Source organism: Oncorhynchus mykiss, chromosome 25 (assembly GCF_057628025.1).
Source record: "Oncorhynchus mykiss isolate SJ-2025 chromosome 25, ASM5762802v1, whole genome shotgun sequence".
Classification (NCBI taxonomy): domain Eukaryota; kingdom Metazoa; phylum Chordata; class Actinopteri; order Salmoniformes; family Salmonidae; genus Oncorhynchus; species Oncorhynchus mykiss.
The window spans coordinates 552003-624091 of NC_143046.1; positions in this window are offsets into that span (position 1 = coordinate 552003).

A 72089-nucleotide genomic window follows, 5' to 3' on the forward strand; every position below is an offset into this window, starting at 1 on the left:
AAGCTCTTTAAGTCAGTGGTCAGAGAGCCAGGTCCTGGTCATGGGCATTTCATACGATAGTGACCTGTGTTCCATGGCTTCTCTACAGACATTCTCCGGTTGGAACTTTATTGAATATTTATGATAACAACATCCTAAAGATTGATTCGACCTGTAATATAACTTTTTGAAGTTTTCGTCTGACGTTCGGATGGACCTGCACGAACGTTTGGATTTGTGTACTCAACACGCTAACAAAAGTAGCTACTTGGACATAAATAATGGACATTATCGAACAAATCAAGCATTTATTGTGGAACTAGGATTCCTGGGAGTGCATTCTGATGAAGATCGTCAAAGGGAATATTTATAATGTGATTTCTGATTTCTGTTGACTCCAACATGGCGGATAATTGTATTTATTTTCTGAGCGCCGTCTCAAATTATTGCATGGTTTGCTTTTTCCGCAAAGTTAAAAAAAAATCTGACAACAGTTGCATTAAGGAGAGGTATATCTATATTTCCAAGTCTAATAATTGTATTTATTGACATTTATAATGACTATTTCTGTAAAATTATGTGGATCTCTGCAATATCATCAGGATGTTTTTGGAACTAGTGAACGTAACGCGCCGATGTATACTGAGATTTTTGTTATATAAATATGAACTTTATCAAACAAAACATACATGTATTGTGTAACATGAAGTCCTATGAGTGTCATCTGATGAAGATCATCAAAGGTTAGTGATTAATTTTATCTCTATTTGTGCTTTTTATGACTCCTCTCTTTGGCTGGAAAAATGGCTGGGTTTTTCTGTGGCTTGGTGGTGACCTAACATAATCGTTTGTGGTGCTTTCGCTGTAAAGCCAATTTGAAATCGAACACTGTGGTGGGATTAACAACAAGATTACCTTTAAAACGGTATAAAATACATGTATGTTTGAGGAGTTTATTTATGAGATTTCTGTTGTTTTGAATTTGGCGCCCTGCACTTTCACTGGCTGTTGTCCCGCTAACGGGATTTCAGCCCTATGAAGTTTTAAAGAACGGAACACTAGTCACTTCAATAAGTTTTACATATCTGGCATGACTCATCTCATATGTATATACTGTATTCTATACTATTCTACAGATTCTTAGTCACTTAATAATGTTTACATATCTTGCATTACTCCTCTCATATCTATTTACCGTTTTCTATACTATGCTACGGTATCTCATTAGCTTAATAATGTTTACATATCTGGCATTACTCATCTCGTATGTATATATTGCGTTCTATACTATTCTACTGTATCTTAGTTCGTTCCGCACTGACATCGCTTGTCCATGTTTATATAGTCTTAATTTAATTAATTCCTACTTAGATTTGTGTGTATTGGAAATAGGTTGTGTAATTTGTTAGATATTACTTGTTATATATTACTGCACTGTCAGAACTAGAAGCACAAGCATTTCGCTACACCCGCAATAATATCCACTAATCACGTCTATGTGACAAATAAAATTTGATTTGATTCACCGTCTCTACCAACCCACAGTCTCTACCCTTCCACCCACAGGCTCTACCCTTCCACCATGTCTCTACCCCTCCACCATGTCTCTACCCATCCACCCACTGTCGCTACCCCTCCAGACACAGTCTCTACCTCTCCACCATGTCTCTACCCCTCCACCATGTCTCTACCCCTCCACCATGTCTCTACCCCTCCACCATGTCTCTACCCATCCACCCACTGTCGCTACCCCTCCAGACACAGTCTCTACCTCTCCACCATGTCTCTACCCCTCCACCATGTCTCTACCCCTCCACCATGTCTCTACCCCTCCACCATGTCTCTACCCCTCCATCCACAGTCTCCACCCTCCATCCACAGTCTCCACCCCTTCACCATGTCTCTACCCTTCCACCATGTCTCTACCCCTCCATCCACAGTCTCGACCCCACCACCTTGTCTCTACCCTTCCACCATGTCTCTACCCCTCCATCCACAGTCTCCACCCCTCCACCCAGTCCCCACCACTCCACCCAGTCTCTACCCTTCCACCCAGTCTCTACCCTTCCAACCAGTCTCTAGCCTTCCACCCAGCCTCCACCCCTCCACCCAGTCTCTACCCCTCCACCCAGTCTCCACCACTCCACCCACAGCCTCCACCCCTCCACCCAGTCTCTAACCCTCCACCAAGTCTCTACCACTCCACCCACATTATCCACTCTTCCACCCAGTCTCTACCCCTCTACCCCTCCACCAAGTCTTTACCCATCCACCCACTGTCGCTACCCCTCCACCCACAGTCTCTATCTCTATACTCAGTCTCTACCCCTCCACCCACAGTCTCTACCTCCCCACCCAGCCTCCACCCCTCCAACCAGACTCTAACCTTCCACCCAGTCTCCACCCCTCCACCCAGTCTCCACCCCTCCACCCAGTCTCTACCCCTCCACCTAGAGCCTCTACTCCTCCACCCAGTCTCTACCACTCCACCCAGTCTCTACCACTCCACCCACGTTATCCACTCCTCCACCCCGTCTCTACCCTTCCACCCAGCCTCCACCCTTCCAACCAGACTCTAACCTTCCACCCAGTCTCCACCCCTCCACCCAGTCTCCACCCCTCCACCCAGTCTCTACCCCTCCACCCAGAGCCTCCACCCCTCCAACCAGACTCTAACCTTCCACCCAGTCTCCACCCCTCCACTCAGTCTCCACCCCTCCACCCAGTCTCTACCCCTCCACCCAGAGCCTTTACCCCTCCACCCAGTCTCTACCACTCCACCCAGTCTCTACCACTCCACCCACATTATCCACTCCTCCACCCCGTCTCTACCCTTCCACCCAGTCTCTACCACTCCACCCACATTATCCACTCCTCCACCACAGTCTCTACCCCTCCACCATGTCTCTACCCCTCCACCCAGAGCCTCCACCCAGTCTCTACCACTCCACCCACATTATACACTCTCCACCCAGTCTCTACCCCTCCACATGCACGCACACAAACATTCCATTACATGACAACCAGCTTTTTTGTTGTTGTCTGTGACACACACACACAAGGGGGGGCACCAACTCCCCCAAAACAATAATAATAGTTTTGTTAATTGTTTAGGGTTGGGGTGCTCCAGGAGGTTTTGGGTTGGGGTCCCCACCAGAGATGTTGGGTTGGGGTCCCCCACGGGGGTATTGGGTTGGGGGCCCTCCAGGGGTTTTGGGTTGGGAGGTCGGAGGTCGAGCCCTCCTGATAGCATATGAACACGTCATAAAAGATTATAAAAAAAAAAAATGTGTAACAGGAAATTAGCTTTACAAGTGTAAAGTGTTCTCTCATGGCAAAATGTGTAGAATAGCAGGGAATTAGCTCAAGGATTCTTGGAAGTCGGGACAATCCTTGTCCGGCAGGGAAAGTTTATTTTTATAGTTTAAAAAAATTATTTTGTTGCATTGTTTAAAAACTTGAAATATTATTAATTTCAATGTCAGCTCTATGCCTTGAAATTCCCTGGTCCGGAGCAAAGGACACCAACTTCACATTCTCCAAAAAAGTTTTTACATTTTAAAAATTAAATAATGGAAATGAACTGAAAAATTATCGTAAGTTAGCCCTCAGTGACTAAAATAATATTTCTGTCTGTGATTCCTAAAAGAAGATATAGGATATATCATGACCCCTCATCACATGTAAGGCAACATTAATTTACGGCTTAATTTTTATTGCTCAAATCTTGCAGGGGGGAAACGCCAAGTGTGTGTGTACTATCAGTAGAGGCAGGGCCCCATTCAGGATGACTGCTAGTCCCAGTAGAGTTGGGTGTGTAGCAGGGGCAACAGCTGTGCTGTTAGAGTTACAAAGTGGCGGTGGGTTTGGCAGTTTTGATGTGCTGTGAATTTTACAATGGCTTTTCTCCTGTTCCTAAATCCTTGGCCAAAAGATGGCTGGTGTGTAAACCCTTGGCTACAGTGAAAACACAACACTCCTTCTATTGATGGATTATAATGTAGCCAGAGGAAATCGCAAAACCATCTTTCTTGAAATGTCAACACTCTGTTGGCAAGAGTTTGCGGTTCTATAAATTGTGGGTGTGGCTGATACGGTTTTGTGCCATCACTGACTTAACTGTGCCACTGTCCTCTATACTGGTGCTGCTGGCAACAAGGTTGACACCTGGTCCTGCTGTGGCAGTGACACTGTCCTCTTTCCCAGTCAAAGCTCATTTTCTTCAGAGTTGTTGTTGTCTTGAACTCACTGAAGTCTGAGATTTCCCAGTTCCGAGTTTCCAGTTGTTTTGAGCATGGCAGAAGTCATGCTGGATTGTTGAATGTTGGATGTTTATCATTTTAAGCTTGGAAAAGCACCTGGGTGTCCAGCGGCAAGGGATGTGTGCACCCAGGTCAATAGCACATCACTTACCTCCGTGGGAACATAGGTGTGCTCCGGAGGACAAGTAGCAGGGGCATGCCCGCGTCTATGTTCCAAAGCACAGGGGCAAACATGAAAACAGGAAACCAATACTACCTAATGGGTGATACAACAGAGTTCTAGATAAAGGGGAAGTAATCAGGGTAGTGATGGAGTCCAGGTGTGCGTAATGATGGGTTGTCAGGACCGATGGGTAGTAGACCGGCGACGTCGAGCGGGACTAGATGTGAGAACTTCCAATGCAGTCATAGTCAGTGATCTAATAACTGATCATAATACTGATGTGATTGACTTGACTGAAACATGACTGAAGCTTGATGAATTTACTGTGTTAAATGAGGCCTCTCTTCCTCCTTACACTAGTGACCATTTCCCCTGCGCATCCTGTAAAGGCGGAGGTGTTCCTAGCATTTATGACAGAAAATTTCAATAAAAAAACTGTGTTTTTATTTTTTGAGCTTCTAGTCATGAAATCTATACAACTCAATCACTTTTTATAGCTACTGTTAACAGGCCTCCTGGGCCATTTACAACATTCCTCACTGAATTCCCTGAATTCTTATCGGACATGGTAGTCATGGCAGATAATATTCCAATGTTTGATTACTTCAATAATTCACATGGAAAAGTCCACAGACCCACTCCAAAAGGCTTTCGGAGCCATCATTGACTCAGTGGGTTTTGTCCAGCATGTCTCCGAGCCTACTCACTGTCGCAGTCATACCATGGATCTAGTTTGGTACTTTCAATGACATTGAAGTACAAAAAACGGTTAACCATCTGAGGATCTAAATTTAAACATGCGTAATACCCTTATTTTTTACTCTTTTTGTACATAATGTTTCTGCTATCGTCTCTTATGACCGAACATAACTTCTAGAGATCAGGACTGCGAATACTCACCTCGCACTTGCAGAATCCTTTTTCTTCTTTCACAACTTTGACGAGCCGGAGGATATACGGCTCCCTCGGGAACAGTCCCGACCCCAGTGATCTGCATGAAGAGGAGGTGGAGAAAGAGAGGCCGGAGAGCGGGCTGCCTTCTGAGAAGTCGGAGGTGATCGAATAAACCCCCACTTCCCAAATTCTGCTAGCAAACATGCAATCTTTGGACAATAAAATGGACGAGTTAGAGGGAAGATAAAACTACCAACGGGACATTTAAAACTGTAACATCTTATGCTTCATGGAGTTGTGGCTGAACAACGACAATATCAACATACAGCTGGCTGGTTATACATTGTACCGGCAGGATAGAACAGGGCGTCTGGTAAGACAAGGTATTTGGTATTTTTGGTGTATTATTAGGATTCCCATTAGCTGCTGCAAAATCCTGGGGTTCTCACAAAACATGATGCATAATACAGAACATCAACATACAAGAAAAGCTCAAAGACAGAAGTACATTCATTGTAAAAAGGCACAAGTAGCCTACATATCAATACATAGACACAAACTATCTGGGTCCAATAGGGGAGAAGCGTTGTGCCGTGAGGTGTTGCTTCATCTGTTTTAGGGGAGAAGCGTTGTGCCGTGAGGTGTTGCTTTATCTGTTTTAGGGGAGAAGCGTTGTGCCGTGAGGTGTTGCTTTATCTGTTTTAGGGTAGAAGCGTTGTGCCGTGAGGTGTTGCTTTATCTGTTTTAGGGTAGAAGCGTTGTGCCGTGAGGTGTTGCTTCATCTGTTTTAGGGGAGAAGCGTTGTGCCGTGAGGTGTTGCTTCATCTGTTTTAGGGGAGAAGCGTTGTGCCGTGAGGTGTTGCTTTATCTGTTTTAGGGGAGAAGCGTTGTGCCGTGAGGAGAGAGAGAGAGAGACTGGCATGCATAGTATTAATATTAGTCCTCTGATTACAATCAAGGGGCAGCGGGGCGACGGTCTATGTATTTTTGTAAACAACAGTTGATGCACAATATCTAAGGTAGTCTTGAGCTATTGAGGTAGAATTTATCATGATAAGCTGCAGACCACACTATCTACCAAGAGAGATTTCATTTTATTCCGCCATAAGCAAACAAGAAAACGCTCACCCAGAGGCGGCGCTCCTAGTATCCGGGGACTTTAAAACAGGGAAATTTAAATCAGTTTAGCCAAATTTCTACCAGCATGTTAAACGTGTAAACAGAGGGAAAATAAATCTGGACCACCTATACTCCACACAGAGACGCATACAAAGCTCTCCCTCACCCTCCATTTGGCAAATCTGACCATAATTCCATCCTCTTGATTCCTGCATACATGCAAAAATTAAAGCAGGAAGCATCAGTGACTAGATCAATAAAATGTGGTCAGATGAAGCAGATGCTAAGATACAGGACTGCTTTTCTAGCACAGACTGGAAATGTTCTGGGATTCCTCCAATGGCATTGAGGAGTACACCACATCCTTCACTGGCTTCATCAATAAGTGCATTGATGACATTGAGGAGTACACCACATCCTTCACTGGCTTCATCAATAAGTGCATTGATGACATTGAGGAGTACACCACATCCTTCACTGGCTTCATCAATAAGTGCATTGATGACATTAAGGAGTACACCACATCCTTCACTGGCTTCATCAATAAGTGCGTCGATGACATTGAGGAGTACACCACATTCTTCATTGGCTTCATCAATAAGTGCATCGATGACATTAAGGAGTACACCACATCCTTCACTGGCTTCATCAATAAGTGCATTGATGACATTGAGGAGTACACCACATCCTTCACTGGCTTCATCAATAAGTGCATTGATGACATTGAGGAGTACACCACATCCTTCACTGGCTTCATCAATAAGTGCATTAATGACATTGAGGAGTACACCACATCCTTCATTAACTTCATCAATAAGTGCATCGATGACGTCGCCCCCACAGTGACCGTACATACAGTACATACCACAACCAGAAGCCATGGATTACAGGCAGAATCCGCACTGAGCTAAAGGCTAGAGCTGCTGCTTTCAAGGAGCGGGAATCAAACCCGGAAGCTTATAAGAAATCCCGCAATGCCCTCTGACAAACCATCAAACAGGCAAAGTGTCAATACAGGACTAAGATCGAGTCGTACTACACCGGCTCTGATGCTCGTCGGATGTGGCAGGGCCTGTAGGCCATTACAGACTACAAAGGGAAGCACAGCCAAGAGCTAACCAGTGTTACGAGCCTACCAGACTAGCTGAACTACTACTAGGCTCGCTTCAAGGCAAGTAACACTGAAACGTGCATGAGAGCACCAGCTGTACCAGAAGATTGTGTGATCACGCTCTCCGCAGCCGATGTGAGTAAGACCTTTAGACAGGTCAACATTCACAAGGCCGCAGGGCCAGACGGATTACCAGGATGTGTACTGCGAGCATGCGCTGATCAACTAGCTAGTGTCTTCAGTGACATTTCCATCCTCTCCCTGTCTGAGTCTGTAATACCAACATGTTTTAAGCAGACCACCATAGTCCCTGTGCCCAAGAACACTAAGGTAACCCGCCTAAATGACTACTGACCCGTAGCACTCATGTCTGTAGCCTGATGATGCAGTCTTTATTGCACTCCACACCGCCATTTCCCACCTGGGCAAAAGGAACACCTATGTGAGAATACTATTCATTGACTACAGCTCAGCGTTCAACACCATAGTGCCCTCAAAGCTCATCACTAAGCTAAGGATCCTGGGACTAAACACCTCCCTCTGCAACTGGATCCTGGACTTTCTAAAGGGCCGCCCCCAGGCTCTGCACAGAGCTTCCAGGACCTAGGATTAAGGGAGACACTCACATTTTTTTATCCTGTATATCTTGACACATTAATGAAAATAGTAATAGCCTCTAAACCTTCAAGCTGCATACGGGACCCTATTCCAACTAAACTACTGAAAGAGCTGCTTCCTGTGCTTGGCCCTCCTATGTTGAACATAATACATGGCTCACTAAAAGTGACAGTAATAAATCCACCCTGAAAAAGTAAGTGGGGTTATATCGTGCCTGGTTGGTCCTGTCCGGGGGTATCGTGCTCACAGTGTCCACCGACCCCCCGAACTCCCGTCTCATACTCCAATCATTTTTCCTTTTCTTATATTGATAACAGTCAACTTGTCCGAGAGATTAACATGGATGTCAAAACTTCTTTGTATTGTTTGTAACTTTCCGTATAGTACAAATGAATGGTGGAAATTCTATTGGAACTGCTAGGTTTTATGGGTACTATGACTCATACTGTGGTTCTCTACAGAGTCTTCACATAGGAATGAATGGTGTCACGTGATCTATGGCTTTGTCCATTCATTTATACTGTAGTGTCATTGAGACAGTCAGACTGGATGGATGTAGCTTTGTCGCCATCTAGTGGAAATAAAGGAAAACAGGTTGTGTGTGACAGGTAAACGTGTAGACTAGGGTGTGTGTGTGTGTGTGTGTGTGTGTGTGTGGCAGCACAGTTCCAGGTTAGTGGAATGTTTATTTATGTATGAGTCAGGAGGGATGGAGAGTGGAAACAGAGAGTCCTAAGACCACCTCGGACTAACAGTCGACTCTGATACATGCTGACGGCTTTACAGCAGTGTGTGTGTGTGTGTGTGTGTGTGTGTGTGTGTGTGTGTGTGTGTGTGTGTGTGTGTGTGTGTGTGTGCGCGTGTGTGTGTGTGCGCGTGTGTGTGTGTGCGTGTGTGTGTGTGATGTTTCCTGTGTCAAACAGACAGATTGGGCCGGTAATCACTGCTGAGAGGGAAATAAACATAGAACTGATTTGTACCCTGAAACCTGCACACACACAGACACACAGACACACACACACAAACACACACACACATACAGACACACACACACAGACACACACACACAAACACACACACACACGCACTGGATGTTTATGAGCTCGTCTTATTAGACAGATACACACACAAAGAAAGAGACAGAGAGCCACACAGAGAGAGAGAGATAGAGAGACACAGAGACACAGAGCCACACAGAGAGAGAGAGATAGACTCAGAGACACAGAGACACAGAGAGAGAGAGAGAGAGATAGAGAGACAGAGAGAGAGACATAGAGATACAGTGAGAGACACACAGAGAGTCCCAGACTGTATAGTGTGTTGTCCTCCATGATTTAACAGTGGAAATAAGTCGCAGACTGTATAGTGTGTTGTCCTCCATGATTTAACAATGGAAAAAAGTCCCAGACTGTATTGTGTGTTATCCTCCATGATTTAACAATGGAAATAATTCCCAGACTGTATAGTGTGTTATCCTCCATGATTTAACAGTGGAAATAAGTCCCAGACTGTATTGTGTTATCCTCCATGATTTAACAATGGAAATAAGTCCCAGACTGTATTGTGTGTTATCCTCCATGATTTAACAATGTAAATAAGTAACAGACTGTATTGTGTGTTATCCTCCATGATTTTACTCATGTGCATGTATGGCTTTCTCAAGTTTGATGTGTTCTTGTTTATTAAAATGGTCAAATTAATCAACTGAACTAAACACAAATAGACACACACACACAGAGAGACACACATACAGACACACACACACACACAGAGACACACATACAGACACACACACACACAGAGACACACATACAGACACACACACACACACACACACACACACACACACACAGAGACACACATACAGACACACACACACACAGAGACACACATACAGACACACACACACACACAGAGACACACATACAGACACACACACACACAGACACACAACCACACACAGAGAGAGAGAGACACACACAGAGAGACACACACAGAAAGATACACACACAGATGCACACAGACAGATACACACAGAGAAAGGAAGGAAGGATTATCAAGTAGTTATGACTGACAGATGAAAGAACTGAGTTACTAAACTCAATGAGAGGGGGAGAGGAGGAGAGGTAAAGGGGAGGGGAGAGTGGGTGGAGAAAGGAGGAGGTGGAGGAGAGAGGTAAGGGGGAGGAGAGAGGAGAGGTAAGGGGGAGGGGAGGGGGTATGGAGAGGTAAGGGGGAGGGGAGAGGGGGTGGAGAGGTAAGGCATAGTAATCTGCGTTGTGATGCTTGAGTGAGTTTTCCTAGGAGCTGATTAACAACACATTAAACTTTCTGTCACTACAGTTTAACATTTAAATTGACAAACACATGCGCGTGCACACACACGCACACACACACACACACACACGCACACACACACACACACACACACACACACACACACACACACACACACACACACACACACACACACACACACACACACACACCTAACTGACCTGCTTCAACCCTCAGACTGGAAACGCTTCACGTGACAAATGACTCTCTGTCACACACAGAGGTAAGGTGCCACAAGGATGGACTCAGAGCGCCAGCTGTGGCTGGCCCTTAAAATAAAAGTACACGGAGAACTAACATTAATGACGTGCATGTCAATCTCGCATGGCTCAAAGTGGAGGAGAGGTTGACTTTATCATTACTTGTTTTTGTAAGAAGTGTTGACAAGGTGAAGGTACCGAGCTGTCTGTCTAAACTACTGGCACACAGCTCGGTCACCCATGCATACCCCACAAGACATGCCACCAAAGGTCCCTTCACAGTCCCCAAGTCCAGAACAGACTATGGGAGGCACACAGTACTACATAGAGCCATGACTACATGGAACTCTATTCCACGTCAGGTAACTGATGCAGCAGGAGAATCAGATTTAAAAATCAGATAAAAATACATCTTCTGGAACAGCGGGGACTGTGAAGTTACACAAACATACGCAGTATACACACAGGTACACATGGATTTTGCGTTGTAGATATGTGGTAGTGGAGTATGGGCCTGAGGGCACAAGCTTAGTATGTTGTGAATTCTGTAATGAATGTTTTGTAATGTTTTAAATTGCATAACTGCCTTAATTTTTACGGACCCTGAGAACAGAGAGACACAGAGAGAGTGAGAGAGACAGAGAGATACAGAGAGACACACACATAGAGAGACAGAGAGACATACACAGAGACACAAACAGAGAGACACACAGAGAGACACAGAGATATAGACACAGAGAGAGTTTATGGGGATCCATAACAAATACAAATATATTGTGGATATAGAATTACCTGTCTAACAGAACACAGAGGAAGCCTCTCAATATAACTCAGGTAGAATATGGAATACCCCAGGGCAGCTGTTTAGGTACCTTACTTTTTTCAATCTTTACTAACGACACTGGCTTTGAGTTGCCAGTTTGTCTATGTATGCAGATGATTCAACACTATACACACCAGATAAGTATCTGCCTGTATTTCTCAGCATTGGGAAGTATTCATTCTGACCAAATCCCCAACTCCATTTGCAGAAATGTAGCCCCAAACCTGCAGGGAAACACCACCATGCTTCACTGTCGCCTGCAGAAACAAATTTGCTCTCCAGCTCTTTGGCAAACAAACTGCCTTCTGCTACAGCCAAATATTTTTTACATTTTGACTCATCAGTCCAGCGCACCTGCTGCCATTTTTCTGCACTCAGTTCCTGTGTTTCGTGCATAGTTGAGTCGATTGGCCTTGTTTCCACATTGGAGGTATGGCTTTTTGGCTGCAAGTCTTCCGTGAAGGCCACTTCTGACCAGACTTCTGAACAACGTGACTACCGCCCCGTAGCACTCACTTCTGTCATCATGAAGTGCTTTGAGAGACTAGTCAAGGATCATATCCCCTCCACCTTACCGGCCACCCTAGACCCACTTCAATTTGCATACCGCCCTAACAAGTCCACAGACGATGCCATCGCCATCACACAGCACACTGCTCTATCCCATTTGGACAAGAGAAATACCTATGTGAGAATGATGTTCATTGACTTCAGCTCAGCATTCAACACCCTAGTACCCTCCAAGCTCATCATCAAGCTGGAGGCTGGAGGCTGGAGGCCTCACCCTGTGCAATTGGGTCCTGGACTTTCTGACGGGACGCCCCCAGGTGGTGAAGGTAGGAAACAACATCTCCACCTTGCTGACCCTCAACACTGGGGCCCTACAAGGGTGCGGCTCAGCCCCCTCCTGTACTCCTTGTTCACCCACGACTGCGTGGCCATGAACGCCTCCAGCTCAATAATCAAGTTTGCAGATGACACAACAGTAGTGGGCTTGATTACCAACCGTATGGAACTGCGGGGACTGTGAAGAGACACACACAAAGGTACAGACACGCATAAGGGCGCTAGCACACTCACTCTACACACACGTACATTGTAATATTGTTGTGTGGTGGTATCATATATTTGTGGTGTGACAGTGTTATATGATGTACTGTTTTATCTTTTGTTTTGCCAAAAGGCACCTAAAGGGCTCTGAAACCATGAGAAACAATATTATCTGGTCTTGATGAAACTAAGATAGGGATTCTTTGGCCAGAATGCCAAGTGTCACGTCTGGAGGAAACCTGGCACCATCCCTACGGTGATGCATGGTGGTGGCAGAATCATGTTGTGGGGCCATTTTCAGCGGCAGTTGCTGTGGTGATAGTCAGATTTGAGGGAAAGTGGAACGGAGCAAAGTACAGAGAGATCCTTGGTCAAAACCTGTTCCAGAGAGCTCAGGACCTCAGACTGGGGGCGAAGGTTCACCTTCCAACAGGACAACAACCCTAAGCACACAGACAATACAATGCAGCAGTGGCTTCAGGACAAGTCTCTGAATGTCCTATAGTGGCCCAGCCAGAGCCCGGTCTTGAACCCGATCGAAAATCTCTGCAGAGACTTTTAAATAGCTGTGCATCAACGCTCCCCATCCAACCTGACAGAGCTTGAGGCTGTAATCGCTGCCAAAGGTGCTTCAACAAAGCACTGAGTAAAGGGTCTGAATTCAATTGTATTGGTCACATGTTCCCGAATACAAGCCCTTAAACAACAATGCCGTTATAAGAAAAATACGTGTTAAGTAAAAAAAGATAAGTAAAAAATACAATTAATATAACAAATAATTAAAGAGCAGCAGTAAAATAACAATAGCAAGGCTATCCAGACGGGGTACCGATACAGTCAATGTGCGGGGGCACAGGTTAGTCAAGATAATTGAGGTAATATGTACATGTAGGTAAAGTTAAAACCTCTCTGGGATAGGCGGGACGCAAATGTCCCACCTGGCCAATTGCCAGGAAAAATGCAGAACGCCAAATTAAAAAGTAAAGAATGCTATAAAATTCAAACTTTCCTTAAATCACACATGTAAGATACCAAATTAAAGCTACACTCGTTGTGAATCCAGCCAACATGTCAGATTTCAAAAAGGCTTTTCGGCGAAAGCACAAGAAGCTATTATCTGATGATAACACAACAGTAAACAAAGAGACAATAGCATATTTCAACCCTGCAGGCACCACACACAACGCATAAATAAAATATAAATCATGAGCTTCTTTTGTTGGCACTCTAATATGTCCCATAAACATCACAAATGGTCCTTTTGTTCGATTAATTCCGTCGGTATATATCCAAAATGTCAATTTATTTGGCGTGTTTGATCCAGAAAAAAACAGCTTCCAATTTGCGCAACGTCACTACAAATTACCTTAAAGGTTACCTGTTAACGTTGCCAAAAAATGTCAAACTACTTTTGTAATACAACTTTAGGTATTTTTAAACGTTAATAATCAATCAAATTGAAGACGGGTCTATCTGTTTTCAAAACAGGAGAATCACAAACTAACGCTACTTTCCAATCTTGCGCAACTCTCAAACAGTACACATAACGTTACCCTGTTCCAAGATGGCCGCACTTCTTCATTGCACAAAGGAATAACCTCAACCAAATTCCAAAGACTGGTGACATCCAGTGGAAGCTGTAGGAACTGCAAACAAGTGCCGAAGAAATATAGTTTCCCAACGTGAAATCATTGAACAGACAGTGACCTTTTTATTCTGAATGGTTAGTCCTCGGGGTTTTGCCTGCTACATACGTTCTGTTAAGCTCACAGACAGGATTCAAACAGTTTTAGAAACTTCAGAGTGTTTTCTATGCAAATCTACTAATAATATGCATATCTTATATTTTGGGCATGAGTAGCAGGAAGTTGAAATTGGGCAGGCTATTAATCAAAGAGTGAAAATGCTGCCCCCTATCCCAAAGAGGTTTTAAGGTGACTATACATAGATAATAAACAGAGAGTAGCAGCAGCGTAAAAGAGCGGGTGGCGATGCAAATAGTCTGGGTAGCCATTTGATTAGCTGTTCAGGAGTCTTAAAACCTGTTTGAGATAGGGGGCAGCATTAACTTCATCTGTACTTTCCGCTGGACTTGCCCGCGCGTCCGTGAGTTTGGAAAGTATACTGAACGCTAGAACAACAAGGAGGAATTTGGACGTAAATGATGGACATTATCGAACAAAACAAACATTTATTGTGGAACTGGGATTCCTGGGAGTGCATTCTGATGAAGATCATCAAAGGTAAGTGAATGTTTATAATGTTATTTCTTGACTTCTGTTGACTGCATAATATGGTGGATATATTTGTGTCTTGATTGGGCTCTGAGCGCCGACTCAGATTATTGCATGGTTTGCTTTTTCCGTAAAGCTTTTTTGAAATCTGACACAGCGGTTGCATTAAGGAGATGTGCATCTAAAATTCCATGCGTAACACGTGTATCTTTTAGCAATGTTTATTATTAGTATTCCTGTAAATTGATCTGGCTCTCTGCAGAATCAAAGGATGTTTGGAACTTCTGAACGTAAGGCGCCAATGTAAACTCAGATTTTTGGATATAAATACAAACTTTACCGAACAAAACATACATGTATTGTGTAACATAAAGTCCTATGAGTGTCATCTGATGAAGATCATCAAAGGTTAGTGATTAATTTTATCTATATTTCTGCTTTTTGTGAATCCTCTCTTTGACTGGAAAAATGGCTGTTATTCTGTGACTTGGTGGTGACCTAACATACCTTTCCCTTACATTATCGTTTGTGGTGGTTTCGCTGGAAAGCCTTTTTGAAATCGGACACTGTGGCAGGATTTACAACAAGTGTATCTTTAAAATTTTGTAAAATACATGTATGTTTGAGGAATTTTAATTATGGGATATCTGTTGTTTTGAATTTGGCGCCCAGCAGTTTCACTGTCTGTTGAAGAGGTGGGACGCTACCATCTCACGTACCCAAGAGAGGTTAAAGGCCTTACTCACATCAGCTGCGGAGAGTGTGATCACACAGTCTTCCAGAACAGCTGGTGCTCTCATGCATTTTTCAGTGTTATATGCCTCGAAGCGAGCATTGAAGTAGTCTAGCTCGTCTGGTAGGCTCGTGTCACTGGGCAGCTCTTGGCTGTGCATCCCTTTGTAGTCTGTAATGGCTTGAAAGCTTCATATATTTTGTACATAGCGTGAGTGCTGATTAGGACGGTGAGCCATGCAATGCATTACATGCAATTTTCAAATAAAATAAAATAAAATCTTATTTTTCACATACACATGGTTAGCAGATGTTAGTGCAAGTGTAGCGAAATGCTTGTGCTTCTAGTTCCAACTATGCAGTAATATCTAACAAGTAATCTAACAATTTCATAACAACTACCTTTTACAAACAAGTGTAAAGGAATTAATAAGAATATGTACATATGAATATATGGATGAGTGATGGCCGAATGGCATAGTCAAGATGCAGTAGATGGTATAGATTACAGTATATACATATGAGATGAGAAATGTAGGGTATGAAAACATTATATAAAGTGGCATTGTTTACAGTGGCTAGTGATACAAGTATTACATAAAGATGGCAAGATGCAGTAGATGGTATAGAGTACAGTGTATACATATGAGATGAGTGATGTAGGGTATGTAAACATTATATAAAGTGGCATTGTTTAAAGTGACTAATGATATATTTTAAGTCATTCAATTTTTCCATTATTAAAGTGGCTGGAGTTGAGTCAGTATGTTGGCAGCAGCCACTCAATGTTAGTGATGGCTGTTTAACAGTCTGATGGCCTTGAGATGGAAGCTGTTTTTCAGTCTCTCGGCCCCAGATTTGATGCACCTGTACTGACCTCGCCTAGTAAAGGTTTGTGAGTGTTTTTGGTGACAAGCCAAATTTCTTCAGCCTCCTGAAGTTGAAGAGGCGCTGTCTGTGTGGGTGGACCATTTCACTTTGTCCGTGATGTGTACGCCGAGGAAGGCCTTCTCATGGTTTTTGGTAATCAAGCCCACTACTGTTGTGTCATCTGCAAACTTGATGATTGAGTTGGAGGAGTGCATGACCACGCAGTCATGGGTGAACAGGGAGTACTGGAGAGGGCACAATGCACCATTGTGGGGCCCCAGTGTTGAGGATCAGCGGGGTGGAGATGTTGTTTTCTACCCTCACCACCTGGGGGCGTCCCGTCAGAAAGTCCAGGACCCAGTTGCAGAGGGTCCCAGGGTCTCGAGCTTAATGACGAGTTTGGAGGGTACTATGTTGTTAAATGCTGAGCTGTAGTCGATGAACCGCTTTCTCACATAGGTATTCCAGATGGGTTAGGGCTGTGTGCAGTGTGATTGTGATTGCGTTGTCTGTGGAGCTATTGGGGCGGTAAGCAAATTGAAGTTGGACTAGGGTGTCAGGTAGGGTGGAGGTGATATGATCCTTGACTAGTCTCTCAAAGCACTACATGACAACGAAAGTGAGTGCTACAGGGCGAAAGTCGTTTAGCTTAGTTACCTTAGCTTTCTTGGGCATGGTGACCCTATTGAAGCATGTGGGAACAGCAGACAGGAATTGATTGAATATGTCCCTTAACACACCCGCCAGCTGGTCTGCGCATGCTCTAAGGATACGGCTAGAGATTCCGTCTAGGCCGGCAGCCTTGTGAGGGTTAACATGTTTAAATGTTTTACTCACATTGGCTGCGGTGAAAGAGAGCCCACAGGTTTTGGTAGCGGGCCGTGTCAGTGGCACTGTATTGTCCTCAAAGCGAGCAAAGAAGTTGTTTAGTTTCTCTGTGAGCAAGACATCCTGGTCCGTGACGGGGCTGGTTTTGTAGTCTGTGATTGTCTGCAGACCCTGCCACATACCTTTCATGTCTGAGCCGTTGAATTGCGAGTGTACTTTGTCTCTATACTGCCGCTTAGCTTGTTTGATTGCCTAGCGGAGGGAATAGCTACACTGTTTGTATTCGGTCGTGGTTCCTTTCGCCTTGCCCTGATTAAAAGCATTCAGTTCGTGCTTTCAGTTTTGCGTGAATGCTGCCATCAATCCACGGTTTCTGGTTGGGGAAGGTTTTAATAGTCGCCATGGGTACAACATCACCAATGCACTTGCTAATTAACTCACTCACCGAATCAGCAAATATATAAATGTTGTTGTTCAATGCTATCCGGAACATATCCCAGTCCACGTGATCGAAGCAATCTTGAAGTGTGGAATCAGATTGGTCGGACCAGCGTTGAACAGACCTGAGCATGGGCTTTTCCTGTTTTAGTTTCTGTCTATAGGCTGGGAGCAACAAAATGGTGCCGTTGTCAGATTTGCCAAAAGGAGGGCGAGGGAGGGCTTAGTATGCATTGGGGAAGTTAGAGTAACAATGATCCAGAATTTTGCCAGCCCGGGTCGCGCATTCGATATGCTGATAAAATTTAGGGAGCCTTGTTTTCAGATTAGCCTTGTCAACCTCTGCGCACCGAACCCGTTAACGGGATGAAATTGAACAACATACGGTGATCGCTACATAAATAGTCATATTAAACATTCATGAAAATACAAGTGTCTCATATGTTTCGAAAGCCTTGAATCTTGCTAATCCAACTGCATTGTCAGATTTAAAAAGGATTTACTGCGAAAGAATACGATGCGATTATCTGAGGATAGAGCCCCATAAAAAACTACTATTTCAACCAGCACAGGCGTAACAAAATCACAAACTGCAAGAAAATAAATAGTTTACCTTTGACGATCTTCCTCTGTTTGCAATCCCAAGGCTCATTGTTACACAATGAATGGTCTTTTGTTTGATAAAATCAATTTTTATAGCCTAACACGAAACATTTTGTGAACCGCTTGTGTCGTGAATTCCGTCTCATTCCATTTTCGACGACACATTCAATGTAAATACACACACTAAACATGACTTTTCCAGTCAGAAAACCAAAGTTCCAAAAGCTGGGCCTAATATAGTGAATAAGAGGTCAGGCTGGGCCTAATATAGTGAATAAGAGGTCATACAAAAAGTTTTCTAGTGATTCATATGTTGATGATGCAAAGAATATTTGCTGGGGTATCACAGAATATTTGCTGGGGTACCCACAGAACACAGCTGTGAAGAGTTTATGCAAATATTAGCATTGTAGCTCTTATCGCGGGACTGTGACTGTGTGAAATAACCTCCCCAGTCAGCTTATTGTGTGTATTGACATTCATATTGCACTGTACAGCTTTACCTAAGGATTGGGGATCAATGAAATGGGTTATCGGTCTACTCAATACCCAAGATATTTTTTTCCCAACGTCCTCCTCAGAGTTATCAGACTCCAAAACGTCCACGCAGTATTTATTTCCTTGGGAATAGTGGTCAAAAACACATAGGTTGACAGTAAATGTGGCTCAATTCACAGTTGTTTCAGAGTCCCTCGATAAGAGCTACGACGCTAATGTTCTCTGGGTGTCACTGAGTAGACTGATACCCCATGTCATTGATCCATAATCCATAGGTAAGGCTGTGCAGTGAAATAAGTATGCCCCCAATGCAATTCTAAAGTACAATACATCCAGTGTCCAGTAGCTAATCCTTATTGTGGCTAGCATCACATAGATGGTCTGACCACCATTAATCAAATAAGAACTGTCTTATACATTAGGGTTATTTTAGATGACACCTAGCTATGTAGTCACCTAGCTATGTAGTCACCTAGCTATGTAGTCACATAGCTATATAGTCACCTAGCTATATAGTCACCTAGCTATGTAGTCACCTAGCTATATAGTCACCTAGCTATCTAGTCACCTAGCTATATAGTAACCTAGCTATGTAGTCATCTAGCTATATAGTCACCTAGCTATATAGTCACATAGATATATAGTGACCTAGCTATGTAGTCATCTAGCTATATAGTCACCTAGCTATATAGTCACCTAGCTATATAGTCACCTAGCTATGTAGTCATCTAGCTATATAGTCACCTAGCTATATAGTCACCTAGCTATATAGTCACCTAGCTATATAGTCAGCTAGCTATTTAGATAGCTAGCTATATAGTCACCCAGCTATATAGTTAGTTAGCTATATAGAAAGATAGCTATATAGTCACTTAGCTATGTAGTCACCTAGCTATATAGTTAGCTAGCTGTATAGTCACCTAGCTATATAGTCACCTAGCTATATAGTTAGTTAGCTATATAGATAGATAGCTATATTGTCGCCTAGCTATATAGTCACTTAGCTATATAGTCACCTAGCTATACAGATAACACGCTAACTATAGTTACTGAAACAGACAATGTTGTTTTAGATAACACCTAGATTGTCGTTTGCTGTTTTTGGGGCTAGCTAGCTTTTTTTTATGACCAGCACTGTAGGCACGCAAGACAACTTCACCAGCATCATAGCATACGTATCGATGAATCGTTTTGACATGAAATACGAGTGATATTCATATTCACGTCCTGATTGGTAAACAATAATATTTGACACGTCAAATAACACTATTTGACGTGTATATTTTTTGACACGCAAAGAAACACACACACACAAACACACACACACACACACACACACGCACGCGATAACATACACACTACCACCCCCACCTTATGGAACAGCGGGGACGTAACACACATGAGAGCTGATTGGTATGTCCTGTGTTGGTTGTTGCTCAGAGACAGCTGACTGGTATGTCCTGTGTTGGTTGTTGCTCAAAGACAGCTGACTGGTATGTCCTGTGTTGGTTGTTGCTCAAAGACAGCTGACTGGTATGTCCTGTGTTGGTTGTTGCTCAGAGACAGCTGACTGGTATGTCCTGTGTTGGTTGTTGTTCAGAGAGAGCTGATTGGTATGTCCTGTGTTGGTTGTTGCTCAGAGACAGCTGATTAGTATGTCCTGTGTTGGTAGTTGACAGAGAGAGCTGATTGGTATGTCCTGTGTTGGTTGTTGCTCAGAGACAGCTGATTGGTATGTCCTGTGTTAGTTGTTGACAGAGAGAGCTGATTGGTATGTCCTGTGTTGGTTATTGACAGAGAGAGCTTATAGGTATGTCCTGTGTTGGTTGTTGACAGAGAGATCTGATTGGTATGTCCTGTGTTAGTTGTTGACAGAGAGAGCTGATTGGTATGTCCTGTGTTGGTAGTTGTTCAGAGAGAGCTGATTGGTATGTCCTGTGTTAGTTGTTGACAGAGAGAGCTGATTGGTATGTCCTGTGTTAGTGGTGACAGAGAGAGCTGATTGGTATGTCCTGTGTTAGTTGTTGACACAGACAGCTGATTGGTATGTCCTGTGTTAGTGTTGACAGAGAGAGCTGATGGGTATGTCCTGTGTTGGTTATTGACAGAGAGAGCTGATTGGTATGTCCTGTGTTGGTTGTTGACAGAGAAAGCTGATTGGTATGTCCTGTGTTGGTTATTGACAGAGAGAGCTGATTGGTATGTCCTGTGTTGATTATTGACAGAGAGAGCTGATTGGTATATCCTGTGTTGGTTGTTACTCAGAGACAGCTGATTGGTATGTCCTGTGTTAGTTGTTGACGGAGAGAGCTGATTGGTATGTCCTGTGTTAGTGGTGACAGAGAGAGCTGATTGGTATGTCCTGTGTTAGTGGTGACAGAGAGAGCTGATTGGTATGTCCTGTGTTGTTATTGACAGAGAGAGCTTATTGGTATGTCCTGTGTTGGTTGTTGACAGAGAGAGCTGATTGGTATGTCCTGTGTTAGTGGTGACAGAGAGAGCTGATTGGTATGTCCTGTGTTAGTTGTTGACATAGACAGCTGATTGGTTTGTCCTGTGTTAGTGGAGACAGAGAGAGCTGATTGGTATGTACTGTGTTGGTTATTGACAGAGAGAGCTGATTGGTATGTCCTGTGTTGGTTATTGACAGAGAGAGCTGATTGGTATGTCCTGTGTTGGTTATTGACAGAGACAGCTGATTAGTATGTCCTGCGTTACTGGTGACAGAGAGAGCTGATTGGTATGTCCTGTGTTGGTTGTTGACAGAGAGAGCTGATTTATATTTCCTGTGTTGGTTATTGACAGAGAGAGCTGATTGGTATGTCCTGTGTTGGTTGTTGCTCAGAGAGAGCTGATTGGTATGTCCTGTGTTGGTTATTGACAGAGAGAGCTGATTGGTATGTACTGTGTTGGTTATTGACAGAGAGAGATGATTGGTATGTCCTGTGTTGGTTATTGACAGAGAGAGCTGTTTGGTATGTCCTGTGTTAGTAGTGACAGAGAGAGTTGATTGGTATGTCCTCTGTTAGTTGTTGACAGAGACAGCTGATTGGTATGTCCTGTGTTAGTTGTTGACGGAGAGAGCTGATTGGTATGTCCTGTGTTAGTGGTGACAGAGAGAGCTGATTGGTATGTCCTGTGTTAGTGGTGACAGAGAGAGCTGATTGGTATGTCCTGTGTTAGTTGTTGACATAGACAGCTGATTGGTTTGTCCTGTGTTAGTGGAGACAGAGAGAGCTGATTGGTATGTACTGTGTTGGTTATTGACAGAGAGAGCTGATTGGTATGTCCTGTGTTGGTTATTGACAGAGAGAGCTGATTGGTATGTCCTGTGTTGGTTATTGACAGAGACAGCTGATTAGTATGTCCTGCGTTACTGGTGACAGAGAGAGCTGATTGGTATGTCCTGTGTTGGTTGTTGACAGAGAGAGCTGATTTATATTTCCTGTGTTGGTTATTGACAGAGAGAGCTGATTGGTATGTCCTGTGTTGGTTGTTGCTCAGAGAGAGCTGATTGGTATGTCCTGTGTTGGTTATTGACAGAGAGAGCTGATTGGTATGTACTGTGTTGGTTGTTGACAGAGAGAGATGATTGGTATGTCCTGTGTTAGTTGTTGACAGAGAGAGCTGATTGCTATGTCCTGTGTTAGTTGTTGACAGAGAGAGCAGATTGGTATGTCCTGTGTTGGTTGTTGTTCAGAGAGAGCTGATTGGTATGTCCTGTGTTAGTTGTTGACAGAGAGAGATGATTGGTATGTCCTGTGTTGGTTATTGACAGAGAGAGATGATTGGTATGTCCTGTGTTGGTTATTGACAGAGAGAGCTGTTTGGTATGTCCTGTGTTAGTAGTGACAGAGAGAGTTGATTGGTATGTCCTCTGTTAGTTGTTGACAGAGACAGCTGATTGGTATGTCCTGTGTTAGTGGTGACAGAGAGAGCTGATTGGTATGTCCTGTGTTGGTTATTGACAGAGAGAGCTTATTGGTATGTCCTGTGTTGGTTGTTGACAGAGAGAGCTGATTGGTATGTCCAATGTTGGTTATTGACAGGGACAGCTGATTGGTATGTCCTGTGTTGGTTATTGACAGAGAGAGCTGATTGGTATGTCCTGTGTTGGTTATTGACAGAGAGAGCTGATTGGTATGTCCTGTGTTAGTTGTTGACAGAGAGAGCTGATTGGTATGTCCTGTGTTGGTTATTGACAGAGACAGCTGAATGGTATGTCCTGTGTTAGTGGTGACAGAGAGAGCTGATTGGTATGTCCTGTGTTGGTTATTGACAGAGAGAGCTGATTGTTATGTCCTGTGTTGGTTATTGACAGAGAAAGCTGATTGGTATGTCCTGTTTTGGATGTTGGCTCAGAGAGAGCTGATTGGAATGTCCTGTGTTGGTTATTGACAGAGAGATGATTGGTATGTCCTGTGTTAGTCGTGACAGAGAGAGCAGATTGGTATGTCCTGTGTTGGTTGTTGTTCAGAGAGAGCTGATTGGTATGTCATGTGTTAGTTGTTGACAGAGAGAGCTGATTTGTATGTCCTGTGTTAGTGGTGACAGAGAGAGCTGATTGGTATGTACTGTGTTGGTTATTGACAGAGAGAGCTAATTGGTATGTCCTGTGTTGGTTGTTGCTCAGAGAGAGCTGATTGGTATGTCCTGTGTTGGTTGTTGCTCAGAGACAGCTGACTGGTATGTCCTGTGTTGGTTGTTGTTCAGAGAGAGCTGATTGGTATGTCCTGTGTTGGTTGTTGCTCAGAGACAGCTGATTAGTATGTCCTGTGTTGGTAGTTGACAGAGAGAGCTGATTGGTATGTCCTGTGTTGGTTGTTGCTCAGAGACAGCTGATTGGTATGTCCTGTGTTAGTTGTTGACAGAGAGAGCTGATTGGTATGTCCTGTGTTGGTTATTGACAGAGAGAGCTTATAGGTATGTCCTGTGTTGGTTGTTGACAGAGAGATCTGATTGGTATGTCCTGTGTTAGTTGTTGACAGAGAGAGCTGATTGGTATGTCCTGTGTTGGTAGTTGTTCAGAGAGAGCTGATTGGTATGTCCTGTGTTAGTTGTTGACAGAGAGAGCTGATTGGTATGTCCTGTGTTAGTGGTGACAGAGAGAGCTGATTGGTATGTCCTGTGTTAGTTGTTGACACAGACAGCTGATTGGTATGTCCTGTGTTAGTGTTGACAGAGAGAGCTGATGGGTATGTCCTGTGTTGGTTATTGACAGAGAGAGCTGATTGGTATGTCCTGTGTTGGTTGTTGACAGAGAAAGCTGATTGGTATGTCCTGTGTTGGTTATTGACAGAGAGAGCTGATTGGTATGTCCTGTGTTGATTATTGACAGAGAGAGCTGATTGGTATATCCTGTGTTGGTTGTTACTCAGAGACAGCTGATTGGTATGTCCTGTGTTAGTTGTTGACGGAGAGAGCTGATTGGTATGTCCTGTGTTAGTGGTGACAGAGAGAGCTGATTGGTATGTCCTGTGTTAGTGGTGACAGAGAGAGCTGATTGGTATGTCCTGTGTTGTTATTGACAGAGAGAGCTTATTGGTATGTCCTGTGTTGGTTGTTGACAGAGAGAGCTGATTGGTATGTCCTGTGTTAGTGGTGACAGAGAGAGCTGATTGGTATGTCCTGTGTTAGTTGTTGACATAGACAGCTGATTGGTTTGTCCTGTGTTAGTGGAGACAGAGAGAGCTGATTGGTATGTACTGTGTTGGTTATTGACAGAGAGAGCTGATTGGTATGTCCTGTGTTGGTTATTGACAGAGAGAGCTGATTGGTATGTCCTGTGTTGGTTATTGACAGAGACAGCTGATTAGTATGTCCTGCGTTACTGGTGACAGAGAGAGCTGATTGGTATGTCCTGTGTTGGTTGTTGACAGAGAGAGCTGATTTATATTTCCTGTGTTGGTTATTGACAGAGAGAGCTGATTGGTATGTCCTGTGTTGGTTGTTGCTCAGAGAGAGCTGATTGGTATGTCCTGTGTTGGTTATTGACAGAGAGAGCTGATTGGTATGTACTGTGTTGGTTATTGACAGAGAGAGATGATTGGTATGTCCTGTGTTGGTTATTGACAGAGAGAGCTGTTTGGTATGTCCTGTGTTAGTAGTGACAGAGAGAGTTGATTGGTATGTCCTCTGTTAGTTGTTGACAGAGACAGCTGATTGGTATGTCCTGTGTTAGTTGTTGACGGAGAGAGCTGATTGGTATGTCCTGTGTTAGTGGTGACAGAGAGAGCTGATTGGTATGTCCTGTGTTAGTGGTGACAGAGAGAGCTGATTGGTATGTCCTGTGTTGTTATTGACAGAGAGAGCTTATTGGTATGTCCTGTGTTGGTTGTTGACAGAGAGAGCTGATTGGTATGTCCTGTGTTAGTGGTGACAGAGAGAGCTGATTGGTATGTCCTGTGTTAGTTGTTGACATAGACAGCTGATTGGTTTGTCCTGTGTTAGTGGAGACAGAGAGAGCTGATTGGTATGTACTGTGTTGGTTATTGACAGAGAGAGCTGATTGGTATGTCCTGTGTTGGTTATTGACAGAGAGAGCTGATTGGTATGTCCTGTGTTGGTTATTGACAGAGACAGCTGATTAGTATGTCCTGCGTTACTGTTGACAGAGAGAGCTGATTGGTATGTCCTGTGTTGGTTGTTGACAGAGAGAGCTGATTTATATTTCCTGTGTTGGTTATTGACAGAGAGAGCTGATTGGTATGTCCTGTGTTGGTTGTTGCTCAGAGAGAGCTGATTGGTATGTCCTGTGTTGGTTATTGACAGAGAGAGCTGATTGGTATGTACTGTGTTGGTTGTTGACAGAGAGAGATGATTGGTATGTCCTGTGTTAGTTGTTGACAGAGAGAGCTGATTGCTATGTCCTGTGTTAGTTGTTGACAGAGAGAGCAGATTGGTATGTCCTGTGTTGGTTGTTGTTCAGAGAGAGCTGATTGGTATGTCCTGTGTTAGTTGTTGACAGAGAGAGATGATTGGTATGTCCTGTGTTGGTTATTGACAGAGAGAGATGATTGGTATGTCCTGTGTTGGTTATTGACAGAGAGAGCTGTTTGGTATGTCCTGTGTTAGTAGTGACAGAGAGAGTTGATTGGTATGTCCTCTGTTAGTTGTTGACAGAGACAGCTGATTGGTATGTCCTGTGTTAGTGGTGACAGAGAGAGCTGATTGGTATGTCCTGTGTTGGTTATTGACAGAGAGAGCTTATTGGTATGTCCTGTGTTGGTTGTTGACAGAGAGAGCTGATCGGTATGTCCAATGTTGGTTATTGACAGGGACAGCTGATTGGTATGTCCTGTGTTGGTTATTGACAGAGAGAGCTGATTGGTATGTCCTGTGTTGGTTATTGACAGAGAGAGCTGATTGGTATGTCCTGTGTTAGTTGTTGACAGAGAGAGCTGATTGGTATGTCCTGTGTTGGTTATTGACAGAGACAGCTGATTGGTATGTCCTGTGTTAGTGGTGACAGAGAGAGCTGATTGGTATGTCCTGTGTTGGTTATTGACAGAGAGAGCTGATTGTTATGTCCTGTGTTGGTTATTGACAGAGAAAGCTGATTGGTATGTCCTGTTTTGGATGTTGGCTCAGAGAGAGCTGATTGGAATGTCCTGTGTTGGTTATTGACAGAGAGATGATTGGTATGTCCTGTGTTAGTCGTGACAGAGAGAGCAGATTGGTATGTCCTGTGTTGGTTGTTGTTCAGAGAGAGCTGATTGGTATGTCATGTGTTAGTTGTTGACAGAGAGAGCTGATTTGTATGTCCTGTGTTAGTGGTGACAGAGAGAGCTGATTGGTATGTACTGTGTTGGTTATTGACAGAGAGAGCTAATTGGTATGTCCTGTGTTGGTTGTTGCTCAGAGAGAGCTGATTGGTATGTCCTGTGTTGGTTGTTGCTCAGAGATAGCTGATTGGTATGTCCAGTGTTGGTTATTGACAGAGAGAGTGGATTGGTATGTCCTGTGTTAGTTGTTGACAGAGAGAGCTGATTGGTATGTCCTGTGTTAGTTGTTGACAGAGAGAGCTGATTGGTATGTCCTGTGTTGGTTATTGACAGAGACAGCTGATTGGTATGTCCTGTGTTAGTGGTGACAGAGAGAGCAGATTGGTATGTCCTGTGTTGGTTGTTTTCAGAGAGAGCTGATTGGCATGTCCTGTGTTAGTTGTTGACAGAGAGAGATGATTGGTATGTCCTGTGTTGGTTATTGAAAGAGATAGATGATTGGTATGTCCAGTGTTGGTTATTGACAGAGAGAGTGGATTGGTATGTCCTGTGTTAGTTGTTGACAGAGAGAGCTGATTGGTATGTACTGTGTTGGTTGTTGACAGAGAGAGATGATTGGTATGTCCTGTGTTAGTTGTTGACAGAGAGAGCTGATTGCTAAGTCCTGTGTTAGTTGTTGACAGAGAGAGCAGATTGGTATGTCCTGTGTTGGTTGTTGTTCAGAGAGAGCTGATTGGTATGTCCTGTGTTAGTTGTTGACAGAGAGAGATGATTGGTATGTCCTGTGTTGGTTATTGACAGAGAGAGATGATTGGTATGTCCTGTGTTGGTTATTGACAGAGAGAGCTGTTTGGTATGTCCTGTGTTAGTAGTGACAGAGAGAGTTGATTGGTATGTCCTCTGTTAGTTGTTGACAGAGACAGCTGATTTGTATGTCCTGTGTTAGTGGTGACAGAGAGAGCTGATTGGTATGTCCTGTGTTGGTTATTGACAGAGAGAGCTTATTGGTATGTCCTGTGTTGGTTGTTGACAGAGAGAGCTGATTGGTATGTCCAATGTTGGTTATTGACAGGGACAGCTGATTGGTATGTCCTGTGTTGGTTATTGACAGAGAGAGCTGATTGGTATGTCCTGTGTTGGTTATTGACAGAGAGAGCTGATTGGTATGTCCTGTGTTAGTTGTTGACAGAGAGAGCTGATTGGTATGTCCTGTGTTGGTTATTGACAGAGACAGCTGAATGGTATGTCCTGTGTTAGTGGTAACAGAGAGAGCTGATTGGTATGTCCTGTGTTGGTTATTGACAGAGAGAGCTGATTGTTATGTCCTGTGTTGGTTATTGACAGAGAAAGCTGATTGGTATGTCCTGTTTTGGATGTTGGCTCAGAGAGAGCTGATTGGAATGTCCTGTGTTGGTTATTGACAGAGAGATGATTGGTATGTCCTGTGTTAGTCGTGACAGAGAGAGCAGATTGGTATGTCCTGTGTTGGTTGTTGTTCAGAGAGAGCTGATTGGTATGTCATGTGTTAGTTGTTGACAGAGAGAGCTGATTTGTATGTCCTGTGTTAGTGTTGACAGAGAGAGCTGATTGGTATGTACTGTGTTGGTTATTGACAGAGAGAGCTAATTGGTATGTCCTGTGTTGGTTGTTGCTCAGAGAGAGCTGATTGGTATGTCCTGTGTTGGTTGTTGCTCAGAGATAGCTGATTGGTATGTCCAGTGTTGGTTATTGACAGAGAGAGTGGATTGGTATGTCCTGTGTTAGTTGTTGACAGAGAGAGCTGATTGGTATGTCCTGTGTTAGTTGTTGACAGAGAGAGCTGATTGGTATGTCCTGTGTTGGTTATTGACAGAGAGAGCTGATTGGTATGTCCTGTGTTAGTGGTGACAGAGAGAGCTGATTGGTATGTCCTGTGTTGGTTCTTGATCAGAGAGAGCTGATTGGTTTGTCCTGTGTTATTTGTTGACAGAGACGGCTGATTGGTACGTCCTTTGTTAAAGGTGACAGAGAGAGCTGATTGGTATGTACTGTGTTGGTTATTGACAGAGAGAGCTGATTGGTATGTCCTGTGTTGGTTGTTACTCAGAGACAGCTGATTGGTATGTCCTGTGTTGGTTGTTACTCAGAGACACCTGATTGGTATGTCCTGTGTTGGTTGTTGCTCAGAGACAGCTGATTGGTATGTCCTGTGTTGGTTGTTGTTCAGAGAGAGCTGATTGGTATGTCCTGTGTTAGTTGTTGACAGAGAGAGCTGATTGGTATGTCCTGTGTTAGTGGTGACAGAGAGAGCTGATTGGTATTCCCTGTGTTAGCTGTTGACAGAGACAGCTGATTTGTATGTCCTGTGTTAGTGGTGACAGAGAGAGCTGATTGGTATGTCCTGTGTTAGTTATTGACAGAGAGAGCTGATTGGTATGTCCTGTGTTGGTTATTGACAGAGAGAGCTGATTGATATGTCCTGTGTTGGTTATTGACAGAGAGGGCTGATTGGTATGTCCTGTGTTGGTTATTGACAGAGAGAGCTGATTGGTATGTCCTGTGTTAGTGGTGACAGAGAGAGCTTATTGGTATGTCCTGTGTTGGTTGTTGTTCAGAGAGAGCTGATTGGTATGTCCTGTGTTAGTTGTTGACAGAGAGAGCTGATTTGTATGTCCTGTGTTAGTTGTGACAGAGAGAGCTGATTGGTATGTACTGTGTTGGTTATTGACAGAGAGAGCTGAATGGTATGCCCTGTGTTGGTTGTTACTCAGAGACAGCGTATTGGTATGTCCTGTGTTGGTTGTTACTCAGAGACAGCTGATTGGTATGTCCTGTGTTGGTTGTTGCTCAGAGACAGCTGATTGGTATGTCCTGTGTTGGTTGTTGTTCAGAGAGAGCTGATATGTATGTCCTGTGTTAGTTGTTGACAGAGAGAGCTGATTGGTATGTCCTGTGTTAGTGGTGACATAGAGAGCTGATTGGTATGTCCTGTGTTGGTAGTTGACAGAGAGAGCTGATTGGTATGTCATGTTGTATATAACTGACAGTAAAACACAGTGGAACCATCATCATGTTGTATATAACTGATAGTAATACACAGTGGAGCCATCATCATGTTGTATATAACTGACAGTAATACACAGTGGAACCATCATCATATTGTACATAACTGACGGTAATACACAGTGGAACCATCATCATCATGTTGTATATAACTGACAGTAATACACAGTGGAACCATCATCATTTCGTATATAACTGACAGTAATACAAAGTGGAACCATCATCATCATGTTGTATATAACTGACAGTAACACACAGTGGAACCATCATCATGTTGTATATAACTGATAGTAATACACAGTGGAGCCATCATCATGTTGTATATAACTGACAGTAATACACAGTGGAACCATCATCATATTGTACATAACTGACGGTAATACACAGTGGAACCATCATCATCATGTTGTATATAACTGACAGTAATACAAAGTGGAACCATCATCATCATGTTGTATATAACTGACAGTAATACACAGTGGAACCATCATCATGTTGTATATAACTGACAGTAATACACAGTGGAACCATCATCATGTCGTATATAAATGACAGTAATACAAAGTGGAGCCATAATCATGTTGTATATAACTGACAGTAATACACAGTGGAACCATCATCATATTGTACATAACTGACAGTAATACACAGTGGAACCATCATCATCATGTTGTATATAACTGACAGTAATACACAGTGGAACCATCATCATCATGTTGTATATAACTGACAGTAATACACAGTGGAACCATCATCATGTTGTATATAACTGACATTAATACACAGTGGAACCATCATCATCATGTTGTATAAAACTGAGAGTAATACACAGTGGAACCATCATCATGTTGTTGTATATAACTGACAGTAATACACAGTGGAACCATCATCATGTTGTATATAACTGACAGTAATACACAGTGGAACCATCATAATGTTGTAGATAACTGACAGTAATACATAGTGGAACCATCATCATGTTGTATATAACTGACAGTAATACACAGTGGAACCATCATCATCATGTTGTATATAACTGACAGTAATACACAGTGGAACCATCATCATGTTGTATATAACTGACAGTAATACACAGTGGAACCATCATCATGTTGTATATAACTGACAGTAATACACAGTGGAACCATCATCATGTCATATATAACTGACAGTAATACACAGTGGAACCTTCATCTTGTTGTTGTATATACCTGACAGTAATACACAGTGGAACCATCATCATGTTGTATATAACTGACAGTAATACGCAGTGGAACCATCATCATGTTGTTTATAACTGACAGTAATACACAGTGGAACCATCATCATGTCGTATATAACTGACAGTAATACATAGTGGAACCATCATCATGTTGTTGTATATAACTGACAGTAATACACAGTGAAACCATCATCATGTTGTATATAACTGACAGTATTACATAGTGGAACCATCATCATGTTGTTGTATATAACTGACAGTAATACACAGTGGAACCATCATCATGTTGTATATAACTGACAGTAATACACAGTGGAACCATCATCATGTTGTATATAACTGACAGTAATACACAGTGGAACCATCATCATGTCGTATATAACTGACAGTAATACAAAGTGGAACCATCATCATGTTGTATATAACTGACAGTAATACACAGTGGAACCATCATCATATTGTACATAACTGACAGTAATACACAGTGGAACCATCATCATCATGTTGTATATAACTGACAGTAATACACAGTGGAACCATCATCATGTTGTATATAACTGACAGTAATACACAGTGGAAACATCATCATCATGTTGTATATAACTGAAAGTAATACACAGTGGAACCATCATCATGTTGTATATAACTGACATTAATACACAGTGGAACCATCATCATCATGTTGTATATAACTGACAGTAATACGCAGTGGAACCATCATCATGTTGTATATAACTGACAGTAATACATAGTGGAACCATCATCATGTTGTATATATCTGAAAATAATACATAGTGGAACCATCATCATGTTGATGTATTTAACTGACAGTAATACATAGTGGAACCATCATCATGTTGTATATAACTGACAGTAATACGCAGTGGAACCATAATCATGTTGTGTATAACTGACAGTAATACACAGTGGAACCATCATCATGTTGTATATAACTGACAGTAATACATAGTGGAACCATCATCATGTTGTTGTATATAACTGACAGTAATACACAGTGGAACCATCATCATGTTGTATATAACTGACAGAAATACATAGTGGAACCATCATCATGTTGTTGTATATAACTGACAGTAATACACAGTGGAACCATCATCATGTTCTATATAACTGACAGTAATACGCAGTGGAACCATCATCATGTTGTTTATAACTGACAGTAATACACAGTGGAACCATCATCATGTTGTATATAACTGACAGTAATACACAGTGGAACCATCATCATGTTGTTGTATATAACTGACAGTAATACACAGTTAAACCATCATCATGTTGTATATAACTGACAGTATAACATAGTGGAACCATCATCATGTTGTTGTATATAACTGAGAGTAATACACAGTGGAACCATCATCATGTGGTATATAACTGACACTAATACACAGTGGAACCATCATCATGTCGTATATAACTGACAGTAATACACAGTGGAACCATCATCATGTTGTATATAACTGACAGTAATACACAGTGGAACCATCATCATGTCGTATATAACTGACAGTAATACAAAGTGGAACCATCATCATGTTGTATATAACTGACATTAATACACAGTGGAATCATCATCATCATGTTGTATATAACTGACAGTAATACACAGTGGAACCATCATCATGTTGTTGTATATAACTGACAGTAATACACAGTGGAACCATCATCATGTTGTATATAACTGACAGTAATACACAGTGGAACCATCATCATGTTGTTGTATATATTTGACAGTAATACACAGTGGAACCATCATCATGTTGTTGTATATAACTGACAGTAATACACAGTGGAACCATCATCATATTGTACAAAACTGACAGTAATACACAGTGGAACCATCATAATGTTGTAGATAACTGACAGTAATACATAGTGGAACCATCATCATGTTGTATATAACTGACAGTAATACACAGTGGAACCATCATCATCATGTTGTATATAACTGACAGTAATACACAGTGGAACCATCATCATGTTGTATATAACTGACAGTAATACACAGTGGAACCATCATCATCATGTTGTATATAACTGACAGTAATACACAGTGGAACCATAATCATGTTGTATATAACTGACAGTAATACGCAGTGGAACCATCATCATGTTGTTGTATATAACTGACAGTAATACACAGTGGAACCATTATCATGTTGTTGTATATAACTGACAGTAATACACAGTGGAACCATTATCATGTTGTTGTATATAACTGACAGTAATACACAGTGGAAACATCATCATGTTGTTGTATATAACTGACAGTAATACACAGTGGAACAATCATCATGTTGTATATAACTGACAGTAATACACAGTGGAACCATCATCATGTGGTATATAACTGACAGTAATACACAGTGGAACCATCATCATGTTGTATATAACTGACAGTATAACATAGTGGAACCATCATCATGTTGTTGTATATAACTGACAGTAATACACAGTGGAACCATCATCATGTGGTATATAACTGACACTAATACACAGTGGAACCATCATCATGTCGTATATAACTGACAGTAATACACAGTGGAACCATCATCATGTTGTATATAACTGACAGTAATACACAGTGGAACCATCATCATGTCGTATATAACTGACAGTAATACAAAGTGGAACCATCATCATGTTGTATATAACTCACATTAATACACAGTGGAATCATCATCATCATGTTGTATATAACTGACAGTAATACACAGTGGAACCATCATCATGTTGTTGTATATAACTGACAGTAATACACAGTGGAACCATCATCATGTTGTATATAACTGACAGTAATACACAGTGGAACCATCATCATGTTGTTGTATATATTTGACAGTAATACACAGTGGAACCATCATCATGTTGTTGTATATAACTGACAGTAATACACAGTGGAACCATCATCATATTGTACAAAACTGACAGTAATACACAGTGGAACCATCATAATGTTGTAGATAACTGACAGTAATACATAGTGGAACCATCATCATGTTGTATATAACTGACAGTAATACACAGTGGAACCATCATCATCATGTTGTATATAACTGACAGTAATACACAGTGGAACCATCATCATGTTGTATATAACTGACAGTAATACACAGTGGAACCATCATCATCATGTTGTATATAACTGACAGTAATACACAGTGGAACCATAATCATGTTGTATATAACTGACAGTAATACGCAGTGGAACCATCATCATGTTGTTGTATATAACTGACAGTAATACACAGTGGAACCATTATCATGTTGTTGTATATAACTGACAGTAATACACAGTGGAACCATTATCATGTTGTTGTATATAACTGACAGTAATACACAGTGGAAACATCATCATGTTGTTGTATATAACTGACAGTAATACACAGTGGAACAATCATCATGTTGTATATAACTGACAGTAATACACAGTGGAACCATCATCATGTGGTATATAACTGACAGTAATACACAGTGGAACCATCATCATGTTGTATATAACTGACAGTAATGCATAGTGGAACCATCATCATGTTGTTGTATATAACTGACAGTAATTCACAGTGAAACCATCATCATGTTGTATATAACTGACAGTAAAACGCAGTGGAACCATCATCATGTTGTTTATAACTGACAGTAATACATAGTGGAACCATCATCATGTTGTATATAACTGACAGTAATACACAGTGGAACCATAATCATGTTGTATATAACTGACAGTAATACGCAGTGGAACCATCATCATGTTGTTGTATATAACTGACAGTAATACACAGTGGAACCATTATCATGTTGTTGTATATAACTGACAGTAATACACAGTGGAACCATTATCATGTTGTTGTATATAACTGACAGTAATACACAGTGGAAACATCATCATGTTGTTGTATATAACTGACAGTAATACACATTGGAACCTTCATCATGTTGTATATAACTGATTGTAATTCACAGTGTAACCATCATCATGTCGTATATAACTGACAGTAATACACAGTGGAACCTTCATCTTGGTGTTGTATATACCTGACAGTAATACACAGTGGAACCATCATCATGTTGTTGTATATAACTGACAGTAATACGCAGTGGAACCATCATCATGTTGTTGTATATAACTGACAGTAATACACAGTGGAACCATCATCATGTTGTATATAACTGACAGTAATACACAGTGGAACCATCATCATGTTGTATATAACTGACAGTAATACGCAGTGGAACCATCATCATGTGTTTATAACTGACAGTAATATACAGTGGAACCATCATCATGTTGTATATAACTGACAGTAATACATAGTGGAACCATCATCATGTTGTTGTATATACTAACAGTAATACACAGTGGAACCATCATCATGTTGTATATAACTGACAGTAATACACAGTGGAACCATCATCATGTGTTTATAACTGACAGTAATACACAGTGGAACAATCATCATGTTGTTGTATATAACTGACAGTAATACACAGTGGAACCTTCATCTTGTTGTTGTATTTAACTGAAAGTAATACACAGTGGAACCATCATCATGTTGTTGTATATAACTGACAGTAATACGCAGTGGAACCATCATCATGTTGTTGTATATAACTGACAGTAATACACAGTGGAACCATCATCATGTTGTATATAACTGACAGTAATACACAGTGGAACCATCATCATGTTGTATATAACTGACACTAAAACACAGTGGAACCTTCATCTTGTTGTTGTTTTTAACTGACAGTAATACACAGTGGAACCATCCTCATGTTCTTGTATATAACTGACAGAAATACACAGTGGAACCATCATCATGTTGTATATAACTGACAGTAATACAAAGTGGAACCATCATCATGTTGTATATAACTGACAGTAATACACAGTGGAACCATCATCATATTGTACATAACTGACAGTAATACACAGTGGAACCATCATCATCATGTTGTATATAACTGACAGTAATACACAGTGGAACCATCATCATGTTGTATATAACTGACAGTAATACACAGTGGAACCATCCTCATGTTGTATATAACTGACATTAATACACAGTGGAACCATCATCATCATGTTGTATATAACTGACAGTAATACACAGTGGAACCATCATCATGTTGTATATAACTGACAGTAATACGCAGTGGAACCATCATCATGTGTTTATAACTGACAGTAATACACAGTGGAACCATCATCATGTTGTTGTATATAACTGACAGTAATACACAGTGGAAACATCATCATGTTGTTGTATATAACTGACAGTAATACACAGTGGAACAATCATCATGTTGTATATAACTGACAGTAATACACAGTGGAACCATCATCATGTGGTATATAACTGACAGTAATACACAGTGGAACCATCATCATGTTGTATATAACTGACAGTAATACAAAGTGGAACCATCATCATGTTGTATATAACTGACAGTAATACACAGTGGAACCATCATCATATTGTACATAACTGACAGTAATACACAGTGGAACCATCATCATCATGTTGTATATAACTGACAGTAATACACAGTGGAACCATCATCATGTTGTATATAACTGACAGTAATACACAGTGGAACCATCCTCATGTTGTATATAACTGACAGTAATACACAGTGGAACCATCATCATGTTGTATATAACTGACAGTAATACACAGTGGAACCATCATCATCATGTTGTATATAACTGACATTAATACACAGTGGAACCATCATCATCATGTTGTATATAACTGACAGTAATACACAGTGGAACCATCATCATGTTGTATATAACTGACAGTAATACGCAGTGGAACCATCATCATGTGTTTATAACTGACAGTAATACACAGTGGAACCATCATCATGTTGTATATAACTGACAGTAATACATAGCGGAACCATCATCATGTTGTTGTATGTAACTGACAGTAATACACGGTGAAACCATCATCATGTTGTATATAACTGACAGTAATACATAGTGGAACCATCATCATGTTGTTGTATATAACTGACAGTAATACACAGTGGAACCATCATCATGTGGTATATAACTGACAGTAATACGCAGTGGAACCATCATCATGTGTTTATAACTGACAGTAATACACAGTGGAACCATCATCATGTTGTTGTATATAACTGACAGTAATACACAGTGGAAACATCATCATGTTGTTGTATATAACTGACAGTAATACACAGTGGAACAATCATCATGTTGTATATAACTGACAGTAATACACAGTGGAACCATCATCATGTGGTATATAACTGACAGTAATACACAGTGGAACCATCATCATGTTGTATATAACTGACAGTAATACATAGTGGAACCATCATCATGTTGTTGTATATAACTGACAGTAATACACAGTGGAACCATCATCATGTGGTATATAACTGACAGTAATACACAGTGGAACCATCATCATGTTGTATACAACTGACAGTAATACATAGTGGAACCATCATCATGTTGTTGTATATAACTGACAGTAATTCACAGTGAAACCATCATCATGTTGTATATAACTGACAGTAATACGCAGTGGAACCATCATCATGTTGTTTATAACTGACAGTAAAACACAGTGGAACCATCATCATGTTGTATATAACTGACAGTAATACATAGTGGAACCATCATCATGTTGTTGTATATAACTGACAGTAATACACAGTGAAACCATCATCATGTTGTATATAACTGACAGTATTACATAGTGGAACCATCATCATGTTGTTGTATATAACTGACAGTAATACACAGTGGAAACATCATCATGTTGTTGTATATAACTGACAGTAATACACAGTGGAACAATCATCATGTTGTATATAACTGACAGTAATACACAGTGGAACCATCATCATGTGGTATATAACTGACAGTAATACATAGTGGAACTATCATCATGTTGTTGTATATAACTGACAGTAATTCACAGTGGAACCATCATCATGTTGTATATAACTGACAGTAATACGCAGTGGAACCATCATCATGTTGTTTATAACTGACAGTAATACACAGTGGAACCATCATCATGTTGTATATAACTGACAGTAATACACAGTGGAACCATCATCATGTTGTATATAACTGACACTAAAACACAGTGGAACCTTCATCTTGTTGTTGTTTTTAACTGACAGTAATACACAGTGGAACCATCCTCATGTTGTTGTATATAACTGACAGTAATACACAGTGGAACCATCATCATGTTGTATATAACTGACAGTAATACATAGTGGAACCATCATCATGTTGTTGTATATAACTGACAGTAATTCACAGTGAAACCATCATCATGTTGTATATAACTGACAGTAATACGCAGTGGAACCATCATCATGTTGTTTATAACTGACAGTAAAACACAGTGGAACCATCATCATGTTGTATATAACTGACAGTAATACATAGTGGAACCATCATCATGTTGTTGTATATAACTGACAGTAATACACAGTGAAACCATCATCATGTTGTATATAACTGACAGTATTACATAGTGGAACCATCATCATGTTGTTGTATATAACTGACAGTAATTCACAGTGAAACCATCATCATGTTGTATATAACTGACAGTAATACGCAGTGGAACCATCATCATGTTGTTTATAACTGACAGTAATACATAGTGGAACCATCATCATGTTGTTGTATATAACTGACAATAATACACAGTGGAACCATCATCATGTTGTTGTATATAACTGACAGTAATTCACAGTGGAACCATCATCATGTTGTATATAACTGACAGTAATACGCAGTGGAACCATCATCATGTTGTTTATAACTGACAGTAATACACAGTGGAACCATCATCATGTTGTATATAACTGACAGTAATACACAGTGGAACCATCATCATGTTGTATATAACTGACACTAAAACACAGTGGAACCTTCATCTTGTTGTTGTTTTTAACTGACAGTAATACACAGTGGAACCATCCTCATGTTGTTGTATATAACTGACAGAAATACACAGTGGAACCATCATCATGTTGTATATAACTGACAGTAATACAAAGTGGAACCATCATCATGTTGTATATAACTGACAGTAATACACAGTGGAACCATCATCATATTGTACATAACTGACAGTAATACACAGTGGAACCATCATCATCATGTGGTATATAACTGACAGTAATACATAGTGGAACCATCATCATGTTGTTGTATATAACTGACAGTAATTCACAGTGGAACCATCATCATGTTGTATATAACTGACAGTAATACGCAGTGGAACCATCATCATGTTGTTTATAACTGACAGTAATACACAGTGGAACCATCATCATGTAGTCTATAACTGACAGTAATACACAGTGGAACCATCATCATGTTGTATATAACTGACACTAAAACACAGTGGAACCTTCATCTTGTTGTTGTTTTTAACTGACAGTAATACACAGTGGAACCATCCTCATGTTGTTGTATATAACTGACAGAAATACACAGTGGAACCATCATCATGTTGTATATAACTGACAGTAATACAAAGTGGAACCATCATCATGTTGTATATAACTGACAGTAATACACAGTGGAACCATCATCATATTGTACATAACTGACAGTAATACACAGTGGAACCATCATCATCATGTTGTATATAACTGACAGTAATACACAGTGGAACCATCATCATGTTGTATATAACTGACAGTAATACACAGTGGAACCATCCTCATGTTGTATATAACTGACAGTAATACACAGTGGAACCATCATCATGTTGTATATAACTGACAGTAATACACAGTGGAACCATCATCATCATGTTGTATATAACTGACATTAATACACAGTGGAACCATCATCATCATGTTGTATATAACTGACAGTAATACACAGTGGAACCATCATCATGTTGTATATAACTGACAGTAATACGCAGTGGAACCATCATCATGTGTTTATGACTGACAGTAATACACAGTGGAACCATCATCATGTTGTATATAACTGACAGTAATACATAGCGGAACCATCATCATGTTGTTGTATGTAACTGACAGTAATACACGGTGAAACCATCATCATGTTGTATATAACTGACAGTAATACATAGTGGAACCATCATCATGTTGTTGTATATAACTGACAGTAATACACAGTGGAACCATCATCATGTGGTATATAACTGACAGTAATACGCAGTGGAACCATCATCATGTGTTTATAACTGACAGTAATACACAGTGGAACCATCATCATGTTGTTGTATATAACTGACAGTAATACACAGTGGAAACATCATCATGTTGTTGTATATAACTGACAGTAATACACAGTGGAACAATCATCATGTTGTATATAACTGACAGTAATACACAGTGGAACCATCATCATGTGGTATATAACTGACAGTAATACACAGTGGAACCATCATCATGTTGTATATAACTGACAGTAATACATAGTGGAACCATCATCATGTTGTTGTATATAACTGACAGTAATACACAGTGGAACCATCATCATGTGGTATATAACTGACAGTAATACACAGTGGAACCATCATCATGTTGTATATAACTGACAGTAATACATAGTGGAACCATCATCATGTTGTTGTATATAACTGACAGTAATTCACAGTGAAACCATCATCATGTTGTATATAACTGACAGTAATACGCAGTGGAACCATCATCATGTTGTTTATAACTGACAGTAAAACACAGTGGAACCATCATCATGTTGTATATAACTGACAGTAATACATAGTGGAACCATCATCATGTTGTTGTATATAACTGACAGTAATACACAGTGAAACCATCATCATGTTGTATATAACTGACAGTATTACATAGTGGAACCATCATCATGTTGTTGTATATAACTGACAGTAATTCACAGTGAAACCATCATCATGTTGTATATAACTGACAGTAATACGCAGTGGAACCATCATCATGTTGTTTATAACTGACAGTAATACATAGTGGAACCATCATCATGTTGTTGTATATAACTGACAGTAATACACAGTGGAAACATCATCATGTTGTTGTATATAACTGACAGTAATACACAGTGGAACAATCATCATGTTGTATATAACTGACAGTAATACACAGTGGAACCATCATCATGTGGTATATAACTGACAGTAATACATAGTGGAACCATCATCATGTTGTTGTATATAACTGACAGTAATTCACAGTGGAACCATCATCATGTTGTATATAACTGACAGTAATACGCAGTGGAACCATCATCATGTTGTTTATAACTGACAGTAATACACAGTGGAACCATCATCATGTTGTATATAACTGACAGTAATACACAGTGGAACCATCATCATGTTGTATATAACTGACACTAAAACACAGTGGAACCTTCATCTTGTTGTTGTTTTTAACTGACAGTAATACACAGTGGAACCATCCTCATGTTGTTGTATATAACTGACAGAAATACACAGTGGAACCATCATCATGTTGTATATAACTGACAGTAATACACAGTGGAACCATCATCATATTGTACATAACTGACAGTAATACACAGTGGAACCATCATCATCATGTGGTATATAACTGACAGTAATACATAGTGGAACCATCATCATGTTGTTGTATATAACTGACAGTAATTCACAGTGGAACCATCATCATGTTGTATATAACTGACAGTAATACGCAGTGGAACCATCATCATGTTGTATATAACTGACAGTAATACACAGTGGAACCATCATCATGTTGTATATAACTGACAGTAATACACAGTGGAACCATCATCATGTTGTATATAACTGACACTAAAACACAGTGGAACCTTCATCTTGTTGTTGTTTTTAACTGACAGTAATACACAGTGGAACCATCCTCATGTTGTTGTATATAACTGACAGAAATACACAGTGGAACCATCATCATATTGTACATAACTGACAGTAATACACAGTGGAACCATCATCATCATGTTGTATATAACTGACAGTAATACACAGTGGAACCATCATCATGTTGTATATAACTGACAGTAATATACAGTGGAACCATCATCATCATGTTGTATATAACTGACATTAATACACAGTGGAACCATCATCATCATGTTGTATATAACTGACAGTAATACACAGTGGAACCATCATCATGTTGTTGTATATAACTGACAGTAATACACAGTGGAACCATCATCATGTGGTATATAACTGACAGTAATACACAGTGGAACCATCATCATGTTGTATATAACTGACAGTAATACATAGTGGAACCATCATCATGTTGTTGTATATAACTGACAGTAATTCACAGTGAAACCATCATCATGTTGTATATAACTGACAGTAATACGCAGTGGAACCATCATCATGTTGTTTATAACTGACAGTAAAACACAGTGGAACCATCATCATGTTGTATATAACTGACAGTAATACATAGTGGAACCATCATCATGTTGTTGTATATAACTGACAGTAATACACAGTGAAACCATCATCATGTTGTATATAACTGACAGTATTACATAGTGGAACCATCATCATGTTGTTGTATATAACTGACAGTAATTCACAGTGAAACCATCATCATGTTGTATATAACTGACAGTAATATGCAGTGGAACCATCATCATGTTGTTTATAACTGACAGTAATACATAGTGGAACCATCATCATGTTGTTGTATATAACTGACAGTAATACACAGTGGAAACATCATCATGTTGTTGTATATAACTGACAGTAATACACAGTGAAACCATCATCATGTTGTATATAACTGACAGTATTATATAGTGGAACCATCATCATGTTGTTGTATATAACTGACAGTAATTCACAGTGAAACCATCATCATGTTGTATATAACTGACAGTAATTCACAGTGGAACCATCATCATGTTGTATATAACTGACAGTAATACGCAGTGGAACCATCATCATGTTGTTTATAACTGACAGTAATACACAGTGGAACCATCATCATGTTGTATATAACTGACAGTAATACACAGTGGAACCATCATCATGTTGTATATAACTGACACTAAAACACAGTGGAACCTTCATCTTGTTGTTGTTTTTAACTGACAGTAATACACAGTGGAACCATCCTCATGTTGTTGTATATAACTGACAGAAATACACAGTGGAACCATCATCATGTTGTATATAACTGACAGTAATACAAAGTGGAACCATCATCATGTTGTATATAACTGACAGTAATACACAGTGGAACCATCATCATATTGTACATAACTGACAGTAATACACAGTGGAACCATCATCATCATGTTGTATATAACTGACAGTAATACACAGTGGAACCATCATCATGTTGTATATAACTGACAGTAATACACAGTGGAACCATCCTCATGTTGTATATAACTGACAGTAATACACAGTGGAACCATCATCATGTTGTATATAACTGACAGTAATACACAGTGGAACCATCATCATCATGTTGTATATAACTGACATTAATACACAGTGGAACCATCATCATCATGTTGTATATAACTGACAGTAATACACAGTGGAACCATCATCATGTTGTATATAACTGACAGTAATACACAGTGGAACCATCATCATATTGTACATAACTGACAGTAATACACAGTGGAACCATCATCATCATGTGGTATATAACTGACAGTAATACATAGTGGAACCATCATCATGTTGTTGTATATAACTGACAGTAATTCACAGTGGAACCATCATCATGTTGTATATAACTGACAGTAATACGCAGTGGAACCATCATCATGTTGTATATAACTGACAGTAATACACAGTGGAACCATCATCATGTTGTATATAACTGACAGTAATACACAGTGGAACCATCATCATGTTGTATATAACTGACACTAAAACACAGTGGAACCTTCATCTTGTTGTTGTTTTTAACTGACAGTAATACACAGTGGAACCATCCTCATGTTGTTGTATATAACTGACAGAAATACACAGTGGAACCATCATCATGTTGTATATAACTGACAGTAATACAAAGTGGAACCATCATCATGTTGTATATAACTGACAGTAATACACAGTGGAACCATCATCATATTGTACATAACTGACAGTAATACACAGTGGAACCATCATCATCATGTTGTATATAACTGACAGTAATACACAGTGGAACCATCATCATGTTGTATATAACTGACAGTAATACACAGTGGAACCATCTTCATGTTGTATATAACTGACAGTAATACACAGTGGAACCATCATCATGTTGTATATAACTGACATTAATACACAGTGGAACCATCATCATCATGTTGTATATAACTGACAGTAATACACAGTGGAACCATCATCATGTTGTATATAACTGACAGTAATACGCAGTGGAACCATCATCATGTGTTTATAACTGACAGTAATACACAGTGGAACCATCATCATGTTGTATATAACTGACAGTAATACATAGCGGAACCATCATCATGTTGTTGTATGTAACTGACAGTAATACACGGTGAAACCATCATCATGTTGTATATAACTGACAGTAATACATAGTGGAACCATCATCATGTTGTTGTATATAACTGACAGTAATACACAGTGGAACCATCATCATGTGGTATATAACTGACAGTAATACACAGTGGAACCATCATCATGTTGTATATAACTGACAGTAATACACAGTGGAACCATCATCATCATGTTGTATATAACTGACAGTAATACACAGTGGAACCATCATCATGTTGTATATAACTGACAGTAATACGCAGTGGAACCATCATCATGTGTTTATAACTGACAGTAATTCACAGTGAAACCATCATCATGTTGTATATAACTGACAGTATTACATAGTGGAACCATCATCATGTTGTTGTATATAACTGACATTAATACACAGTGGAACCATCATCATGTGGTATATAACTGACAGTAATACACAGTGGAACCATCATCATGTTGTATATAACTGACAGTAATACATAGTGGAACCATCATCATGTTGTTGTATATAACTGACAGTAATTCACAGTGAAACCATCATCATGTTGTATATAACTGACAGTAATACGCAGTGGAACCATCATCATGTTGTTTATAACTGACAGTAATACACAGTGGAAACATCATCATGTTGTATATAACTGACAGTAATACATAGTGGAACCATCATCATGTTGTTGTATATAACTGACAGTAATACACAGTGGAACCATCATCATGTGGTATATAACTGACAGTAATACATAGTGGAACCATCATCATGTTGTTTATAACTGACAGTAATACACAGTGGAACCATCATCATGTTGTATATAACTGACAGTAATACATAGTGGAACCATCATCATGTTGTATATAACTGACAGTAATACATAGTGGAACCATCATCATGTTGTTGTATATAACTGACAGTAATACACAGTGAAACCATCATCATGTTGTATGTAACTGACAGTATTACATAGTGGAAACATCATCATGTTGTTGTATTTAACTGACAGTAATACACAGTGGAACCATCATCATGTTGTTGTATATAACTGACAGTAAAAAACAGTGGAACCATCATCATGTTGTATATAACTGACAGTAATACACAGTGGAACCATCCTCATGTTGTATATAACTGACAGTAATACACAGTGGAACCATCATCATGTTGTATATAACTGACAGTAATACACAGTGGAACCATCATCATCATGTTGTATATAACTGACATTAATACACAGTGGAACCATCATCATCATGTTTTATATAACTGACAGTAATACACAGTGGAACCATCATCATGTTGTATATAACTGACAGTAATACACAGTGGAACCATCATCATGTCGTATATAACTGACAGTAATACACAGTGGAACCATCATCTTGTTGTTGTATATACCTGACAGTAATACACAGTGGAACCATCATCATGTTGTTGTATATAACTGACAGTAATACACAGTGGAACCATCATCATGTTGTATATAACTGACAGTAATACGCAGTGGAACCATCATCATGTGTTTATAACTGACAGTAATACACAGTGGAACCATCATCATGTTGTATATAACTGACAGTAATACATAGCGGAATCATCATCATGTTGTTGTATGTAACTGACAGTAATACACGGTGAAACCATCATCATGTTGTATATAACTGACAGTAATACATAGTGGAACCATCATCAGGTTGTTGTATATAACTGACAGTAATACACAGTGGAACCATCATCATGTTGTTGTATATAACTGACAGTAATACACAGTGGAACCATCATCATGTGGTATATAACTGACAGTAATACACAGTGGAACCATCATCATGTTGTATATAACTGACAGTAATACATAGTGGAACCATCATCATGTTGTTGTATATAACTGACAGTAATTCACAGTGAAACCATCATCATGTTGTATATAACTGACAGTAATACGCAGTGGAACCATCATCATGTTGTTTTTAACTGACAGTAATACACAGTGGAACCATCATCATGTTGTATATAACTGACAGTAATACATAGTTGAACCATCATCATGTTGTTGTATATAACTGACAGTAATACACAGTGGAACCATCATCATGTGGTATATAACTGACAGTAAAAAACAGTGGAACCATCATCATGTTGTATATAACTGACAGTAATACATAGTGGAACCATCATCATGTTGTTGTATATAACTGACAGTAATACACAGTGAAACCATCATCATGTTGTATATAACTGACAGTATTACATAGTGGAAACATCATCATGTTGTTGTATATAACTGACAGTAATACACAGTGGAACCATCATCATGTGGTATATAACTGACAGTAATACACAGTGGAACCATCATCATGTTGTATATAACTGACAGTAATACAAATTGGAACCTTCATCATGTTGTATATAACTGACAGTAATACACAGTGGAACCATCATCATGTTGTATATAACTGACAGTAATACACAGTGGAACCATCATCATCATGTTGTATATAACTGACATTAATACACAGTGGAACCATCATCATCATGTTGTATATAACTGACAGTAATACACAGTGGAACCATCATCATGTTGTATATAACTGACAGTAATACAAATTGGAACCTTCATCATGTTGTATATAACTGACAGTAATACACAGTGGAACCATCATCATGTCGTATATAACTGACAGTAACACACAGTGGAACCTTCATCTTGTTGTTGTATATACCTGACAGTAATACACAGTGGAACCATCATCATGTTGTTGTATATAACTGACAGTAATACACAATGGAACCATCATCATGTTGTATATAACTGACAGTAATACGCAGTGGAACCATCATCATGTGTTTATAACTGACAGTAATACACAGTGGAACCATCATCATGTTGTATATAACTGACAGTAATACACAGTGGAACCATCATCATGTTGTTGTATATAACTGACAGTAATACACAGTGGAACAATCATCATGTTGTATATAACTGACAGTAATACACAGGGTGACCATCATCATGTTGTATATAACTGACAGTAATACACAGTGGAACAATCATCATGTTGTATATAACTGACAGTAATACGCAGTGGAACCATCCTTATGTTGTTTATAACTGACAGTAATACATAGTGGAACCATCATCATGTGGTATATAACTGACAGTAATACACAGTGGAACCATCATCATGTGGTATATAACTGACAGTAATACACAGTGGAACCATCATCATGTGGTATATAACTGACAGTAATACACAGTGGAACCATCATCATGTTGTATATAACTGACAGTAATACATAGTGGAACCATCATCATGTTGTTGTATATAACTGACAGTAATACACAGTGGAACCATCATCATGTTGTATATAACTGACAGTAATACATAGTGGAACCATCATCATCATGTTGTATGTAACTGACAGTAATACACAGTGAAACCATCATCATGTTGTATATAACTGACAGTAATACATAGTGGAACCATCATCATGTTGTTGTATATAACTGACAGTAATACACAGTGGAACCATCATCATGTGGTATATAACTGACAGTAATACACAGTGGAACCATCATCATGTGGTATATAACTGACAGTAATACACAGTGGAACAATCATCATGTTGTATATAACTGACAGTAATACGCAGTGGAACCATCCTTATGTTGTTTATAACTGACAGTAATACATAGTGGAACCATCATCATGTGGTATATAACTGACAGTAATACACAGTGGAACCATCATCATGTGGTATATAACTGACAGTAATACACAGTGGAACCATCATCATGTGGTATATAACTGACAGTAATACACAGTGGAACCATCATCATGTTGTATATAACTGACAGTAATACATAGTGGAACCATCATCATGTTGTTGTATATAACTGACAGTAATACACAGTGGAACCATCATCATGTTGTATATAACTGACAGTAATACATAGTGGAACCATCATCATGTTGTTGTATGTAACTGACAGTAATACACAGTGAAACCATCATCATGTTGTATATAACTGACAGTAATACATAGTGGAACCATCATCATGTTGTTGTATATAACTGACAGTAATACACAGTGGAACCATCATCATGTGGTATATAACTGACAGTAATACACAGTGGAACCATCATCATGTGGTATATAACTGACAGTAATACACAGTGGAACCATCATCATGTTGTATATAACTGACAGTAATACAAATTGGAACCTTCATCATGTTGTATATAACTGACAGTAATACACAGTGGAACCATCATCATGTTGTATATAACTGACAGTAATACACAGTGGAACCATCATCATCATGTTGTATATAACTGACATTAATACACAGTGGAACCATCATCATCATGTTGTATATAACTGACAGTAATACACAGTGGAACCATCATCATGTTGTATATAACTGACAGTAATACACATTGGAACCTTCATCATGTTGTATATTACTGACAGTAATACACAGTGGAACCATCATCATGTCGTATATAACTGACAGTAACACACAGTGGAACCTTCATCTTGTTGTTGTATATACCTGACAGTAATACACAGTGGAACCATCATCATGTTGTTGTATATAACTGACAGTAATACACAATGGAACCATCATCATGTTGTATATAACTGACAGTAATACGCAGTGGAACCATCATCATGTGTTTATAACTGACAGTAATACACAGTGGAACCATCATCATGTTGTTTATAACTGACAGTAATACACAGTGGAACCATCATCATGTTGTTTATAACTGACAGTAATACACAGTGGAACCATCATCATTTTGTATATAACTGACAGTAATACATAGTGGAACCATCATCATGTTGTATATAACTGACAGTATTGCATAGTGGAACCATCATCATGTTGTTGTATATAACTGACAGTAATACACAGTGGAACCATCATCATGTGGTATATAACTGACAGTAAAAAACAGTGGAACCATCATCATGTTGTATATAACTGACAGTAATACATAGTGGAACCATCATCATGTTGTTGTATATAACTGACAGTAATACACAGTGAAACCATCATCATGTTGTATGTAACTGACAGTATTACATAGTGGAAACATCATCATGTTGTTGTATTTAACTGACAGTAATACACAGTGGAACCATCATCATGTTGTTGTATATAACTGACAGTAAAAAACAGTGGAACCATCATCATGTTGTATATAACTGACAGTAATACACAGTGGAACCATCCTCATGTTGTATATAACTGACAGTAATACACAGTGGAACCATCATCATGTTGTATATAACTGACAGTAATACACAGTGGAACCATCATCATCATGTTGTATATAACTGACATTAATACACAGTGGAACCATCATCATCATGTTTTATATAACTGACAGTAATACAAATTGGAACCTTCATCATGTTGTATATAACTGACAGTAATACACAGTGGAACCATCATCATGTTGTATATAACTGACAGTAATACACAGTGGAACCATCATCATCATGTTGTATATAACTGACATTAATACACAGTGGAACCATCATCATCATGTTGTATATAACTGACAGTAATACACAGTGGAACCATCATCATGTTGTATATAACTGACAGTAATACACATTGGAACCTTCATCATGTTGTATATAACTGACAGTAATACACAGTGGAACCATCATCATGTCGTATATAACTGACAGTAACACACAGTGGAACCTTCATCTTGTTGTTGTATATACCTGACAGTAATACACAGTGGAACCATCATCATGTTGTTGTATATAGCTGACAGTAATACACAATGGAACCATCATCATGTTGTATATAACTGACAGTAATATGCAGTGGAACCATCATCATGTGTTTATAACTGACAGTAATACACAGTGGAACCATCATCATGTTGTATATAACTGACAGTAATACACAGTGGAACCATCATCATGTTGTTGTATATAACTGACAGTAATATACAGTGGAACAATCATCATGTTGTATATAACTGACAGTAATACACAGTGGGACCATCATCATGTTGTATATAACTGACAGTAATACACAGTGGAACAATCATCATGTTGTATATAACTGACAGTAATACGCAGTGGAACCATCCTTATGTTGTTTATAACTGACAGTAATACATAGTGGAACCATCATCATGTGGTATATAACTGACAGTAATACACAGTGGAACCATCATCATGTGGTATATAACTGACAGTAATACACAGTGGAACCATCATCATGTGGTATATAACTGACAGTAATACACAGTGGAACCATCATCATGTTGTATATAACTGACAGTAATACATAGTGGAACCATCATCATGTTGTTGTATATAACTGACAGTAATACACAGTGGAACCATCATCATGTTATATATAACTGACAGTAATACATAGTGGAACCATTATCATGTTGTTGTATATAACTGACAGTAATACACAGTGGAACCATCATCATGTGGTATATAACTGACAGTAATACACAGTGGAACCATCATCATGTGGTATATAACTGACAGTAATACACAGTGGAACCATCATCATGTTGTATATAACTGACAGTAATACAAATTGGAACCTTCATCATGTTGTATATAACTGACAGTAATACACAGTGGAACCATCATCATGTTGTATATAACTGACAGTAATACACAGTGGAACCATCATCATCATGTTGTATATAACTGACATTAATACACAGTGGAACCATCATCATCATGTTGTATATAACTGACAGTAATACACAGTGGAACCATCATCATGTTGTATATAACTGACAGTAATACACATTGGAATCTTCATCATGTTGTATATTACTGACAGTAATACACAGTGGAACCATCATCATGTCGTATATAACTGACAGTAACACACAGTGGAACCTTCATCTTGTTGTTGTATATACCTGACAGTAATACACAGTGGAACCATCATCATGTTGTTGTATATAACTGACAGTAATACACAATGGAACCATCATCATGTTGTATATAACTGACAGTAATACGCAGTGGAACCATCATCATGTGTTTATAACTGACAGTAATACACAGTGGAACCATCATCATGTTGTTTATAACTGACAGTAATACACAGTGGAACCATCATCATGTTGTTTATAACTGACAGTAATACACAGTGGAACCATCATCATGTTGTATATAACTGACAGTAATACATAGTGGAACCATCATCATGTTGTATATAACTGACAGTATTGCATAGTGGAACCATCATCATGTTGTTGTATATAACTGACAGTAATACACAGTGGAACCATCATCATGTGGTATATAACTGACAGTAAAAAACAGTGGAACCATCATCATGTTGTATATAACTGACAGTAATACATAGTGGAACCATCATCATGTTGTTGTATATAACTGACAGTAATACACAGTGAAACCATCATCATGTTGTATGTAACTGACAGTATTACATAGTGGAAACATCATCATGTTGTTGTATTTAACTGACAGTAATACACAGTGGAACCATCATCATGTTGTTGTATATAACTGACAGTAAAAAACAGTGGAACCATCATCATGTTGTATATAACTGACAGTAATACACAGTGGAACCATCCTCATGTTGTATATAACTGACAGTAATACACAGTGGAACCATCATCATGTTGTATATAACTGACAGTAATACACAGTGGAACCATCATCATGTGGTATATAACTGACAGTAATACACAGTGGAACCATCATCATGTTGTATATAACTGACAGTAATACATAGTGGAACCATCATCATGTTGTTGTATATAACTGACAGTAATACACAGTGGAACCATCATCATGTTATATATAACTGACAGTAATACATAGTGGAACCATCATCATGTTGTTGTATGTAACTGACAGTAATACACAGTGAAACCATCATCATGTTGTATATAACTGACAGTAATACATAGTGGAACCATTATCATGTTGTTGTATATAACTGACAGTAATACACAGTGGAACCATCATCATGTGGTATATAACTGACAGTAATACACAGTGGAACCATCATCATGTGGTATATAACTGACAGTAATACACAGTGGAACCATCATCATGTTGTATATAACTGACAGTAATACAAATTGGAACCTTCATCATGTTGTATATAACTGACAGTAATACACAGTGGAACCATCATCATGTTGTATATAACTGACAGTAATACACAGTGGAACCATCATCATCATGTTGTATATAACTGACATTAATACACAGTGGAACCATCATCATCATGTTGTATATAACTGACAGTAATATACAGTGGAACCATCATCATGTTGTATATAACTGACAGTAATACACATTGGAACCTTCATCATGTTGTATATTACTGACAGTAATACACAGTGGAACCATCATCATGTCGTATATAACTGACAGTAACACACAGTGGAACCTTCATCTTGTTGTTGTATATACCTGACAGTAATACACAGTGGAACCATCATCATGTTGTTGTATATAACTGACAGTAATACACAATGGAACCATCATCATGTTGTATATAACTGACAGTAATACGCAGTGGAACCATCATCATGTGTTTATAACTGACAGTAATACACAGTGGAACCATCATCATGTTGTTTATAACTGACAGTAATACACAGTGGAACCATCATCATGTTGTTTATAACTGACAGTAATACACAGTGGAACCATCATCATGTTGTATATAACTGACAGTAATACATAGTGGAACCATCATCATGTTGTATATAACTGACAGTATTGCATAGTGGAACCATCATCATGTTGTTGTATATAACTGACAGTAATACACAGTGGAACCATCATCATGTGGTATATAACTGACAGTAAAAAACAGTGGAACCATCATCATGTTGTATATAACTGACAGTAATACATAGTGGAACCATCATCATGTTGTTGTATATAACTGACAGTAATACACAGTGAAACCATCATCATGTTGTATGTAACTGACAGTATTACATAGTGGAAACATCATCATGTTGTTGTATTTAACTGACAGTAATACACAGTGGAACCATCATCATGTTGTTGTATATAACTGACAGTAAAAAACAGTGGAACCATCATCATGTTGTATATAACTGACAGTAATACACAGTGGAACCATCCTCATGTTGTATATAACTGACAGTAATACACAGTGGAACCATCATCATGTTGTATATAACTGACAGTAATACACAGTGGAACCATCATCATCATGTTGTATATAACTGACATTAATACACAGTGGAACCATCATCATCATGTTTTATATAACTGACAGTAATACACAGTGGAACCATCATCATGTTGTATATAACTGACAGTAATACACAGTGGAACCATCATCATGTCGTATATAACTGACAGTAATACACAGTGGAACCATCATCTTGTTGTTGTATATACCTGACAGTAATACACAGTGGAACCATCATCATGTTGTATATAACTGACAGTAATACGCAGTGGAACCATCATCATGTGTTTATAACTGACAGTAATACACAGTGGAACCATCATCATGTTGTATATAACTGACAGTAATACATAGCGGAATCATCATCATGTTGTTGTATGTAACTGACAGTAATACACGGTGAAACCATCATCATGTTGTATATAACTGACAGTAATACATAGTGGAACCATCAACAGGTTGTTGTATATAACTGACAGTAATACACAGTGGAACCATCATCATGTTGTTGTATATAACTGACAGTAATACACAGTGGAACCATCATCATGTGGTATATAACTGACAGTAATACACAGTGGAACCATCATCATGTTGTATATAACTGACAGTAATACATAGTGGAACCATCATCATGTTGTTGTATATAACTGACAGTAATTCACAGTGAAACCATCATCATGTTGTATATAACTGACAGTAATACGCAGTGGAACCATCATCATGTTGTTTTTAACTGACAGTAATACACAGTGGAACCATCATCATGTTGTATATAACTGACAGTAATACATAGTTGAACCATCATCATGTTGTTGTATATAACTGACAGTAATACACAGTGGAACCATCATCATGTGGTATATAACTGACAGTAAAAAACAGTGGAACCATCATCATGTTGTATATAACTGACAGTAATACATAGTGGAACCATCATCATGTTGTTGTATATAACTGACAGTAATACACAGTGAAACCATCATCATGTTGTATATAACTGACAGTATTACATAGTGGAAACATCATCATGTTGTTGTATATAACTGACAGTAATACACAGTGGAACAATCATCATGTGGTATATAACTGACAGTAATACACAGTGGAACCATCATCATGTTGTATATAACTGACAGTAATACAAATTGGAACCTTCATCATGTTGTATATAACTGACAGTAATACACAGTGGAACCATCATCATGTTGTATATAACTGACAGTAATACACAGTGGAACCATCATCATCATGTTGTATATAACTGACATTAATACACAGTGGAACCATCATCATCATGTTGTATATAACTAACAGTAATACACAGTGGAACCATCATCATGTTGTATATAACTGACAGTAATACACAGTGGAACCATCATCATGTCGTATATAACTGACAGTAACACACAGTGGAACCTTCATCTTGTTGTTGTATATACCTGACAGTAATACACAGTGGAACCATCATCATGTTGTTGTATATAATTGACAGTAATACACAATGGAACCATCATCATGTTGTATATAACTGACAGTAATACGCAGTGGAACCATCATCATGTGTTTATAACTGACAGTAATACACAGTGGAACCATCATCATGTTGTATATAACTGACAGTAATACACAGTGGAACCATCATCATGTTGTTGTATATAACTGACAGTAATACACAGTGGAACAATCATCATGTTGTATATAACTGACAGTAATACACAGTGGAACCATCATCATGTTGTATATAACTGACAGTAATACACAGTGGAACAATCATCATGTTGTACATAACTGACAGTAATACACAGTGGCACCATCATCATGTTGTTTATAACTGACAGTAATACACAGTGGAAACATCATCATGTTGTATATAACTGACAGTAATACACAGTGGAACCATCATCATGTCGTATATAACTGACAGTAACACACAGTGGAACCTTCATCTTGTTGTTGTATATACCTGACAGTAATACACAGTGGAACCATCATCATGTTGTTGTATATAACTGACAGTAATACACAATGGAACCATCATCATGTTGTATATAACTGACAGTAATACGCAGTGGAACCATCATCATGTGTTTATAACTGACAGTAATACACAGTGGAACCATCATCATGTTGTATATAACTGACAGTAATACATAGTGGAACCATCATCATGTTGTTGTATATAACTGACAGTAATACACAGTGAAACCATCATCATGTTGTATATAACTGACAGTATTACATAGTGGAAACATCATCATGTTGTTGTATATAACTGACAGTAATACACAGTGGAACCATCATCATGTGGTATATAACTGACAGTAATACACAGTGGAACCATCATCATGTTGTATATAACTGACAGTAATACAAATTGGAACCTTCATCATGTTGTATATAACTGACAGTAATACACAGTGGAACCATCATCATGTTGTATATAACTGACAGTAATACACAGTGGAACCATCATCATCATGTTGTATATAACTGACATTAATACACAGTGGAACCATCATCATCATGTTGTATATAACTGACAGTAATACACAGTGGAACCATCATCATGTTGTATATAACTGACAGTAATACACAGTGGAACCATCATCATGTCGTATATAACTGACAGTAATACATAGTGGAACCATCATCATGTTGTTGTATATAACTGACAGTAATACACAGTGGAACCATAATCATGTTGTATATAACTGACAGTAATACATAGTGGAACCATCATCATGTTGTTGTATGTAACTGACAGTAATACACAGTGAAACCATCATCATGTTGTATATAACTGACAGTAATACATAGTGGAACCATCATCATGTTGTTGTATATAACTGACAGTAATACACAGTGGAACCATCATCATGTTGTATATAACTGACAGTAATACATAGTGGAACCATCATCATGTTGTTGTATGTAACTGACAGTAATACACAGTGAAACCATCATCATGTTGTATATAACTGACAGTAATACACAGTGGAACCATCATCATGTGGTATATAACTGACAGTAATACACAGTGGAACCATCATCATGTGGTATATAACTGACAGTAATACACAGTGGAACCATCATCATGTTGTATATAACTGACAGTAATACAAATTGGAACCTTCATCATGTTGTATATAACTGACAGTAATACACAGTGGAACCATCATCATGTTGTATATAACTGACAGTAATACACAGTGGAACCATCATCATCATGTTGTATATAACTGACATTAATACACAGTGGAACCATCATCATCATGTTGTATATAACTGACAGTAATACACAGTGGAACCATCATCATGTTGTATATAACTGACAGTAATACACATTGGAACCTTCATCATGTTGTATATTACTGACAGTAATACACAGTGGAACCATCATCATGTCGTATATAACTGACAGTAACACACAGTGGAACCTTCATCTTGTTGTTGTATATACCTGACAGTAATACACAGTGGAACCATCATCATGTTGTTGTATATAACTGACAGTAATACACAATGGAACCATCATCATGTTGTATATAACTGACAGTAATACGCAGTGGAACCATCATCATGTGTTTATAACTGACAGTAATACACAGTGGAACCATCATCATGTTGTATATAACTGACAGTAATACACAGTGGAACCATCATCATGTTGTTGTATATAACTGACAGTAATACACAGTGGAACAATCATCATGTTGTATATAACTGACAGTAATACACAGTGGAACCATCATCATGTTGTATATAACTGACAGTAATACACAGTGGAACAATCATCATGTTGTATATAACTGACAGTAATACGCAGTGGAACCATCCTTATGTTGTTTATAACTGACAGTAATACATAGTGGAACCATCATCATGTGGTATATAACTGACAGTAATACACAGTGGAACCATCATCATGTGGTATATAACTGACAGTAATACACAGTGGAACCATCATCATGTGGTATATAACTGACAGTAATACACAGTGGAACCATCATCATGTTGTATATAACTGACAGTAATACATAGTGGAACCATCATCATGTTGTTGTATATAACTGACAGTAATACACAGTGGAACCATCATCATGTTGTATATAACTGACAGTAATACATAGTGGAACCATCATCATGTTGTTGTATATAACTGACAGTAATACACAGTGAAACCATCATCATGTTGTATATAACTGAGAGTATTACATAGTGGAAACATCATCATGTTGTTGTATATAACTGACAGTAATACACAGTGGAACCATCATCATGTGGTATATAACTGACAGTAATACACAGTGGAACCATCATCATGTTGTATATAACTGACAGTAATACAAATTGGAACCTTCATCATGTTGTATATAACTGACAGTAATACACAGTGGAACCATCATCATGTTGTATATAACTGACAGTAATACACAGTGGAACCATCATCATCATGTTGTATATAACTGACATTAATACACAGTGGAACCATCATCATCATGTTGTATATAACTGACAGTAATACACAGTGGAACCATCATCATGTTGTATATAACTGACAGTAATACACAGTGGAACCATCATCATGTCGTATATAACTGACAGTAACACACAGTGGAACCTTCATCTTGTTGTTGTATATACCTGACAGTAATACACAGTGGAACCATCATCATGTTGTTGTATATAACTGACAGTAATACACAATGGAACCATCATCATGTTGTATATAACTGACAGTAATACGCAGTGGAACCATCATCATGTGTTTATAACTGACAGTAATACACAGTGGAACCATCATCATGTTGTATATAACTGACAGTAATACACAGTGGAACCATCATCATGTTGTTGTATATAACTGACAGTAATACACAGTGGAACAATCATCATGTTGTATATAACTGACAGTAATACACAGTGGAACCATCATCATGTTGTATATAACTGACAGTAATACACAGTGGAACAATCATCATGTTGTATATAACTGACAGTAATACGCAGTGGAACCATCCTTATGTTGTTTATAACTGACAGTAATACATAGTGGAACCATCATCATGTGGTATATAACTGACAGTAATACACAATGGAACCATCATCATGTTGTATATAACTGACAGTAATACGCAGTGGAACCATCATCATGTGTTTATAACTGACAGTAATACACAGTGGAACCATCATCATGTTGTATATAACTGACAGTAATACACAGTGGAACCATCATCATGTTGTTGTATATAACTGACAGTAATACACAGTGGAACAATCATCATGTTGTATATAACTGACAGTAATACACAGTGGAACCATCATCATGTTGTATATAACTGACAGTAATACACAGTGGAACAATCATCATGTTGTATATAACTGACAGTAATACGCAGTGGAACCATCCTTATGTTGTTTATAACTGACAGTAATACATAGTGGAACCATCATCATGTGGTATATAACTGACAGTAATACACAGTGGAACCATCATCATGTGGTATATAACTGACAGTAATACACAGTGGAACCATCATCATGTGGTATATAACTGACAGTAATACATAGTGGAACCATCATCATGTTGTTGTATATAACTGACAGTAATACACAGTGGAACCATAATCATGTTGTATATAACTGACAGTAATACATAGTGGAACCATCATCATGTTGTTGTATGTAACTGACAGTAATACACAGTGAAACCATCATCATGTTGTATATAACTGACAGTAATACATAGTGGAACCATCATCATGTTGTTGTATATAACTGACAGTAATACACAGTGGAACCATCATCATGTTGTATATAACTGACAGTAATACATAGTGGAACCATCATCATGTTGTTGTATGTAACTGACAGTAATACACAGTGAAACCATCATCATGTTGTATATAACTGACAGTAATACACAGTGGAACCATCATCATGTGGTATATAACTGACAGTAATACACAGTGGAACCATCATCATGTGGTATATAACTGACAGTAATACACAGTGGAACCATCTTCATGTTGTATATAACTGACAGTAATACAAATTGGAACCTTCATCATGTTGTATATAACTGACAGTAATACACAGTGGAACCATCATCATGTTGTATATAACTGACAGTAATACACAGTGGAACCATCATCATGTGGTATATAACTGACAGTAATACATAGTGGAACCATCATCATGTTGTTGTATATAACTGACAGTAATACACAGTGGAACCATAATCATGTTGTATATAACTGACAGTAATACATAGTGGAACCATCATCATGTTGTTGTATGTAACTGACAGTAATACACAGTGAAACCATCATCATGTTGTATATAACTGACAGTAATACATAGTGGAACCATCATCATGTTGTTGTATATAACTGACAGTAATACACAGTGGAACCATCATCATGTTGTATATAACTGACAGTAATACATAGTGGAACCATCATCATGTTGTTGTATGTAACTGACAGTAATACACAGTGAAACCATCATCATGTTGTATATAACTGACAGTAATACACAGTGGAACCATCATCATGTGGTATATAACTGACAGTAATACACAGTGGAACCATCATCATGTGGTATATAACTGACAGTAATACACAGTGGAACCATCATCATGTTGTATATAACTGACAGTAATACAAATTGGAACCTTCATCATGTTGTATATAACTGACAGTAATACACAGTGGAACCATCATCATGTTGTATATAACTGACAGTAATACACAGTGGAACCATCATCATCATGTTGTATATAACTGACATTAATACACAGTGGAACCATCATCATCATGTTGTATATAACTGACAGTAATACACAGTGTAACCATCATCATGTTGTATATAACTGACAGTAATACACATTGGAACCTTCATCATGTTGTATATTACTGACAGTAATACACAGTGGAACCATCATCATGTCGTATATAACTGACAGTAACACACAGTGGAACCTTCATCTTGTTGTTGTATATACCTGACAGTAATACACAGTGGAACCATCATCATGTTGTTGTATATAACTGACAGTAATACACAATGGAACCATCATCATGTTGTATATAACTGACAGTAATACGCAGTGGAACCATCATCATGTGTTTATAACTGACAGTAATACACAGTGGAACCATCATCATGTTGTATATAACTGACAGTAATACAAATTGGAACCTTCATCATGTTGTATATAACTGACAGTAATACACAGTGGAACCATCATCATGTTGTATATAACTGACAGTAATACACAGTGGAACCATCATCATCATGTTGTATATAACTGACATTAATACACAGTGGAACCATCATCATCATGTTGTATATAACTGACAGTAATACACAGTGGAACCATCATCATGTTGTATATAACTGACAGTAATACACATTGGAACCTTCATCATGTTGTATATTACTGACAGTAATACACAGTGGAACCATCATCATGTCGTATATAACTGACAGTAACACACAGTGGAACCTTCATCTTGTTGTTGTATATACCTGACAGTAATACACAGTGGAACCATCATCATGTTGTTGTATATAACTGACAGTAATACACAATGGAACCATCATCATGTTGTATATAACTGACAGTAATACGCAGTGGAACCATCATCATGTGTTTATAACTGACAGTAATACACAGTGGAACCATCATCATGTTGTATATAACTGACAGTAATACACAGTGGAACCATCATCATGTTGTTGTATATAACTGACAGTAATACACAGTGGAACAATCATCATGTTGTATATAACTGACAGTAATACACAGTGGAACCATCATCATGTTGTATATAACTGACAGTAATACACAGTGGAACAATCATCATGTTGTATATAACTGACAGTAATACGCAGTGGAACCATCCTTATGTTGTTTATAACTGACAGTAATACATAGTGGAACCATCATCATGTTGTATATAACTGACAGTAATACACAGTGGAACAATCATCATGTTGTATATAACTGACAGTAATACGCAGTGGAACCATCCTTATGTTGTTTATAACTGACAGTAATACATAGTGGAACCATCATCATGTGGTATATAACTGACAGTAATACACAGTGGAACCATCATCATGTGGTATATAACTGACAGTAATACACAGTGGAACCATCATCATGTGGTATATAACTGACAGTAATACACAGTGGAACCATCATCATGTTGTATATAACTGACAGTAATACATAGTGGAACCATCATCATGTTGTTGTATATAACTGACAGTAATACACAGTGGAACCATCATCATGTTGTATATAACTGACAGTAATACATAGTGGAACCATCATCATGTTGTTGTATATAACTGACAGTAATACACAGTGAAACCATCATCATGTTGTATATAACTGAGAGTATTACATAGTGGAAACATCATCATGTTGTTGTATATAACTGACAGTAATACACAGTGGAACCATCATCATGTGGTATATAACTGACAGTAATACACAGTGGAACCATCATCATGTTGTATATAACTGACAGTAATACAAATTGGAACCTTCATCATGTTGTATATAACTGACAGTAATACACAGTGGAACCATCATCATGTTGTATATAACTGACAGTAATACACAGTGGAACCATCATCATCATGTTGTATATAACTGACATTAATACACAGTGGAACCATCATCATCATGTTGTATATAACTGACAGTAATACACAGTGGAACCATCATCATGTTGTATATAACTGACAGTAATACACAGTGGAACCATCATCATGTCGTATATAACTGACAGTAACACACAGTGGAACCTTCATCTTGTTGTTGTATATACCTGACAGTAATACACAGTGGAACCATCATCATGTTGTTGTATATAACTGACAGTAATACACAATGGAACCATCATCATGTTGAATATAACTGACAGTAATACGCAGTGGAACCATCATCATGTGTTTATAACTGACAGTAATACACAGTGGAACCATCATCATGTTGTATATAACTGACAGTAATACACAGTGGAACCATCATCATGTTGTTGTATATAACTGACAGTAATACACAGTGGAACAATCATCATGTTGTATATAACTGACAGTAATACACAGTGGAACCATCATCATGTTGTATATAACTGACAGTAATACACAGTGGAACAATCATCATGTTGTATATAACTGACAGTAATACACAGTGGAACCATCCTTATGTTGTTTATAACTGACAGTAATACATAGTGGAACCATCATCATGTGGTATATAACTGACAGTAATACACAATGGAACCATCATCATGTTGTATATAACTGACAGTAATACGCAGTGGAACCATCATCATGTGTTTATAACTGACAGTAATACACAGTGGAACCATCATCATGTTGTATATAACTGACAGTAATACACAGTGGAACCATCATCATGTTGTTGTATATAACTGACAGTAATACACAGTGGAACAATCATCATGTTGTATATAACTGACAGTAATACACAGTGGAACCATCATCATGTTGTATATAACTGACAGTAATACACAGTGGAACAATCATCATGTTGTATATAACTGACAGTAATACGCAGTGGAACCATCCTTATGTTGTTTATAACTGACAGTAATACATAGTGGAACCATCATCATGTGGTATATAACTGACAGTAATACACAGTGGAACCATCATCATGTGGTATATAACTGACAGTAATACACAGTGGAACCATCATCATGTGGTATATAACTGACAGTAATACATAGTGGAACCATCATCATGTTGTTGTATATAACTGACAGTAATACACAGTGGAACCATAATCATGTTGTATATAACTGACAGTAATACATAGTGGAACCATCATCATGTTGTTGTATGTAACTGACAGTAATACACAGTGAAACCATCATCATGTTGTATATAACTGACAGTAATACATAGTGGAACCATCATCATGTTGTTGTATATAACTGACAGTAATACACAGTGGAACCATCATCATGTTGTATATAACTGACAGTAATACATAGTGGAACCATCATCATGTTGTTGTATGTAACTGACAGTAATACACAGTGAAACCATCATCATGTTGTATATAACTGACAGTAATACACAGTGGAACCATCATCATGTGGTATATAACTGACAGTAATACACAGTGGAACCATCATCATGTGGTATATAACTGACAGTAATACACAGTGGAACCATCATCATGTTGTATATAACTGACAGTAATACAAATTGGAACCTTCATCATGTTGTATATAACTGACAGTAATACACAGTGGAACCATCATCATGTTGTATATAACTGACAGTAATACACAGTGGAACCATCATCATGTGGTATATAACTGACAGTAATACATAGTGGAACCATCATCATGTTGTTGTATATAACTGACAGTAATACACAGTGGAACCATAATCATGTTGTATATAACTGACAGTAATACATAGTGGAACCATCATCATGTTGTTGTATGTAACTGACAGTAATACACAGTGAAACCATCATCATGTTGTATATAACTGACAGTAATACATAGTGGAACCATCATCATGTTGTTGTATATAACTGACAGTAATACACAGTGGAACCATCATCATGTTGTATATAACTGACAGTAATACATAGTGGAACCATCATCATGTTGTTGTATGTAACTGACAGTAATACACAGTGAAACCATCATCATGTTGTATATAACTGACAGTAATACACAGTGGAACCATCATCATGTGGTATATAACTGACAGTAATACACAGTGGAACCATCATCATGTGGTATATAACTGACAGTAATACACAGTGGAACCATCATCATGTTGTATATAACTGACAGTAATACAAATTGGAACCTTCATCATGTTGTATATAACTGACAGTAATACACAGTGGAACCATCATCATGTTGTATATAACTGACAGTAATACACAGTGGAACCATCATCATCATGTTGTATATAACTGACATTAATACACAGTGGAACCATCATCATCATGTTGTATATAACTGACAGTAATACACAGTGTAACCATCATCATGTTGTATATAACTGACAGTAATACACATTGGAACCTTCATCATGTTGTATATTACTGACAGTAATACACAGTGGAACCATCATCATGTCGTATATAACTGACAGTAACACACAGTGGAACCTTCATCTTGTTGTTGTATATACCTGACAGTAATACACAGTGGAACCATCATCATGTTGTTGTATATAACTGACAGTAATACACAATGGAACCATCATCATGTTGTATATAACTGACAGTAATACGCAGTGGAACCATCATCATGTGTTTATAACTGACAGTAATACACAGTGGAACCATCATCATGTTGTATATAACTGACAGTAATACAAATTGGAACCTTCATCATGTTGTATATAACTGACAGTAATACACAGTGGAACCATCATCATGTTGTATATAACTGACAGTAATACACAGTGGAACCATCATCATCATGTTGTATATAACTGACATTAATACACAGTGGAACCATCATCATCATGTTGTATATAACTGACAGTAATACACAGTGGAACCATCATCATGTTGTATATAACTGACAGTAATACACATTGGAACCTTCATCATGTTGTATATTACTGACAGTAATACACAGTGGAACCATCATCATGTCGTATATAACTGACAGTAACACACAGTGGAACCTTCATCTTGTTGTTGTATATACCTGACAGTAATACACAGTGGAACCATCATCATGTTGTTGTATATAACTGACAGTAATACACAATGGAACCATCATCATGTTGTATATAACTGACAGTAATACGCAGTGGAACCATCATCATGTGTTTATAACTGACAGTAATACACAGTGGAACCATCATCATGTTGTATATAACTGACAGTAATACACAGTGGAACCATCATCATGTTGTTGTATATAACTGACAGTAATACACAGTGGAACAATCATCATGTTGTATATAACTGACAGTAATACACAGTGGAACCATCATCATGTTGTATATAACTGACAGTAATACACAGTGGAACAATCATCATGTTGTATATAACTGACAGTAATACGCAGTGGAACCATCCTTATGTTGTTTATAACTGACAGTAATACATAGTGGAACCATCATCATGTGGTATATAACTGACAGTAATACACAGTGGAACCATCATCATGTGGTATATAACTGACAGTAATACACAGTGGAACCATCATCATGTGGTATATAACTGACAGTAATACACAGTGGAACCATCATCATGTTGTATATAACTGACAGTAATACATAGTGGAACCATCATCATGTTGTTGTATATAACTGACAGTAATACACAGTGGAACCATCATCATGTTGTATATAACTGACAGTAATACATAGTGGAACCATCGTCATGTTGTTGTATGTAACTGACAGTAATACACAGTGAAACCATCATCATGTTGTATATAACTGACAGTAATACATAGTGGAACCATCATCATGTTGTTGTATATAACTGACAGTAATACACAGTGGAACCATCATCATGTGGTATATAACTGACAGTAATACACAGTGGAACCATCATCATGTTGTATATAACTGACAGTAATACAAATTGGAACCTTCATCATGTTGTATATAACTGACAGTAATACACAGTGGAACCATCATCATGTTGTATATAACTGACAGTAATACACAGTGGAACCATCATCATCATGTTGTATATAACTGACATTAATACACAGTGGAACCATCATCATCATGTTGTATATAACTGACAGTAATACACAGTGGAACCATCATCATGTTGTATATAACTGACAGTAATACACAGTGGAACCATCATCATGTCGTATATAACTGACAGTAATACATAGTGGAACCATCATCATGTTGTTGTATATAACTGACAGTAATACACAGTGGAACCATAATCATGTTGTATATAACTGACAGTAATACATAGTGGAACCATCATCATGTTGTTGTATGTAACTGACAGTAATACACAGTGAAACCATCATCATGTTGTATATAACTGACAGTAATACATAGTGGAACCATCATCATGTTGTTGTATATAACTGACAGTAATACACAGTGGAACCATCATCATGTTGTATATAACTGACAGTAATACATAGTGGAACCATCATCATGTTGTTGTATGTAACTGACAGTAATACACAGTGAAACCATCATCATGTTGTATATAACTGACAGTAATACACAGTGGAACCATCATCATGTGGTATATAACTGACAGTAATACACAGTGGAACCATCATCATGTGGTATATAACTGACAGTAATACACAGTGGAACCATCATCATGTTGTATATAACTGACAGTAATACAAATTGGAACCTTCATCATGTTGTATATAACTGACAGTAATACACAGTGGAACCATCATCATGTTGTATATAACTGACAGTAATACACAGTGGAACCATCATCATCATGTTGTATATAACTGACATTAATACACAGTGGAACCATCATCATCATGTTGTATATAACTGACAGTAATACACAGTGGAACCATCATCATGTTGTATATAACTGACAGTAATACACATTGGAACCTTCATCATGTTGTATATTACTGACAGTAATACACAGTGGAACCATCATCATGTCGTATATAACTGACAGTAACACACAGTGGAACCTTCATCTTGTTGTTGTATATACCTGACAGTAATACACAGTGGAACCATCATCATGTTGTTGTATATAACTGACAGTAATACACAATGGAACCATCATCATGTTGTATATAACTGACAGTAATACGCAGTGGAACCATCATCATGTGTTTATAACTGACAGTAATACACAGTGGAACCATCATCATGTTGTATATAACTGACAGTAATACACAGTGGAACCATCATCATGTTGTTGTATATAACTGACAGTAATACACAGTGGAACAATCATCATGTTGTATATAACTGACAGTAATACACAGTGGAACCATCATCATGTTGTATATAACTGACAGTAATACACAGTGGAACAATCATCATGTTGTATATAACTGACAGTAATACGCAGTGGAACCATCCTTATGTTGTTTATAACTGACAGTAATACATAGTGGAACCATCATCATGTGGTATATAACTGACAGTAATACACAGTGGAACCATCATCATGTGGTATATAACTGACAGTAATACACAGTGGAACCATCATCATGTGGTATATAACTGACAGTAATACACAGTGGAACCATCATCATGTTGTATATAACTGACAGTAATACATAGTGGAACCATCATCATGTTGTTGTATATAACTGACAGTAATACACAGTGGAACCATCATCATGTTGTATATAACTGACAGTAATACATAGTGGAACCATCATCATGTTGTTGTATATAACTGACAGTAATACACAGTGAAACCATCATCATGTTGTATATAACTGAGAGTATTACATAGTGGAAACATCATCATGTTGTTGTATATAACTGACAGTAATACACAGTGGAACCATCATCATGTGGTATATAACTGACAGTAATACACAGTGGAACCATCATCATGTTGTATATAACTGACAGTAATACAAATTGGAACCTTCATCATGTTGTATATAACTGACAGTAATACACAGTGGAACCATCATCATGTTGTATATAACTGACAGTAATACACAGTGGAACCATCATCATCATGTTGTATATAACTGACATTAATACACAGTGGAACCATCATCATCATGTTGTATATAACTGACAGTAATACACAGTGGAACCATCATCATGTTGTATATAACTGACAGTAATACACAGTGGAACCATCATCATGTCGTATATAACTGACAGTAACACACAGTGGAACCTTCATCTTGTTGTTGTATATACCTGACAGTAATACACAGTGGAACCATCATCATGTTGTTGTATATAACTGACAGTAATACACAATGGAACCATCATCATGTTGTATATAACTGACAGTAATACGCAGTGGAACCATCATCATGTGTTTATAACTGACAGTAATACACAGTGGAACCATCATCATGTTGTATATAACTGACAGTAATACACAGTGGAACCATCATCATGTTGTTGTATATAACTGACAGTAATACACAGTGGAACAATCATCATGTTGTATATAACTGACAGTAATACACAGTGGAACCATCCTTATGTTGTTTATAACTGACAGTAATACATAGTGGAACCATCATCATGTGGTATATAACTGACAGTAATACACAGTGGAACCATCATCATGTGGTATATAACTGACAGTAATACACAGTGGAACCATCATCATGTGGTATATAACTGACAGTAATACATAGTGGAACCATCATCATGTTGTTGTATATAACTGACAGTAATACACAGTGGAACCATAATCATGTTGTATATAACTGACAGTAATACATAGTGGAACCATCATCATGTTGTTGTATGTAACTGACAGTAATACACAGTGAAACCATCATCATGTTGTATATAACTGACAGTAATACATAGTGGAACCATCATCATGTTGTTGTATATAACTGACAGTAATACACAGTGGAACCATCATCATGTTGTATATAACTGACAGTAATACATAGTGGAACCATCATCATGTTGTTGTATGTAACTGACAGTAATACACAGTGAAACCATCATCATGTTGTATATAACTGACAGTAATACACAGTGGAACCATCATCATGTGGTATATAACTGACAGTAATACACAGTGGAACCATCATCATGTGGTATATAACTGACAGTAATACACAGTGGAACCATCATCATGTTGTATATAACTGACAGTAATACAAATTGGAACCTTCATCATGTTGTATATAACTGACAGTAATACACAGTGGAACCATCATCATGTTGTATATAACTGACAGTAATACACAGTGGAACCATCATCATCATGTTGTATATAACTGACATTAATACACAGTGGAACCATCATCATCATGTTGTATATAACTGACAGTAATACACAGTGGAACCATCATCATGTTGTATATAACTGACAGTAATACACATTGGAACCTTCATCATGTTGTATATTACTGACAGTAATACACAGTGGAACCATCATCATGTCGTATATAACTGACAGTAACACACAGTGGAACCTTCATCTTGTTGTTGTATATACCTGACAGTAATACACAGTGGAACCATCATCATGTTGTTGTATATAACTGACAGTAATACACAATGGAACCATCATCATGTTGTATATAACTGACAGTAATACGCAGTGGAACCATCATCATGTGTTTATAACTGACAGTAATACACAGTGGAACCATCATCATGTTGTATATAACTGACAGTAATACACAGTGGAACCATCATCATGTTGTTGTATATAACTGACAGTAATACACAGTGGAACAATCATCATGTTGTATATAACTGACAGTAATACACAGTGGAACCATCATCATGTTGTATATAACTGACAGTAATACACAGTGGAACAATCATCATGTTGTATATAACTGACAGTAATACGCAGTGGAACCATCCTTATGTTGTTTATAACTGACAGTAATACATAGTGGAACCATCATCATGTGGTATATAACTGACAGTAATACACAGTGGAACCATCATCATGTGGTATATAACTGACAGTAATACACAGTGGAACCATCATCATGTGGTATATAACTGACAGTAATACACAGTGGAACCATCATCATGTTGTATATAACTGACAGTAATACATAGTGGAACCATCATCATGTTGTTGTATATAACTGACAGTAATACACAGTGGAACCATCATCATGTTGTATATAACTGACAGTAATACATAGTGGAACCATCGTCATGTTGTTGTATGTAACTGACAGTAATACACAGTGAAACCATCATCATGTTGTATATAACTGACAGTAATACATAGTGGAACCATCATCATGTTGTTGTATATAACTGACAGTAATACACAGTGGAACCATCATCATGTGGTATATAACTGACAGTAATACACAGTGGAACCATCATCATGTTGTATATAACTGACAGTAATACATAGTGGAACCATCATCATGTTGTTGTATATAACTGACAGTAATTCACAGTGAAACCATCATCATGTTGTATATAACTGACAGTAATACGCAGTGGAACCATCATCATGTTGTTTATAACTGACAGTAAAACACAGTGGAACCATCATCATGTTGTATATAACTGACAGTAATACATAGTGGAACCATCATCATGTTGTTGTATATAACTGACAGTAATACACAGTGAAACCATCATCATGTTGTATATAACTGACAGTATTACATAGTGGAACCATCATCATGTTGTTGTATATAACTGACAGTAATACACAGTGGAACCATCATCATGTGGTATATAACTGACAGTAATACACAGTGGAACCATCATCATGTTGTATATAACTGACAGTAATACAAATTGGAACCTTCATCATGTTGTATATAACTGACAGTAATACACAGTGGAACCATCATTATGTTGTTTATAACTGACAGTAATACACAGTTGAACCATCATCATGTTGTATATAACTGACAGTAATACATAGTGGAACCATCATCATGTTGTTGTATATAACTGACAGTAATACACAGTGAAACCATCATCATGTTGTATATAACTGACAGTATTACATAGTGGAACCATCATCATGTTGTTGTATATAACTGACAGTAATACACAGTGGAACCATCATCATGTGGTATATAACTGACAGTAATACACAGTGGAACCATCATCATGTTGTATATAACTGACAGTAATACATAGTGGAACCATCATCATGTTGTTGTATATAACTGACAGTAATACACAGTGGAACCATCATCATGTGGTATATAACTGACAGTAATACATAGTGGAACCATCATCATGTTGTTTATAACTGACAGTAATACACAGTGGAACCATCATCATGTTGTTTATAACTGACAGTAATACACAGTGGAACCATCATCATGTTGTTTATAACTGACAGTAATACACAGTGGAACCATCATCATGTTGTATATAACTGACAGTAATACATAGTGGAACCATCATCATGTTGTATATAACTGACATTATTGCATAGTGGAACCATCATCATGTTGTTGTATATAACTGACAGTAATACACAGTGGAACCATCACCATGTGGTATATAACTGACAGTAATACACAGTGGAACCATCATCATGTTGTATATAACTGACAGTAATACACAGTGGAACCATCATCATGTTGTATATAACTGACAGTAATACACAGTGGAACCATCATCATCATGTTGTATATAACTGACATTAATACACAGTGGAACCATCATCATCATGTTTTATATAACTGACAGTAATACACAGTGGAACCATCATCATGTTGTATATAACTGACAGTAATACACAGTGGAACCATCATCATGTCGTATATAACTGACAGTAATACACAGTGGAACCATCATCTTGTTGTTGTATATACCTGACAGTAATACACAGTGGAACCATCATCATGTTGTTGTATATAACTGACAGTAATACACAGTGGAACCATCATCA